The following is a 60,948-nucleotide window of genomic DNA, read 5'->3' as shown; positions in this document are numbered from 1 at the left end:
GATGGGGAGGATGGAGAGGTTGAAGGTGTAGGAGAGATGGGTCACCATCAGATGGGACGTCTGTGAAGGAGAGACCTCATCTGGCCCACAGCTTGGAAAGGAGAGACTGTTGAGTTGATGCAAGCTCAGGTGTTGTCAGGCGGGCGCCATGATAGTAGAGAGGTTAGGATACTGTCAAGGGTGTGTGTGGCCAAAGGAGTGGTTCTGTGAATGTATGGGAGAAAGGGAGACCGACCACCAGGAAGCACTGGTGAGGCAGGACCCGGGAGGATGGGAGGCTGCAGCCCGAATGGTGCCTGAAATAGTTTCAGGGGAAATGCTTGGTTCCCGAATCGGATCGCCGTATTCGCTGGATCCCCTGATCCGCTGGTCTCTAGGTCCCGGATGCTGCAATTCTTACAACAGGACTTGGCACAGGGTAAGCGCAAATGCTGTTAACCACACTAACACATTTTTTTTTTCTTTCTTTTTTTTTTTGAGACAGAGTCTCACTCTGTCGGCCTGGCTGGAGTGCAGTGGCACGATCTCGGCTCACTGCAACCTCCGGCTCCCCGGCTCAAGCAATTCTCCTGCCTCAGCCTCCCGAGTAGCTGGGATTACAGGCATGTGCCACCACGCCCGGCTAATTTTTGTATTTTTAGTTGAGATGGGGTTTCACCATGTTGGCGAGGCTGGTCTTGAACTCCTGACCTCAGGTAATCCGCCAGCCTCGGCCTCCCAAAGTGCTGGGATTACAAGCGTGAGCCACCGTGCCCGGCCAACAGTTTTTAAATCTGTGGAGACTTCATTTCCCTTGATGCCTTGCAGCCGCGCCGACTACAACTCCCATCATGCCTGGCAGCCGCTGGGGCCGCGATTCCGCACGTCCCTTACCCGCTTCACTAGTCCCGGCATTCTTCGCTGTTTTCCTAACTCGCCCGCTTGACTAGCGCCCTGGAACAGCCATTTGGGTCGCGGAGTGCGAGCACGGCCGGCCAATCGCCGAGTCAGAGGGCCAGGAGGGGCGCGGCCATTCGCCGCCCGGCCCCTGCTCCGTGGCTGGTTTTCTCCGCGGGCGCCTCGGGCGGAACCTGGAGATAATGGGCAGCACCTGGGGGAGCCCTGGCTGGGTGCGGCTCGCTCTTTGCCTGACGGGCTTAGTGCTCTCGCTCTACGCGCTGCACGTGAAGGCGGCGCGCGCCCGGGACCGGGATTACCGCGCGCTCTGCGACGTGGGCACCGCCATCAGCTGTTCGCGCGTCTTCTCCTCCAGGTGTGCACGGGAGTGGGAGGCGTGGGGCCTCGGAGCAGGGCGGCCAGGATGCCAGATGATTATTCTGGAGTCTGGGATCGGTGTGCCCGGGGAATGGACACGGGGCTGGACTGCTCGCGGGGTCGTTGCACAGGGGCTGAGCTACCCAGAGATACTGGTGTTCGAAATAAGAGTGCGAGGCAAGGGACCAGACAGTGCTGGGTACTGGGATTATTCCGGGGACTCGCACGTGAATTGGATGCCAAGGAATAACGGTGACCAGGAAAGGCGGGGAGGCAGGATGGCGGTAGAGATTGACGATGGTCTCAAGGACGGCGCGCAGGTGAAGGGGGGTGTTGGCGATGGCTGCGCCCAGGAACAAGGTGGCCCGGTCTGGCTGTGCGTGATGGCCAGGCGTTAGCATAATGACGGAATACAGAGGAGGCGAGTGAGTGGCCAGGGAGCTGGAGATTCTGGGGTCCAGGGCAAAGATAATCTGTCCCCGACTCCCAGTCTCTGATGCAAAACCGAGTGAACCGTTATACCAGCCTTGCCATTTTAAGAATTACTTAAGGGCCGGGCGCGGTGGCCCACTCCTGTAATCCCAGCACTTTGGGAGGCCGAGGCGGATGGATCACTTGAAGTCAGGAGTTGACCAGCCTGGCCAACATGGTGAAAGCCTGTCTCTACCAAAACTAGAAAAATTAATCGGGCGCTATGGCGGGTGCCTTAATCCCAGCTACTCGGGGGGGCTAAGGCAGGAGAATCGCTTGAACCCGGGAGGCGGAGGTGTCAGTGAGCCGAGATCGCGCCACTGTACTCCAGCCTGGGCCAGAGTGAGAATCCGTCTCAAAAAAAAAAAAAAAAAAAAAAAAGAGACTTGCTTAAGGTCTAAGATGAAAAGCAGGGCCTACGGAGTAGCCACGTCCGGGCCTGGTCTGGGGAGAGGGGAGGATGGGGTCAGTGACATGGAATCCTGACGTGGCCAAAGGTGCCCGGTGCCAGGAGGTCATCGACCCTTGGACTAGGATGGGAGGTGGGGGAACAGAGGATAGCCCAGGTGGCTTCTTGGAAATCACCTTTCTCGGGCGGGGTCCAAGGCACTGGGTTGACAGTCCTAACCTGGTTCCACCCCACCCCACCCCACCCCTCTGCCAGGTGGGGCAGGGGTTTCGGGCTGGTGGAGCATGTGCTGGGACAGGACAGCATCCTCAATCAATCCAACAGCATATTCGGTTGCATCTTCTACACACTACAGCTATTGTTAGGTGAGTGGCTCCGCCCCCTCCCTGCCCGCCCCGCCCTGCCCCGCCCCGCCCCTCATCCCCCTTGGTCAGCTCAGCCCCACTCCATGCAATCTTGGTGATCCACACAGCTGACAGCCAGCTAGCTGCTCATCACGGAGCGTCCTGCGGGTGGGGATGTGGGGAGGTAACTAACAGGAATCTTTTAATTGGTTTAAGTACTGTTAGAGGCTGAAGGGCCCTTAAAGACATCCTAGGTCCCCAGGTTTTTTGTTTGTTGTTGTTTTGAGACAGGGTCTGGCTCTGTTGCCCAAAGTGAGGTCTAGGATGCCCTTAGTGTGCACTGGCATGATCTCAGTTCATGGCAACCTCTGCCTCCCTGCCCAAGGGATCCTCCCACCTTAGCCTCCCAAGTAGCTGGAATCACAGGCGTGCACCACTATGCCCAGCTAATTTTTGTTTTTGTTTTTTTTTTGGTAGAGATGGTGTCTCGCCATGTTGCCCAGGCTGGTCTCAAGCAATCTGTCTGCCTCAGCCTCCCAAAGTGCTGGGGGGATTACAGGTGTGAGCTACCATGCCCCACCAACACCCCAGTTTTGTGGAAAAGATGCCGAAATTCCTTTTTAAGGAGAAGCTGAGCATGAGCTATCTTTTGTCTCATTTAGTGCTCAGCAGGAAAATTTGTATCTAGTCCCATAAGAACAGAGAGAGGAACCAAGGGAGTGGGAGACGATGGCGCCCCAGGCCTTGCTGATGCCATATGCCGGAGATGAGACTATCCATTACCACCCTTCCCAGCAGGCTCCCACGCTCCCTTTGAGTCACCCTTCCCAGCTCCAGAGAAGGCATCACTGAGGGAGGCCCAGCACCATGGTCCTGGCTGACACATGGTTCAGACTTGGCCGATTTATTTAAGAAATTTTATTGCTCAGAACTTTCCCTCCCTGGGCAATGGCAAGAGCTTCAGAGACCAGTCCCTTGGAGGGGACCTGTTGAAGCTTTCTTTTTTTTTTTTTAAGAAATAATCTTATTTCTCCGCCCTGGACACTTTTACACTGTTGGTGGGACTGTAAACTAGTTCAACCATTGTGGAAGTCAGTGTGGCGATTCCTCAGGGATCTAGAACTAGAAATACCATTTGACCCAGCCATCCCATTACTGGGTATATACCCAAATGACTATAAATCATGCTGCTATAAAGACACATGCACACGTATGTTTATTGCGGCATTATTCACAATAGCAAAGACTTGGAACCAACCCAAATGTCCAACAATGATAGACTGGATTAAGAAAATGTGGCACATATACACCATGGAATACTATGCAGCCATAAAAAATGATGAGTTCATGTCCTTTGTAGGGATATGGATGAAACTGGAAACCATCATTCTCAGTAAACTATCGCAAGAACAAAAAACCAAACACCACATATTCTCACTCATAGGTGGGAATTGAACAATGAGATCACATGGACACAGGAAGGGGAATATCACACTCTGGGGACTGTGGTGGGGAGGGGGGAGGGGGGAGGGATAGCATTGGGAGATATACCTAATGCTAGATGACGAGTTAGTGGGTGCAGCACACCAGCATGGCACATGTATACATATGTAACTAACCTGCACAATGTGCACATGTACCCTAAAACTTAAAGTATAATAAAATAAAATAAAATAAAATAAAAAAGAAATAATCTTGCTCTGTTGCCCAGGCTGGAGTGCAGTGGCACAATCATAGCTCACTGTAACCTGGCTCAAGCGATCCTCCTGAGTAGCTAGGACTATAGGCACATGTCACTGCACCCAGCTAATTTTTAACTTTTTTTTTTTTTTTTTTTTTGAGACATAGTCTCGCTCTGTCACCAGGCTGGAGTGCAGTGGCACGATCTTGGCTCACTGCAACCTCTGCCTCCCGGGTTCAAGCAATTCTCCTGCCTCAGCCTCCTGAGTAGCTGGGACTACAGGCGCGTGTCACCACGCCCAGCTAATTTTTGTATTTTTAGTAGAGACAGGGTTTCACCATGTTGGCTAGGATGGTCTCAATCTCTTGACCTGGTGATCCATCCGCCTTGGCCTCCCAAAGTGCTAGGATTACAGGCGTGAGTCAACCTCACCGGGCATTTTTTTTTTTTTTTTGAGACGAAGTCTCGCTCTTGCTGCCCAAGCTGGAGTGTGGTGGCATGATCTCGGCTCACTGCAACCTCCACCTCCTAGGTTCAAGCGATTCTCCGCCTTAGCCTCCCCAGCAGCTGGGATTACAGGTGCCCATCAACACGCCCGGCTAATTTTTGTATTTTTATTAGAGATGGGGTTTTGCCATGTTGGCCAGGCTGCTCTCGAACTGCTGACCTCAGGTGATCCACCCCCATTGGCCTCCCAAAATACTGGGATTACAGGCATGAGCCACCGTGCCCAGCTGAATTTCTAAATTTTTGATACAGATCGGGTCTTTCTATGTTGCCCAAGCTGGTCTTGAACTCCTAGCCTAAAGCAGTCTTCCCACCTCGGCCTCCCAGAGTGTTTGGATTACGTGCATAAGCCACCACATCTGCCCTGGAGCCTCTTGTTTTAGAGACCCTTCCCAGCAGCTCCTGGCATCTAGGTAGTGCGGTGACATCATGGAGTGTTCGGGAGGTGGCCAGTGCCTGAAGCCCACACCGGACCCTCTTCTGCCTTGCAGGTTGCCTGCGGACACGCTGGGCCTCTGTCCTGATGCTGCTGAGCTCCCTGGTGTCTCTCGCTGGTTCTGTCTACCTGGCCTGGATCCTGTTCTTCGTGCTCTATGATTTCTGCATTGTTTGCATCACCACCTATGCTATCAACGTGAGCCTGATGTGGCTCAGTTTCCGGAAGGTCCAAGAACCCCAGGGCAAGGCTAAGAGGCACTGAACCCTCAACCCAAGCCAGGCTGACCTTATCTGCTTTGCTTTGGCATGTGAGCCTTGCCTAAGGGGGCATATCTGGGTCCCTAGAAGGCCCTAGATGTGGGGCTTCTAGATTACCCCCTCCTCCTGCCATACCCGCACATGACAATGGACCAAATGTGCCACACGCTCGCTCTTTTTTACACCCAGTGCCTCTGACTCTGTCCCCATGGGCTGGTCTCCAAAGCTCTTTCCATTGCCCAGGGAGGGAAGGTTCTGAGCAATAAAGTTTCTTAGATCAATCAGCCAAGTCTGAACCATGTGTCTGCCATGGACTGTGGTGCTGGGCCTCCCTCGGTGTTGCCTTCTCTGGAGCTGGGAAGGGTGAGTCAGAGGGAGAGTGGAGGGCCTGCTGGGAAGGGTGGTTATGGGTAGTCTCATCTCCAGTGTGTGGAGTCAGCAAGGCCTGGGGCACCATTGGCCCCCACCCCCAGGAAACAGGCTGGCAGCTCGCTCCTGCTGCCCACAGGAGCCAGGCCTCCTCTCCTGGGAAGGCTGAGCACACACCTGGAAGGGCAGGCTGCCCTTCTGGTTCTGTAAATGCTTGCTGGGAAGTTCTTCCTTGAGTTTAACTTTAACCCCTCCAGTTGCCTTATCGACCATTCCAAGCCAGTATTGGTAGCCTTGGAGGGCCAGGGCCAGGTTGTGAAGGTTTTTGTTTTGCCTATTATGCCCTGACCACTTACCTACATGCCAAGCACTGTTTAAGAACTTGTGTTGGCGGGGTGCAGTGGCTCACACCTGTAATCCCTGTACTTTGGGAGGCCAAGGCAGGAGGATCACTTGAGGCCAGGAGTTCCAGACCAGCCTGGGCAAAATAGTGAGACCCCTGTCTCTACAAAAAAAAAAAAAAATTAGCCAGGCATGGTGGTATGTACCTATAGTCCCAACTAATCGGGAAGCTGGCAGGAAGACTGCTTGATCCCAGAAGGTTGAGGCTGCAGTGAGCCATGATCACTGCACTCCAGCCTGAGCAACAGAGCAAGACCGTCTCCAAAAAAAAAAAAAAAAAAAAAAACTTGTGTTAACGTGTTAAACTCGTTTAATCTTTACAGTGATTTATGAGGTGGGTACTATTATTATCCCTATCTTGATGATAGGGACAGAGTGGCTAATTATTATGCCTGAGATCACACAGCTACTGCAGGAGGCTCTCAGGATTTGAATCCACCTGGTCCATCTGGCTCCAGCATCTATATGCTTTTTTTTTGTTGTTGGTTTGTTTTTGAGACGGACTTTCGCTCTTGTTGTCCAGGCTGGAGTGCAATGGCACAATTTCGGCTCACCACAATTCTCCTGCCTCAGCCTCCTGAGTAGCTGGGATTACAGGCATGCGCCACCAGGCCTGGCTAATTTTGTATTTTTAGTAGACAGTGTTTCTCTATGTTGGTCAGGCTGGTCTCGCACTCCCGACCTCAGGTGATCTGCCTGCTTTGGCCTCCCAAAGTGCTGGGATTACAGGCGTGAGCCACCATGCCCGGCCAGCATCTATAATATATGCTAAACCTTACCCACAGCTGCCTCTGTCTTGGGGTCAGGGTTCTTGAATGGTCTGGGCCAGCCTGAGTTAGGAGTGGGAAGAGGAAGAGGAGGCACGTGCCAAAGTGTTCTTCCCGCCTGACCGAGTCCTCTGCGCCTGTGAGGAAGGTGGGCACCACTGTCACCCTGTTTCCCGGGAAGCCAGCAGGCCCAGGGAGATACTGGGATTTGCCAAAGGCTCACAGCGAGCAAGCAGCAATGGGTGCTGGCCCCTCACCACTCAGCCTGGCACACACTGTCTCTGAGCAGACCTGGGAGAAGGCATGTGAAACCCACCTAGCCCTGGATGGAAGAGAAGTGGGGGAGTGGAAATGAAAAGTGGGGACTGGGAGGAGCTGCCCACGTGCCCTCCATGGTTCCAGGATGGCACTTTCATGCTGGGAGTGAGCTTGCCCTGTGCCAGGCTGTCATTGAGGCGTTTTCCATTCAACAACTGTTTCTCAGACAAGGCACAGGCAGGTTAGCTCTCCCAGGCCACTCAAGTAGTAAGGAAACAGATTTAAACCCAGACAGTTTGGCTCCACGGCTAAGGCCCAGAGAGGGGTGGTGACAAGCCTAGGGTCACACAGCCACAGCCCCAGAGCTAGGAACTGCTGGCTAGGGCAAGCAGACAGCTGACTCCTAGCCAACTGGAGGTGGAGCAGAGGTGGAGCCAGGGAGACCCAGGTGGCCTCTCTGAGAGTGGAGCACAGGTGGCAGAGTGGCCCGGGGCAGCATGAAGTGGTGCTGGGGCCCAGTGCTGCTCATCGCGGGTGCCACGGTCCTCATGGAGGGTAAGCCGCCATGTGCTGGGGTATGGGGGTGGCCTGGTGGGGGCTCAGGGGCCATCTCTGCCCCAGCAGTCCCTGCTTCTTGGTGGGGGGACCGCCTGTGGGCGACAGTCCACCAGTGGGGATGTAACTCCATAGGACTCTGTGGGGCGGTATATGTGGCCACCTGTGTCAACATGGATGAGATTTTCTTGGGCCAGCTGCAGTTTGCGTTGGTGGGGCCTGTGGTCTTGTGTGTGTGTGAGGTGCTGCCTGCGTGTGTCCTGTGCCTGCCTCCCCCTCGACTTCCACAATGACGTCAGGCAAACTCTGGGCTCCTCTGGCCTCAGTTTCCCTTTCTTTTCATCCATCCTCTGGGCAGCCTGGCTCAGCTGTCTCATGGGGTGCCTGTGTGCCTGTGAGGGGCGGTGGGCAGGGGCCCTCTCTCTGGCGGGCTCTCAGGCAGTTTCTGGGAAGGTGCGGAAGACTGAGTCTCTAGACCAGGGTGAGGTAAGTCTCCATTTCTTGGGGCCCTCCCCACTTGGAAATGATGCAGGCCTCTAATCCTTCCTGTTAGGCCTCTGCTGCTAAGAGGACAATTAAGCTAATGCTCTCTACACACAGAGGCCGCCTGGCTGACTCAGTGGCGGGGGCAGGAGTTGGGGGTTTTGAAGCCTGGAGGAGGGCTGGCCTACTCCCAAGCTGAACATCAAGCCCCGGAGTGCTGAGCACAGCTGAAGGAGAATTAATTACTGAGTGTGCACACTGAATAGGTTCCAATAAAAGCTGTCTCGGCCTCATATAAATATTGTCATTCTGGGAGGGGCTGGTGAGGTAATCAGAGTCACAGGCAAGGACCCTGGGCCCGCCCCCCAGCCCATCCCCTCTCCTCCCCAAAGCTAGGCAGGCCTGGAGTCCCTGCGTCTCACCTGTGTCTCTCTCTTCCCAGGTCTTCAAGCCGCTCAGCGTGGTAAGGTCTGGGGACACGGGGCCTAGGTCTTACTTGGGTCTGGGTTGGGACTGGGGTGAGGTCAGGACAGGTATCTGCTGTCAGTGTGACCAACTCCTTTCCACAGCCTGTGGACAGCGTGGCCCCGGCCCCCCCAAGCCTCAGGAGGGCAACACAGTCTCTGGCGAGTGGCCCTGGCAGGCCAGTGTGAGGAGGCAAGGAGCCCACATCTGCAGCGGCTCCCTGGTGGCAGACACCTGGGTCCTCACTGCTGCCCACTGCTTTGAAAAGTAAGTCATGGCTGGGGTCAGGCAGGGTCTCCGGCTCTGGGGAGTGGACAATTTGTCTCAAGCCCCACAAGGCTAGTCCCTGCCTCTAGAGTAATAATAAAGAACCATTTACTGAGAATCTGCCATGTCCTGGGTACATACTGTCAAGTTAATTGTAACAACCACCTTTCATGGTAGAAGATTTACAAATCAGAAAACTCAGGTTGCAAGGGAATGACCTCGCTTAAAGTCACAGACTGAGGCCGGGCACAGTAGCTCACGCTTGTAATCCCAGCACTTTGGGAGGCCACGGAGGGAGGATCGCTTGAGCCCAAGAGTTCAAGACTAGCCTGTGCAACATAGCAAGACCATGTCTCTACAAAAACTGTAAAATTAGCCAGGCATGGTGGTGCACGCCTGTAGTCCCAGCTACTCACGAGGCTGAGGTGGGAGGATCGCTTGAGCCTGGGAGGTCAAGGCTTGTAGTGAGTCATGGTCATGCCACTGCACTGCAGCCTGGGCGACAGGACGAGACCCTACCTCAAAAAGAAAAAGCCGTGGAGTGCTCTCTGCTATCTTCCACCTACCTGTGGGGTCTCCCATGGTGTCACTGTCTACCCTTGCACTCAGCAGCCTGGACCTTGTCCTTCCCCTTCCAGGGCAGCAGCAACAGAACTGAACTCCTGGTCAGTGGTCCTGGGTTCTCTGCAGCGTGAGGGACTCAGCCCTGGGGCCGAAGAGGTGGGGGTGGCTGCCCTGCAGTTGCCCAGGGCCTATAACCACTACAGCCAGGGCTCAGACCTGGCCCTGCTGCAGCTCGCCCACCCCACGACCCACACACCCCTCTGCCTGCCCCAGCCTGTCCATCGCTTCCCCTTTGGAGCCTCCTGCTGGGCCACTGGCTGGGATCAGGACACCAGTGATGGTAAGTGCTGGCCCAGACTGAAGCTCGGAGAGGCACTCTGCTTGCCCAGCGTCACAGTCTCAGCTCCCAACTGTCCTGGCTTCCAGTCTCCCTTGCTTCCCAGATCCCAGACTCCAGCCCTAGCCCCGTCTCTTTCACCAGCTCCTGGGACCCTACGCAATCTGCGCCTGCGTCTCATCAGTCGCCCCACATGTAACTGTATCTACAACCAGCTGCACCAGCGACACCTGTCCAACCCGGCCCGGCCTGGGATGCTATGTGGGGGCCCCCAGCCTGGGGTGCAGGGCCCCTGTCAGGTCTGATAGGGAGAAGAGAAGGAGCAGAAGGGGAGGGGCCTAACCCTGGGCTGGGGGTTGGACTCACAGGACTGGGGGAAAGAGCTGCAATCAGAGGGTGTCTGCCATAGCTGGGCTCAGGCATCTGTCCTTGGCTTTGTTGCCTGGCTCCAGGGAGATTCCGGGGGCCCTGTGCTGTGCCTCGAGCCTGACGGACACTGGGTTCAGGCTGGCATCATCAGCTTTGCATCAAGCTGTGCCCAGGAGGACGCTCCTGTGCTGCTGACCAACACAGCTGCTCACAGTTCCTGGCTGCAGGCTCGAGTTCAGGGGGCAGCTTTCCTGGCCCAGAGCCCAGAGACCCCGGAGATGAGTGATGAGGACAGCTGTGTAGGTACGAGTGGGGCATGCTGGGAGTGGGCAGAAGCCACTGTGAAGCAAACCTCAGTTAGGACTAGAGAACTGGCATAGGCATCCACACCGCCGAGCCTAATTAGGGGGCTCTTTCACCCCCTGGGATGGGAACAGCCCTGTTAGGACTGAGAGGCACAGGCACTTTGGAACTCTACAGGTTTGGAGTTTAGGTGAGAAGAGGAATCTCTGAGACCTGACTTGGGTTTCTGGGGAAGTGGCAGGCTTCCAGCAGGGACCCAGCGAGCCTGCACAGGGTAGGGCTCCCAGTCAGAATTCCGGCATTAAGTGACTGGCATGCAAATTGAATGCAAAGTAATTCCTGGGATGGATATTATGTCTTGATGATAAGAGATGCACTAATGAGTCAGGAATACGGGAGGCAGGCCCAGCCTGGAGGGTGCAGACGGGTGGAGCAGGGGAGTGACAAGTAGGGGCATTCCCACGAGGCTGGGACAGGGGTCCCATCAGACCAACAGGGCTAAAAGCTCAGGCCCTGGCTTGCGAATCGCAAGTCTGCCACTTGCCTGTAGTTACAGAGCAAGGAAGTCTCTTAACCTCTCTGGAACTTTGGTTACCTTCAGTAATGAGGGGAACAAAATTCAATTTCAAAAGATACTGTGAGGATTTGATGGGAAGTGGGAAGTGCTTAGCAAGAAGTCAGATGAGGCACTCATCTGTTTCAGCCTGTGGATCCTTGAGGACAGCAGGTCCCCAGGCAGGAGCACCCTCCCCATGGCCCTGGGATGCCAGGCTGATGCACCAGGGACAGCTGGCCTGTGGCGGAGCCCTGGTGTCAGAGGAGGCGGTGCTAACTGCTGCCCACTGCTTCATTGGGTGAGTCTTGGATCCCTCTCTGCTGTGCCCCCTGCGCCTGCCGGCAGCCCTGTCACCTGGTGCCGTCCACACTGCCTCTGCACAGGCGCCAGGCCCCAGAGGAATGGAGCGTAGGGCTGGGGACCAGACCGGAGGAGTGGGGCCTGAAGCAGCTCATCCTGCATGGAGCCTACACCCACCCTGAGGGGGGCTACGACGTGGCCCTCCTGCTGCTGGCCCAGCCTGTGACACTGGGAGCCAGCCTGCGGCCCCTCTGCCTGCCCTATGCTGACCACCACCTGCCTGATGGGGAGCGCGGCTGGGTTCTGGGACGGGCCCGCCCAGGAGCAGGTAGGTGGGCACAGGGCCAGGGCTGCTGTCCATCCAACCTGCAGGCCGCGGCAGCCAGCTTTCCCTTGCTCCACAGGCATCAGCTCCCTCCAGACAGTGCCCGTGACCCTCCTGGGGCCTAGGGCCTGCAGCCGGCTGCATGCAGCTCCTGGGGGTGACGGCAGCCCTATTCTGCCAGGGATGGTGTGTACCAGTGCTGTGGGTGAGCTGCCCAGCTGTGAGGTGAGCCCCAGGCCCCCACACCTTACCTAATAGGCCCCTGGCATCCCCTCACCCAATAGCTCAAGAATGGACCTTCCAGGCTTGGCCTCTGGACCCACCTCCCACCTGAAACTAAGCCTTTTTGCCAATTAGCCCCCAAACAGCCAGAGGTTCCCTAGCCTGCTCTACCGTCCTGCACAGCTGCCTATAAAAAGTCACCCAGTGTCACCTGACCCCTGACAGGGCCTGTCTGGGGCACCACTGGTGCATGAGGTGAGGGGCACATGGTTCCTGGCCGGGCTGCACAGCTTCGGAGATGCTTGCCAAGGCCCCGCCAGGCCGGCGGTCTTCACCGCGCTCCCTGCCTATGAGGACTGGGTCAGCAGTTTGGACTGGCAGGTCTACTTCGCCGAGGAACCAGAGCCCGAGGCTGAGCCTGGAAGCTGCCTGGCCAACATAAGTATGTGGCCCCGGGGCCTCCTGCCAAACCCTGCCTCTCCAGGACCCTTCTCTCTCCAGTGAGAACGTGCCGTTCTAACCCACTCCAGCTGCCTTGGGTAGGGTGGAGCAACAGGCAGACCCATTTGATTCAGATTCTGGTTCTTTGTCATCGTGTGACTTGGAGCAGGCTGCTCAACAGCTTTGAGCCTCAGTATTCTCATCTGTCATGGCGGCCAAGACAGACCCTGTTCCTTCGAGGAATGGGGAGGGAGGGAGGGACCAAAGCCGTGAGGATGAGGACAACTCCACCCTCCTTCCTTCCCCACAGGCCAACCAACCAGCTGCTGACAGGGGACCTGGCCATTCTCAGGACAAGAGAATGCAGGCAGGCAAATGGCATTACTGCCCCTGTCCTCCCCACCCTGTCATGTGTGATTCCAGGCACCAGGGCAGGCCCAGAAGCCCAGCAGCTGTGGGAAGGAACCTGCCTGGGGCCACAGGTGCCCACTCCCCACCCTGCAGGACAGGGGTGTTTGTGGACATTCCCACACCCAACTCTGCTACCAAGCAGGTGTCCCAGCTTTCCTCCTCCTTTACCCTTTCAGATACAATCACGCCAGCCACGTTGTTTTGAAAATTTCTTTTTTTGGGGGGCAGCAGTTTTCCTTTTTTTAAACTTAAATAAATTGTTACAAAATAGACTTTAGAAAATAAGTTACAAATTGTAGCAAAAGGCTCCCTTCCACAGGCAACTTTCCCACCGGTGGGGCTCTGCATCCGCCTCTCCCTGGTGTTCCAATCTGGCTGCTGAGGGTGGCGCTGAGAAGAGCACGGTGATGAGGCTGGGGGAAGGAGGTCCTTCAAGGACAGGGACGCGAGGAACACCCCACCCCCTCCTTGGGAAAGAAGCCAGATCTGGGTCCTCTTCACAAGGGGAGAGGAGAAGATATGGGGATGCCCAAACTACTCCTGAGAAAATGTGGAGATCAAGCCCCTCCCTGCACGCGCTCCCTCCCCCAGATTCTGATCTTTGGAGACTTGAAGTTCAGAGGGAGAAGCTGAGGTCTGCAGGCCACTGGGGTGAAGGATCCAGGAGTGGGGTCGTGGGGGTGGGTGGAGGGGGCAATGGCAAGTCCCCTCTGCCCGTCACTGGTGCCACTGGGGCTCCTGGGGGGAGAGAGAGAGGAGGTCACCAACTGAGGGGCAGACCCCGCACAGCGTGTACCCCCTCCCAGCCCTGCAGGCCATTCCCCCGCCCCTGGCCCCGGAGGCCCAGATGAGAACAGGGATTCTAGGCCTCCTAATTATTTTCCCAGCCCTGGCAAACTGGCTCCTCCCTCATATCCCTTGAGGTCATGAGAAATCTTCTATCCTTAAAGCCATTCCTTCAGCTTTCAGGTGACTCCCACCTGCCCTCTGCTCTGACAAGGCCTGTCAAGGGCCCACCATCTCAGGGCCACCCACCCTCGGTGGCCACTAGATGGAATGGGTCCGCCTCTACTAGAGGAGGTGGAGAGGCCAGCCCAGGTCCTGCTGAGGGAACCGGCCGCCCCACTCCCTGGCAGCTGCGGCTTCCAGCAGTGCTGGGTGGAGGCGATTCCCCACGGAGATGCCCTCTGATCAGGGATGTGACACGGGCTAATGACTGTTGTTGCTGCAGCTGGGCCTGGACTTCAAGGAAACAATTATCTGTGACTCAGTCCTCCAGTTAAAGGTGTGCAGAGGGTGGCAGGGTGCGCAGGTAGAAAGGGTGGTTTGGTTGGATCCTAAAAAGGCCGTTGGCAGCAGAGGGAGAAGGGGCTGAATAAAGGTTAGAGAAGAGATGGGAGCAACACTGACAGGGAAGGACCAGAGGTCTAGTTTCCAAGGAGAGGAGCAGCAGAGACAAGGCGCAGGGAAAGAGGGACAGGGAGTAGGATGCCAACCAGTGAACCAGTTTCCATGGCCAAGTCAGCAGGGAAGCCGTGGAGCCCATGCCCCATCCCTTGTTCCCTGGCACCCGGCCTGCTCCAGGAAAGAATGGAACCTAGACCAAACCAATGGCTTCCTCTTTTTCTCTGGAAGTCATTACTTTACTGGCTGACTCAGGAGGGTTTCCAGACACAGCAGCCAGGGGGTACCCAGTGACCTTCCCCTGAACAGAAAGACCATTCCATTCTGGCTACAGTGTAATGGAGGAGCCCAGGTAGCAGCCTCGGCCTGACCACGCCCCCACGTGCTGCCCAACCCACCCTATTTGTTATACCTGACCTGTGGGTGCTCAGCTCAGCACATCCTCAAACTACTTCTCTCACCCCATAGCCAAGCCCCCGCCCACCTCTTAGAATCCCCGGGGCTCTCTCCTCTCACTCCTTGCTCCCCCACCCACTTTGGGGCTGGACTTCCCCCTCCACTGTGTGCCCACCTCCTCCTGGGACCCTTCATGCCCCCTACCGGAGCCGGCCACCGTCCACTCCTCCTGGTGCTGCTGCTGGTGCTGCACGAAGCTGATTCGGCGGCGGAAGTGGCGGGGACAATGGGGGCAGGTGAAAGGCCCCTCCCGGGGTGCATGGACCCGCCCGTGGCCCTCCAGCCGGGCAGCTGTCCGAAAGGCCTTGCCACAGATGCTGCAGCAGTGGCGCTTGGGGTCCGTGTGGGTCCTGCTGTGGTTCTTAAGAGACAGCAGGTTAGGGAGAAGTTTGGGACAGAGGGAGCACGGGTACAACCCTGTGGTGTGGGCCTTCTGGTGGTTCAGCAGGCTGCCAGCATGGCGGTAGGAGCGCCCGCACTGGGTGCAGCGGAAGGGCCGCTCCTTGTCCTCAGCCGCCATGGACGTCACCGCTTGTCCTCCCCTGGCTCTCTCCACACTCTCTCCTGGGTCTCTGGGGGTTTCTGATGGGGCCTCCCGGGCTTTCCCTTGACCAGGGAGAACCACCTGGTCCTCCCCAGTCCCGGCTTTGGGATCTCTGGCCTCCTCCATCTGGGCTGGCACCTGGCTGTGGCCCCGGGCATGAGCCTGCAGGTGGCTGGCCAGTTCCTGGTGGGACTCAAAGGCTTTGCCACAGTCAGGACAGGCAAAGGTCTGGGCGTCTATGTGGTTGTGGCTGTGGCTCTTTGTGGCCACAGGATTTAAGAACTCCTTGGAGCAGAGCAGGCAATAGTGTCGGTCTGTCTTGTGGGTGTTGTGGTTCAAGAGGCTGCCCGACTGGCAGTAAGTCTTGCCACACTGGCTGCAAGAGGAGGAGTGGCTCCCTGGCTGCAGCTGAGAGCTGTTGTCTCTGTTGTCCCAGCTATCCATGTGACTCAGAGTAGGTCCATTGAGCTGGCAGTCACTAGCGTGGCAAGGACTCCTGTGGACACTGTCCTCTGGCTCCTCTGACCTAGTTAGGAACTGAGGAACCCAGCCTCCACTATGATTCCCCAGTCCCCCACCTACCGGCCACCCACCTGCCTTCCCTGCACCCCAGGACAGTGGCTCTGGGGCTTCTGAGCTTGCTGCCCTGATGGGGCTCTGACTGCGCTCCCCTGGCCTTGGGACTCCATCCTCCAAGTGGGGTACTGGCTCAGCACCACCCAATTGGGTCTCTAGTCCCTGGCTGCCAGCCAGGTTCGCCTCACTGGCCGCTGTGCCATCCAGGCCTCCCTGGCCATTGGCTGGCTCCCTTTCTGTCTCCTCATGCTCCCGCAGGTGCCGCTCCAAAGATCCCCGGCCAGGGAAGCTGCGGCCACAGAGGGCGCAACGCACAGCTGTGCGCCTGGACCGTCCAGCCCGTCGCCGCCGATTCTCTGAGTGCAGCCTCTGGTGGTCCTTCAGGGCCATGCGGTTGGAGTAGGTCTTGGGGCAGGTGGGGCAGCTGTACTGGCCCGTCTCGTGGCTGCGCCGGTGGTTCAGGAGGCTGCCGGCGTGGCGATAGGTCCGCCCGCACTGCCCACAGCGGAAGGGCCTATCTTCCCGAGTCGCCTTTCGGGTGCCCCCACCCCCACGCCGTTCCATGTGGACCCGCTGGTGGCTGGCCAGCTGTTTCCGCAGGCGGAAGGCCTTCCCACACTCGCTGCAGCGGAAACGTCGGGGATCTGCATGGATGCGCCGGTGGTTCTTGAGGGACATGAGGTTTGAGAAGCCCTTGGAGCAAGCCTGACAGCCAAAGTGGCCGGTCTGGTGGCTCTGCCGGTGGTTGATGAGGCTGCCGGCGTGCTTGTAGGATCGGCCACACACCTCGCAGCTGAAGGGCCGCTCAGAGCTGGCTTCAGTCTGGCAGCCCTTCTCGGCCGTCTCCAGCCTGGGCTCTATCTCCTCCCCCTTCACAGCGGTCTCCTCCCACACCTCTTCTTTCACCCTGGCCACTTCCTCCAGGGGCTCCACTTTAAGTTCTTCCTGGAGCTTCTCGACTTCTGCTTGCCCCGGCCCCTCCTCTGCCATGTGCTGGGGCTTGTTGCTGCCTCCTTCTGGGATGGGCCCAACCTGCGGCTCACTGCTACCTGCTGCCTCTGGGATGGGCCCAACCTGGGGCTCAGAGCCTTTGCAGCGAGGGTGGTTCCGCAGATGATTACGGTAGGCAGCCAGGTTGGGGTAGCAGCGGGAGCAGACAGGGCAGAGAAAGTCTCCAGTCTGGTGGATCTTGCGGTGGTTCACCAGGCTGCCCCCATGGCGATAGGTCTTGCCACACTGGTTGCAGCGGAAGGGGCGGGGCTGAGCCTCTAGCAAACTTTCCCCACCCTGGATGCAGAGGCTGTCTCCCAAGGGGGTGCCTGCTCCCTCTTGAGACTTGGCATCTCCACCCTCTCCAGAGACAGAATTCACTATGTCCTCCAAGACACTGTCCACGACCATCTCCATGGCATCACCTGCCACTCCCAAGGGGCTGGGAGCCTTGTCTGCAGTAGTCCCAGAACTCTGACTTTGGTGGTGACGCTCCAGGCTCCCCAGGTCATCGTAGGTCTGACCACAGCAGCCACAGATGTGACCATACCCTGCACTGTCCAGCGCTTCCACCTCCCGCTGCAGCTGATTCAGCAGCTCTGCTTCCGAGAGCTGCAGTGGTGGACTGCGTGCAGGGGCTGCCTCTGCCACTCCTTCCTCTTCCCCCTCCTCCTCTGAGCCCTCAGTCATGCCAGAGGAGCTGTGGGCCTGGCGCCGGTGAAGCCTGTAGCCAGCCCGCCCAGGGAAGATCATGCCGCAGAGGCAGCAGAGGAAAGGCTGTGCTGAGGTCACCTCCCCAGGCCTATGGTTCTGGAAGTGGCTGCGGAGGGCAGGCAGAGAGTCAAACTCCTTCGGGCAGAGGGAGCACTGATAGATGCCTGGTGGGTGGCAGGGCCTGTGGCTCAGCAGGCCAGTGGCATGGGGGAAAGAATGCCCACAGTCAGAGCATGTGTGAGCGGCCCCAGCCTGCCAGCCAGTGACAGCATTGGCAGAGTGGGAAGAGGAGTTGGGTTGGCCAGTGGCTGGCTTCTGGTCTTCATCCACCCCAGTGAGGCTATCGCAGAAGTGAGTGCCACCACCTTCCTCACCTGGGATGTCCAAGTTGTCAAGTAAACTGGCATCCTTCCTTTCCAGTCCTTCCCCAGTGCCTCCACTCTCTTTATCACCCTGGAAATGGGTCTCATCCCTCTCAAGCCCACATTTGTCCCCTTCAGATTCAGCCTGCAAACAGTCCCCATCACTTTCCAGGTTGCCTTCAGCCCCATGAGGACTTTCCCCTGAAGGGTCTTGGGGAGACTCCAGGCCTTCATTGTCTTCTAGCTCCCGGGTCCAGCTCTCCGCTGCCAGGAGTTTGGCTTCTCTCCCACCGCTGGCACCGCCAGCCCGCTTCCGATGCCGCCTGCTCCGCCGCCGACTGTGCCGGCGCAAGTGGTTCTTCATGGCAGCCATGGTGTGGAAGTGCTTGGCACAGGCCCCACAACTGAAGTCTCCTGTCTGGTGGGTCTGCCTGTGGTTGATAAGGCTGCCTGAGTGGCGATAGCTCTTTCCACAGTCTCGGCAGGCAAAGGCCCTAGGAGGTGACATTGTGGTCTCTGTTCTGCTATTTTCCTTTTCCCCTGCCCCATGAGTCAGGCCATGACGTTCAAGGCTCTCAGGGTCTTCAAAGAGCAGCCCACAGATGCTACAGATATGTGCTGCTGTCTTGTCTGCTGCTGGGGTGATGTCCGTGGCCTCTTCTTCATGTTTGCACACATGGTCCTGATCTGTGTGCGGGGCTGCCTCTGCCTCCACTGGGTCAGGCGGGAGTTCTACCTTGAGGTGGCTGGGGGCACCCTCAGCCCCGATGTCTGCACTTCGGCGAGCAGCCTTGCAATGTACCCGCACGTGGTTGCGCAGGGCCATGAGATTGGGGTACTTGCGGGGACAGAGTGAGCACTGGTACTCTCCAGTCCGATGGCTGTGGCGATGGTTCACCAGGCTCCCCCGGTGGCGGTAAGCACGACCACACTCACTGCACTTATAGGGCCGATGGTCCAGGGTGGTGGTGGGGTCCTCTTCCTCTTTGTGGGTGGTCTCAGCCAGCAGCAGGGGAGCTGGTGGGACTGATGGCTGCCCATTTTCCCCAACTCCTTGCCTGGGCCTGTGATGAGCCCGCACATGGTTTTTGAGGGCAGCCGCATTGAACAGCTGCTTAGAACAGAGTGAGCAGGGGTAGACACCTGTCTGGTGGCTCTTTCGATGGTTGATGAGGCTCCCAGCATGGCGGTAAGTACGGCCACAGTCCCCACAGCGGAAAGGCCGGTATTCCTCCAGGCCACTGTCCTCCAGCTCCCCAGAGGTGCTGAGCTCCGCAGAGCCATTCAGCATCTGTGCACTGGGGAGCTGGTCCTGGCTGCTCTCATCTGTGTGCCCATTGGTGGTGGGCATCCCTTTCTCCTCCCAGTGTGGCTCCTGCCTTTCACCCTCATGGGACTGCTGGTGTTCCAGCAGCTCCCGGGGGAGCCGGAAGACACGGGGGCAGTGGGGACAGTGGTAAGGCCGATACTGGGCATGCAGTCGAGAGTGGTTCTTCAGAGCCATGAGGTTAGAGAACTCCTTGAAACAGATGGCACAGGGGTAGATGCCCAGCGTGTGGCTCTGGCGGTGGTTGGTGAGGCTCCCGGCGTGCTTGTAGGTCTTGCCACACTGACTACATTTGTACCGCCGCTCCTCCTCAGCAGGAGGGGACTGGGTGGGCTCCTGGCCCCCTGTGAAGTTCACTACTGATTCAGCCAGATACTGTTCCAAGTTGCTAAGAAGGCTGCTGGCTGGGATGGGGAGAGGAGGGGCTCTGGCAGAGTTAGTGGAGGGTCCCCAGCCGTCTGCACCATCCTCAGGACCTGGGTGGCTTGCCAAGCCTTCTCTTTGTCTGGTGGGCAGATCTTCCCACGTACCCGAAGCTGCCCTGGGGTCAGGTACAGATTCACAGTCAGGTGTCTCTTCTGTATGTTTTGTCTGGTTTTCCCAGCCTTCACTAGAGCCAAGCCTTTGGCCCCAGGAGTCAGTGGACACCGTCTCACCCTGGAGGCGTGGAGTGGCTTCCTTGGGGCGTGGGGGCCTGTGCCTGCGGCGGCCCTCAGGAGCATGTGTCCTCATATGGCTCTTGAGAGCCATGGGATTGGAGAAGTCCTTGCCACAGGTGGTACAGGGGAAAAGGCCAGTCTCGTGGGTCCGACGATGGTTAACCAGGCTCCCGGGGTGACGGTAGCCCCGCCCACACTGCTGACAACGGTAGGGCCGAGGGATGCTGTCAGCCTCCTCACTGTCCTGGTTGGGAGATGGATGGAGCAGTTCTCGGTGCCGAGAGAGCTCTGGGAGGCTGGGAAAGTGGCGCTGACAGTCGGAGCAGCTGAGTGAGGGGGGTGTGTCCTCCATGGGGCAACGTAGCAGAAACCTGGAGGTTCAGAAGGAGCAGACACGTGGCAGCACCTTCCTCTGGTGGAGGGGCCAAGGCCTAGGAAGAGGGGGCAGTGGTCAAAAGGAAGGCCTGAATTAACTTCGCCTCTTGGCTCTACGAGCAACAAGTTCACCTGAGGTCACTGAGAGGTTCCCCAAGCATCCATGCCCAAGGACCTAATTTCTACTAGATCCAATCTGCAGGCACCATCATTTAAGGCTTCCCTGTGCACAAGCTTCCCAAATATAGGAGCTCCCCTAGGCTTAAGTCATCCCTACAGGTATAGCTAAGGAAATTAAAGTTGAGAGAGATGCAACCTACTTCTGATCACAGACCTGTTATGTTCTTCAGCCCAGACTCAAAAGGCATTACTGTCCTTTAAGAACAGTAGGAATCTGCTCCCTACAATCCTGAAACAAAAATTTTCTGTGACATCTTAAAAGGACACCAAAACCTTCTCTAGGCCTTTCAATAAGAGAAGTCCAAATCTTCCTACTTCATCTCTCAGCCAAACAGAGTAGCTGAGAAGCACTGAAAAAGCAGCTGTTTCCTCCAGTTAATAGCTGAGGACCTGAGAGGAGAGGTTAGAGGCCTCCTTCAGGGAAAGGGCTGGCTTGTTCCCCCACCACCCCGAGTCATTTCAGTGTCACAAGGTCTCTTTTCCTTGTGACAAGAGAGTTAAGAGAGTTAAGACTCTCTTAACTGGGCCAGGCGTGGTGGCTCACGCCTGTAATCCCAGCACTTTGGGAGGCCGAGGCTGGTGGATCACCTGAGTTCAGGAGTTCAAGACCAGCCTGGCCAACATGGTGAAACCCTGTCTCTACTAAAAATACAAAAATTAGCCAAGCGTGGTGGTGGGCACCTGTAATTCTAGCTACTCAGGAGGCTGAGGCTGAAGAACTGCTTGAACCTGGGAGGTGGAGGTTGCAGTGAGCTGAGATCCCACCACAGCACTCCAGCCTGGGTGACAGAGCGAGACTCCATCTCAAAAAAACAAAAAACCCCAAAAGACTCTCTTAGCGACTTCTTTTATCTACTTCCCTTGAACTCAAACTATCTTCCATCTTGGGAATAACATCAATACCAGGTTGTAATGTCACTTCATTGCCTACCTTTTCTCTCCCATGCCTCCTGATCTTACCCTCACCAGTCTTTCTCATTTTTTTCTTCTGCCTCCTCTCTTAATACTGATGATGACAGCAACTCATGAAGAGTATTATATTACCATGTGCCAGGCACTGTGCTAACTATATTCATTGTGTTACTCAATCCTCAGAACACACGGCAATGCCTGTTATTCTAGTTCACGTAACAGCAAACCCCCTGACTGAGGCGGTCTTCATCCCAAAGCCCTTGCTCTCTCATGCCTCCTACATCGTCTTGTCCTTCTCCAACTCTGACTCTTCTTCCCATGGGACCCCAGTACAACTGTTTCCGACCGTAAACCCCTTTACTGAACCTGCACCCGGAATTCTCACCTCACAAAGCCCCTTTGATCAAAAGTCCCTTCCCCTAGTCAACCACCAATGAAGTCCTCTGACCTCACTCATCTCGTCTGCCAATTTCCTCTCAGGACGCCTACCTCGCACCGGCGGCCCCCTCTCCTTCCCGCCGCGGGCGCGTCAGTTGGGGACCGCGAACGAGAGCGCGCCTGCGCACTGGGACCCTTACCCTAACTGCAGCCGCGCGCCCCAAGGGGTGGCTGTCGGGGGGCTCTCGCGCTCCCACACACGCACACTCAGCCAGGGTTCCCGGGAGGTGGGAGGGAAGCGAAAGAGGGAAAGGAGAAGGGGGGAAGAGGAAGGAGGTAGAGAAAAGAGGGCGCAGCTGGCATGAGCCAGGAGTCTACCCCCAGCTCTGCGGACACTTCCTATTGTTACTAGGAAACAGGAAGTGTCCTTAGGTGCAAAAGCTTCCCCGCGAAACTTCCGCTTCGGGAGCACTGCCTGTCCCGCCTCCGAGCCGCAGTTTTACGCAGACACACTTCCGGCGCTAGGTTCTAGGTCTGCACGGCTGACTCCGCCCACGTAGGTCACAACGCGGCGTCTTTGCACGCTATGCTAGCCACACTTCCGGCAAGAGCAGCTAGAATCGTTCCGGTGCATATTGAATAGACGCAGAAAGGAAGAAAAAGATTCTACAGCCCTGGCCACAGTACTTTGGTGACACTTTTCGTGGGGCTCTCTGGAGGACTTTTCCCAAGGCAGATGGAGAAAACTTCGTGAAACCCACTCCTTGCTATTAAAGGAAATGTTGTGGAATATAATTGGACTTAGGTTTTGCAGAGCTTGAGCATGGCCTTTTTGTCCTCCCACCTTCTGGTTCTTGAAGACATTGCCGGTGACCTGGCCCCAGACTAACACAAGGCGGGCGTGTACCGTCAGCCTGCCCGGCGTCCCCTTGCCTCAGCACACACACAGACCTCTTGCAAGATGCTTCTCTGCCGCCATAGGCTGGAGGTTCCCCGAGAACTTTCCCTTCCTTCCTAGCTGAGGAAGATCCCTCACTTCCGCTCGCCGCGCCACCGGTCCCACCTCCCCGCCCCCCGCTGGGTCCTAGCGCCGGCCCCTGTTTGGCAGGGTCCGGGCTCCGTCGGTGCGAGGAGCCGACGCCGACGCCACGGAGTCAGCACAAGTCTCATCAGGTAGGAAACGCCCGCGGGAAGCCGCGAGGGCCCCGGGCAGCTCCCACGCGGCCACGATCCGAGCTGGCCTCAGTTTCTCTGCGGGCGCCGAGGGCGGGCCGGGTTGGCCCAGCGCGAGCAGCGCGGGCGGGGCGGGCTGTGAGCGGCCCCGGGCGCATTGCGGGCCCAGCAGGTCCTAGAACCCGCCGGCTGTCTCCGCGGTTCTGGGCTGCGGACACCCAGGCTCGGCCCGCGCGGCTGCTGTCCCGGCGCGGTGTGGTCCCGGGGGTCCTAGAGCCCGCCATGTTGCGGGTTTTTGTCCCGGCCGCGCGGCCCGCGCGGCAAGATCCCAGGCGCCGGCGGGCCCCTCCCCTGCTGAGGCCCGGCCACCACTCCCGCGGTCCTAGAGAACGCCATCTTGCAAGCCTTTGTCCCTCATTCGGCCTTCCGTCCATTCATTTGTTCATCTCCTCATCCTTCGTTCAGTCCTCCTTGCCACGTCCTCCGAGGCCACGTTTTCTGAGGCTCATAACCGGGGTCCTGCCCTCCAGGGGCTGCCTGGCTGGCGGGGGCGCCGCGTACAGACGGTTGCGAGGAGCGAGGAGCTCCGGGTTTCTGCAACTCTCGGCTCCTCGGCGCGCTTCGTAGGCCCCACCGCCCTTCAAACTCCCACAAACTTAAGGGACCCCATTTTACTGATGAGGAAACTGAGGTCCAGAGCGGCGTGGGGCCCTTACCTCTCTACTGCCATTAAGTATTCCTGAGGGCACTAGGGAAGGGGGTTCTTGAAGGATGTAAAGGGGCTTTCCCGTTGGAGAAGGCAGGCAAGGGCTCCCGAGCCCAGGAAACTGCATCTAGAGGTGGAGGATTGAGAATTGTGGCTGGAGGTTCGGTCGCTGCCGGGAGGAGGACTCTGTCGCTGGAGCTGAGGCTGGAAAAGTAGGTTGGGATCAGGTTGTGAACTGGCCCGGTAGGAGGCCTAGGATATGATTAGCGCTCACTTCTGCAGGGTTCATCCGCTCACTACGTCACTCCTGGCCGTGAGGCCTGTGTGGTGACTGCTTGTTTAGAGATGGGAAGATTGAGGTGCCTCCTTTTTCTCCTCATCCCTGCCCCAGGGTCCTAGCCTAGGATTTTTGGAAATTGAATCTTTGCTTGCCTAGTGAGACAGCAGAACTTCATCCCCTTCCTAAGCCAGTAGTGAGGCAAAGCAAGGCTTCATCGCCACGACAGGGAGCCCACTGTGGGATATTGGGGCAATAGTTGGGCCTTGTGGACTTGGAAAGGTGGAGGAATTTAGTTAATAAGCAGTTATTGGTGGACATTCTCACAAACTCCTACTGTGGAGGAGGCAGAGGCTACAGACCTGGGTTCAAATTTCATCTGAGGTTGGTTCTTTCCATTTGTTTTGGGTCACCACACAGGGTTCTGGGTGTAGAGGAGGCAGATGATCGGTTTCCTAGCCCTTTGCCAGCCTGGACTCTGGTGCTGGTGATGAAGAATTAACAGCCAAACCATAAGATGTGTAATGCTAGCAAAGCAATAGTCAGGGCTCAGAGAGCAGGTGTTTGGGATTTGAACACTGGCTGGGACCGTGACTAGTAAGCTTGTTTCTTTGTGGTGTCATTTCTCATAAGAACGCTAATCCTACTGGACCAGGGCCATACCCTTATGACGTCATTCAGCCTTAATTACTTCCATAAAGGCCTTGTCTCCAAATACAGTCACAATGAGAGTTAGAATTTCAATATATGAATGGACAGGGAACACAAACATTCACTCATAATGAACTGCTAGGCAGCTGTGCAGTTGGCTTGAGTAGTTGAGTATTATGCACAAAATGCTTAGAATGATACCTTGCCCATGGTAAGCTTGCAAGGAGTATTGTCCAGATGACACCATAAAGGAAATTAGAGAGGAGGGGGGCTGGTCTTTGTGGCTCATGCCTGTAATCACAGCACTTTAGGAAGCCCAAGTGGAGGAGCATCTGAAGCCAGGAGTTCTTGAGACCACTGTCGGCAGCGTAGTGAGACCTCCATCTCTATATACAAAGAATTTTTAATAAATTAGCGAGGTGTGGTGGTGGGTGCCTATAGTCCTAGCTATTCAGGAGGATTGCTTGAGTGCAGGAGTTTGAGGCTGAAGTGAGCTATGATTGAGCCACTGCACTCCAGGGTGACAGAGTGAGACCCAATCTCTAAATAAAAATAAAGGCCAGGCACGGTGGCTCACGCCTGTAATCCCAGCACTTTGGGAGGCTGAGGCGGGCGGATCACTTGAGGTCAGGAGTTCGAGACCAGCGTGGCCAACGTGGTGAAACCCTGTCTCTACTAAAAATACAAAAGTTTGCCAGGTGTGATGGCTTTCGCCTGTAGTCCCAGCTACTCGGGAGGCTGAGGCTGGAGAGTCACTTGAACCCGGGAGGTGGAGGCTGCAGTGAGCTGAGATGCAGCCACTGCACTCCAGCCTGGGCAACAAAGACTTTCTCTCAAAGAAAATAAATAAGTAAAAATGAAATAAATAGGCCGGGCATGGTGGCTCAAGCCTGTAATCCCAGCACTTTAGGAGGCCAAGGTGGGTGGATCACCTGAGGTCAGGAGTTCCAGACCAGCCTAGCCAACATGGCCATCTCTACTAAAAATACAAAAAATTAGCTGGCCGTGGTGGCAGGCACCTGTAATCCCAAATACTTGGGAGGCTGAGGCAGAAGAATTGCTTGAACCCGGGAGGCAGAGGTTGCAGTGAACCGACATCATACCATTGCACTCCAGCCTGGGCAACAGAGGGAGACTCTGTCTCAAATAATAATAACAATAAATAATAAAATAAATAAAAATAAGCCAGGCACGGTGGCTCATGCCTGTAATCCCAGCACTCTGGGAAGCCGAGGCGGTGGATCATCTGAGGTCAGGAGTTCGAGACCAGCCTGGCCAACATGGTGAAACTCCATCTCTACTAAAAATACAAAAAATTAGCCAGGCGTGGTGGTGGATGCCTGTAATTCCAGCTACTCGGGAGGCTGAGGCAGGAAAATCTCGTGAACCGGGGAGGCGGAGGTTGCAGTGAGCAGAGATGGTGCCATTGCACTCCAGCCTTGGCAACAAGAGTGAAACTCTGTCTCAAAAATAAATATATAAATAAAAATAAAAACAATTTTTAAAAAGTAAAGAGGGCTGGGCGCGGTGGCTCATGCCTGTAATCCAAGCACTTTGGGAGGCCAAGGTGGGTGGATCACTTGAGGTCAGGAGTTCAAGACCAGCCTGGCCAACATGGTGAAATCCTCTCTCTACTAAAAATACAAAAATGAGCCAGATGTAGTGGCGGGCACCTATAATTCCAGCTACTCAGGAAGCTGAGGCAGGTGAATCGCTTGAACCTGGGAGGCGGAGGTTGCAGTGAGCAGATATTGTGCCATTGCACTCCAGCCTGGGGGACAGAGTAAGACTCCATCTCAAAAAAAGGGCCGGGCGCGGTGGCTCACACCTGTAATCCCAGCACTCTGGGAGGCTGAGGTGGGCAGATCACGAGGTCAATAGATCGAGACCATCCTGGCCAACATGGTGAAACCCCATCTCTACTAAAAATACAAAAATTAGCCGGGATTGGGCCGGGTGCAGTGGCTCACGCCTGTAATCCCAGCACTCTGGGAGGCCGAGGCAGGTGGATCACGAGGTCAGGAGATTGAGACCATCCTGGCTAACACAGTGAGACCCTGTCTCTACTAAAAATACAAAAAATTAGCCGGGCGTGGTGGCGGGCACCTGTAGTCCCAGCTACTTGGGAGGCTAAGGCAGGAGAATGGCATGAACCCGGGAGGCGGAGCTTGCAGTGAGCCAAGATTGTGCCACTGCACTCCAGCCTGGGTGACGGAGTGAGACTCCGTCTCAAAAAAAAAAAAAAAAAAAATAGCCGGGCGTGGTGGCGGGCACCTGTAGTCCCAGCTACTTAGGAGGCTGAGGCAGGAGAACTGCTTGATAGATAATCATGAGATTCCGTCAAAAAATAATAATAATAATAAAGAGTAGAGAATGATTATCAGGGGTAAAGATAGCATTGAGAAAGGTAGTCATTCAGTGCTCCTTGGTTGGTTAAAAAAGGAAAAAATTTGGAATATTAAAAGGGGGGAAGAAAAGGAAAGGTGGTCAAGAAAGCTCTTTTTGAGGAGGTGACTGGGAGCTGAGATCCAAATAACACCAAAAAAGACAGCTACACAAAGATCCTGGGAGAAGAGTGGCTCAGACAGAGGGAACTGCTAGTGCCACTGCCCTGAGGTGGGAAGGAATTTAGCTCTTTGAGGAGAAGAAAGGAGGCCTCTGTGGGTAGAGCCCAGTGGGCCAGGGAGAGGAGTGGGAGGTGAGGTAGGCAGGAGTGTGTGTGTGTGTGTGTGTGTGTGTGTGTGTGTGTATTTTTAGTAGAGATGGGGTTTCACCATGTTGGCCAGGCTGGTCTCAAACTCCTGGCCTCAAGTGATCTGCCCAGGTAGGCAGGATTTAGATGGTTTGGGGCTATGCTGGCCATGGAAAAGATATTGGTCTTTTTCCTGGGAGCAGTGGGAAGTCTCATGATTCAACCTGGGGGAGAGAATGGAGACTTGGGTTCGAGTCTGGCTCCTTGACCAGCTGTGTGTCCTTGTGTACAGTTTTTCCTTTGTGGGGACCTTAATCTCAATATCTGAAAAAGAGGTGTAGTGAACACTTAAAATGCTCCTCTCCTGAGAGCTCGTGGAGACCTAAGGATGTGTGTTTGGTTCTTAAGTATTGGTTGGGCAGGCACGGTGGCTCACGCCTGTAATCCCAGCACTTTGGGAGGCTGCAGTGGGAGGATCACTTGAGCCCAGGAGTTCTAGACCAGCCCAGGCAACATAGCAAGACTTCATCTCTACTAAAAATAAAATAAAAATTAGCCAGGCATGGTGGTGCATGCCTGTAGTCCCAGCTACTTGGGAGGCTGAAGTGGGAGGATTGCTTGAGTCTGGGAAGTCAAGGCTGCAGTAAGCCATGACTGCACCACTGCACTCCAGCCTGAGTGACAGAGTGAGATCTTGTTTCAAAACCAAACAAACAAAAGTATTGGCTGGAATGATCCAGAGTGTATTTAAAATACAGATTCCTGAGGCCTACCTCAAGCTCTTTAATAAAAAAAAAAAAAAAAAAAGTCTGGGCGTGGTGGCTCTCGCCTGTAATCCCAGCACTTTGGGAGGCCGAGGCGGGTGGATCACGAGGTCAGGAGATTGAGACCATCCTGGCTAACACAGTGAAACCCCGTCTCTACTAAAAATACAAAAAATTAGCCAGGTGTGGTGGCAGGTGCCTGTAGTCCCAGCTACTCAGGAGGCGGAGGTTGCAGTGAGCCAAGATCGCGCCACTGCACTCCAGCCTGGGCAACAGAGTAAGACTCCATCTCAAAAATTATATATATATATATATATATATATATTTTTTTTTTTTTTTTTTTTTTTTTTTTAATGGTGGGATGTTAGACAGAGACCTAGCCTACCTGGCCTCTTTGTGTAGCTGGGCGCATGCTGAGACCAACCTGGCACTCCCCTACCTTTTCCCCTGGGAAGTGCCATGGGAGGAGGGATTTCCCCTCCAGCTACCTGGTGTCTAACTCACAGACAGGAAGGCTGAGACCCAGAGCTGGCAAGAGGCAGTAGAAGGGCCAGAGCTCAGAACCACTGGGCCAAGCCCTCTGAGAGGGAAGCAGAGACATAAAGGGTGCCAGCCAGGGTCTCAGGGCAGTTCTGCAAGGATGAGAGAAGACACAGGTATGACCTGAGCTCAGGGTTCTGGTCACTGTGGGGCTGGCGGAGGCAGCAGACAAGCGTAAGAGGCCCCAGACCACTGAGCAAGACCCCAGCAACTTAAGGCAAATTAAACACCTGGACTGAAGTCCCAGCTGCTTAGGTTACCCATTGTGGGACCATGGGCAAGTCACTTAACTCTTGGAACCTCGATTTATTCCTCTGTAAAGTAGGGACAAGAATCCCTATCTCAGGAAGCTATAAGACATTAAATTAAATAAACTAGCACACCCAGCAATGTGTCTGGCTCTGAGAAGACGCTTTGATAATTGAGGACAGTAATTATTTTTGACTCATTCATTCCTCACCCAACTCTGTCAGGTAAGTACTATCATTATCTCCATTTTTCAGATTAGAAAACTGAGGTTCTAAGACATGCAGTACATTACACACGGTCACATCAGCTGGGAAGTGATGGAAGCAAAATCTGAAGCCAGACAGTTTGGCTTCAGGGACTGGGCACTTAACAAAATACTGAACCATTTCTCTGGACCTTGGTTCCCTTATCTGTGAAAATGGAATAATAGAACTTTCCTCATGGGGTTGCCATGAAGGGTAACTGAGCTAATACACATAAGGAGTTTAGGATACTGCCTGGTATTTGGTGAGTGCTCAGTAAATGTGAGCTATATTTTTTATCATTTATTTATTTATTTTTGAGATGGGGTCTCACTCTGTTGCCAGGCTGGAGTGCAGTGGCACCATCTTGGCTTACTGCAACCTCAGTCTCCTTAGGCTCAAGCATTTCTCCTACCTCAGCCTTCTTGAGTAGCTGGGAGTACAGGCATGCACCACCATGCCTGGCTAATTTTTGTATTTTTTGTAGAAATGGGATTTTGCTATATCGCCCAGGCTGGTCTTGAACTCCTGGGCTCAAGGGATCCACCCGCCTTGTCTTGAACTCCTGGGCTCAAGCGATCCACCCGCCTTGGTCTCCCAAAGTGCTAGTGTGAGCCACTGAACCTGGCCCAAGCTATCATTTTTATTAAGGAGAAACATTATCAGGCAGACTCTCCAGAAACCGTCTGGAAGAGGTAGTGAGTACCTCATCCAGAAATAGGGAGGGATCCCTTGGAAACTGTAGGAAGAATTCAAGTCATCAGAAAGGTTAGAATTCAGTCCCTTTAACTTATCTTCAAGCCCCAGGATTGATTATTGATTGATTTATTGATTGATTGATTGAGACAGTGTCTTGCCCTGTCTCCCAGGCTGGAGTGCAGTGGTACAGCCTTGAACTCCTGGGCTCAAGCAGTCCTCCCACCCCAGCCTTTCAAGTAGGCAGTACTACAGGCACATGCCACCACATCTGCTAATTTTTATTTTTAGTAGAGATGGGGTCTCGCCAGGTTGCCCAGGCTGGAGCGCAGTGGTACGATCATAGTTCCCTGCAGCCTCGAACCCCTGGGTTCACGGGATCCTCCCGCCTCAGCCTCCCACGTAGCTGGGACTTCAGGCGCATGCCACCACACCTGGCTAAGCCCTAGGATTTAGTGGGAAAAGTGAAATAACCAAGTGAGAATAGAATGGAGTTTTGTGGGATTGGGGCCAAACCCAAAGGGGAGATGCTTGAGGATCCTCCTGGTGGAAGTGGGGCTCCAGTGAAGGACTTGTCAGATTTGGAACAAGCAGGAAGGACCTGGGGATTTGCATGGTGTGGTGGAAGCCATGGAAAGTTCTTGAGCAGGGAACAGGAAACATCATTCATTACTTTTGGGAGAAGACCGGCTGCATGGGGTTGGGGAGGGAGGGCAGCGTGCAGGCCTGAGGCCGGGATTTCAGGCAGAAGGGTGCTGACTCTAAGGATGTGGCCCTTGCCACGCGTCAGGGGCTCCTGTGTCCTCCCTGGGTCAACCAGGTAAGCTGCTTCTCCCGCCCTTTCCTGGCATAAGGGGCCCTGAGTCTCTGTATTTCCCCTAGCACCCTCGTGGCTCAGCTCAGTTTCCTCCTCCTGAACCCCAGTGTCATAACTTAGAAGCCACCAACCCCTAACGTGTCCAGATGAGGAAATAGTCTTTTTTTTTTTTTTTTGAGATGGAGTCTCGCTCTGTCGCCCAGGCTGGAGTGCGGTGGCACGATCTTGGCTCACTGCAAGCTCCGCCTCCCAGGTTCACACCATTCTCCTGCCTCAGCCTCCCGAGTAGCTGGGACTACAGGCGCCCGCCACCACGCCCGGCTAATTTTTTTGTATTTTCAGTAGAGACGGGGTTTCACTGTGTTAGCCAGGATGGTCTCGGTCTCCTGACCTCGTGATCCGCCCCCCTCGGCCTCCCAAAGTGCTGGGATTACAGGCGTGAGCCACCGCACCCAGCCGGGCGGAAATAGTCTTATAAACAACACTCATTTCACTGAGGTCTCATAGTAATCCACAGGGCTGCAAGTAGAACGTAGGCCCCCTAGCCTCTGGGCACACCTGGCTCCCTGCAGCCCCCACTCCTCAGACCCCTTCCCCCAGCAGCAGCTGCTGAGCACTCCTTAAGTGGATCTGCCATAATCCTCTTCCCTTCATCCCCCAGGGAGGATGAGCTGGTGTTAAGACTAATACAGCCATTAATCCTGTTTCCTCCCAACCATGATCCCCAGGAGCAGCTGGGTGGAGGGCGTCTGGGTTCTGGACCAGGAAGTAGGGATCTCAGCTAGAGCTGGTATCCCAGGAGGCCATGTTAGATCAGATACATCAGTTATGACTCAGAAAGAGGCTTCCAGCTGCTAGCAATGGCTCAGGCTGCCTTGAGTGATTCTCCATTACCAGAGTTGTGGGAACAGGCCAACAAGATTCCAGAGCAGAGAGCGGACAGATTCCAGTCTGGGGCGGAGGCCCGTACAGCTGTGCAAGGCCAGAATTCTGTGTGAACAGTTGTTGTCTCTGAGGACTAACCATCCAGAGGAGGAAAGAAAACACAAATGCTGGGGACCTGTCACTTCCAGACAGTGCCAGCTACCAGATTTAGCCCATTGGCTCAGCCCTTTTCTGGTCCCAGGTCTGTCTTTTCTGGGCGCTTGGAGACCTTCAGGCCAGGCCCACGTCTGGGTACACTCTTTATCCTGCCATAGTTCTTGGACACTGAGCTGAAGAAGGAAGATGGTGAGACAGATGGAACCTGGGCCTCTGGGAATGCCACAGTGTTTGGAAAAGCCCGTTGGGGGCGGGGGGGGACGTGTAGGTGAATCTTTTGTGACCCTCAGCCTCCTTTCTTAGTGGCTCTGCAGACACTTGGTCCAACTCCTTTCTTCAATGAGCAGATCAGGGAGGAAACGAACGCAGGGTGTCAGAGCCAGGAATGCTGGGCAGGAAGGATGTGTGGGTTCCGAGGTGAGAAATGCAGGTGAGATAGGGTTCTCTCTGAGGCTTTCAGGAGTGGCGAAGGTATGTGGCTTTGGTCTAACTTTGCTTCTCTTGCAGAGAAACCCCGTTCACCAAGGCCATGGAAGTGGAGGCTGCAGAGGCCCGGTCCCCAGCCCCCGGCTACAAGCGCTCGGGCCGCCGCTACAAGTGCCTGTCCTGTACCAAGACATTTCCAAACGCGCCCAGGGCAGCGCGCCACGCTGCCACACATGGGCCGGCAGACTGCTCTGAAGAGGTGGCCGAGGTGAAGCCAAAGCCAGAGACAGAAGCTAAGGCAGAGGAAGCCAGTGGGGAGAAGGTGTCAGGCTCCGCGGCCAAGCCTAGGCCCTATGCGTGTCCGCTATGCCCCAAGGCCTACAAGACGGCACCCGAGCTGCGCAGCCACGGGCGCAGCCACACAGGGGAGAAGCCCTTTCCGTGCCCCGAGTGCGGCCGCCGCTTCATGCAGCCCGTGTGCCTGCGCGTGCACCTGGCCTCGCACGCTGGCGAACTGCCCTTCCGCTGTGCGCACTGCCCCAAGGCCTATGGCGCGCTCTCCAAGCTCAAGATCCACCAGCGTGGCCACACAGGCGAGCGGCCTTACGCCTGCGCCGACTGCGGCAAGAGCTTTGCTGACCCTTCAGTGTTCCGCAAGCACCGGCGTACTCACGCTGGCCTGCGGCCCTACAGCTGTGAGCGTTGCGGCAAAGCCTATGCGGAGCTAAAGGACCTCCGCAACCATGAGCGGTGAGGGTGCCTTCCGGGGCAGGGCGCCTTCCGGGGCAGGGCGACAGCGTTGCTGCAGCCAATGGGGCCTGGGGTTGAGTCTCAGGGTAAAGTGAGCCAATGGGAAGGTGGGCATGGCAGATCCAAGGGGAGGGGCCAGGCATGTGGGAGAAATTGGTGCCCCTGATTGGGCAGAGGTGGCAACCACCTTGAGGTTGATCCCTGAGAATGGGATTGGGTCAGATTGGCCTCCGTTGTAGGCCAGCTGGAAAGGGGGCGGGGTTTGGAGTTGGGCAGTTCTGAGGGTCTTTTGTGGAGACCAGGAGGTGTGAGTGGGGCCTGGTTTGTCTAGGTCATTTTTTTTTTCTTTTTCTCAGCCTCTACATTAATGACATGTTTCTATGCTGGGCACAATAGCTCACGCCTATAATTCCAGCACTTTGGGAGGCTGAGGCAGGAGGATTGCTTGAGCCCAAGAGTTCAAGACCAGCCTGGGCAACACAGCAAGCCTCGTCTCTATAAAAATAAAAAAATTACCCGAGCGTGGGGATGTACACTTCTAGTCCCGGGTACTTGGGAGGATAAGGTGTGAGGATGGCCTGAGCCTGGGAGGTCGAGGCTGCAGTGAGCCATGATCAGGCCACTGCATTCCAGCCTGGGGAACAGGAAAAAAAAGGCGGAGGACACGTATCTTGGTTTTCTGTTTTGTTTTGTTTTTGTTTGTTTGTTTGTTTTTTGAGATGGAGTTTTGATCTTGTTGCCCAGGCTAGAGTGCAATGGCGCGATCTCGGCTCACCGCAACCTTCGCCTCCCGGGTTCAAGCGATTCTCCTGCCTCAGCCTTCCGAGTAGCTGGGATTACAGGCATGCGCCACCATGCCCGGCTAATTTTGTATTTTTAGTAGAGACGGGGTTTCTCCGTTTTGGTCACACTGGTTTTGAACTCCTGACCTCAGGTGATCCGCCCGCCTCGGCCTCCCAAAGTGCTGGGATTACAGGCGTGAGCCACCGCGCCTGGCCATGTCTTGGTCTTTTTTTTTTTTTTTTTTTTTTTTTCTTGAGACGGAGTCTCACTCTGCCGCCCAGGCTGGAGTGCAGTGGCAAGATCTCGGCTCACTGCAAGCTCCGCCTCCCGGGTTCACGCCATTCTCCTGCCTCAGCCTCCCGAGTAGCTGGGACTACAGGCACCCACCACCACGCCTGGCTAATTTTTTATAGTTTTAGTAAAGACGGGGTTTCACCGTGTTAGCCGGGATGGTCTCGATCTCCTGACCTCGGCCTCCCAAAGTGCTGGAATTACAGGCGTGAGCCACCGCGCCCGGCCCATATCTTGGTCTTTAATGTGCAGAGACAGGTCTTTGGAATAGAGACACCCAGCCAGCCTGAAGGCTTCTTCCTCTGGGGTGCAGCCATGTGGCTCTTAGGGGATTAAGCCTAGGCCCCCACGAACGTTTGGGGAGCCCCTAAAGTACAGCCCAGACAGGCAGTGGGGTCACGTTATGGGTCTGTCGCCTTCATGCCAAGTCCTCCACACCCCCGCAGGTCCCACACCGGCGAGCGCCCCTTCCTCTGCTCCGAGTGCGGGAAGAGCTTCTCCCGCTCATCCTCGCTCACGTGCCACCAGCGCATCCACGCGGCACAGAAGCCCTACCGCTGCCCGGCCTGCGGCAAGGGCTTCACGCAGCTCAGTTCCTACCAGAGCCACGAGCGCACGCACTCGGGGGAGAAGCCCTTCCTGTGCCCGCGCTGCGGCCGCATGTTCTCCGACCCCTCGAGCTTCCGTCGCCACCAGCGCGCGCATGAAGGGGTGAAGCCATACCACTGCGAGAAGTGCGGCAAGGACTTCCGGCAGCCGGCGGACCTGGCCATGCACCGGCGTGTGCACACGGGCGACCGGCCGTTCAAGTGCCTGCAATGTGACAAGACGTTCGTGGCGTCCTGGGACCTCAAGCGGCACGCGCTGGTGCACTCTGGCCAGCGGCCCTTCCGCTGTGAGGAGTGCGGGCGAGCCTTCGCCGAGCGTGCCAGCCTCACGAAGCATAGCCGGGTGCACTCGGGGGAGCGCCCCTTCCACTGTAACGCATGTGGGAAATCCTTTGTGGTGTCGTCGAGCCTGAGGAAGCACGAGCGGACCCATCGAAGCAGTGAGGCCGCGGGGGTGCCCCCTGCACAGGAGCTGGTGGTGGGGTTGGCGCTGCCTGTGGGCGTGGCAGGTGAGAGTTCAGCCGCCCCGGCAGCAGGGGCGGGGCTGGGGGACCCTCCAGCAGGGCTGCTAGGGCTGCCCCCGGAGTCAGGTGGTGTGATGGCCACACAGTGGCAGGTGGTGGGCATGACGGTGGAGCATGTGGAATGCCAAGATGCTGGTGTCCGGGAGGCTCCTGGTCCCTTGGAGGGGGCAGGCGAGGCGGGGGGTGAGGAGGCTGACGAGAAGCCCCCCCAGTTTGTGTGCCGAGAGTGCAAGGAGACCTTCTCCACAATGACGCTGCTGCGTCGGCACGAGCGCTCACACCCGGAGCTCCGGCCCTTCCCCTGCACCCAGTGCGGCAAGAGCTTCTCTGACCGGGCTGGGCTGCGCAAACACAGCCGCACTCACAGCTCAGTGCGCCCCTACAACTGCCCCCATTGTCCCAAGGCCTTCTTGAGTGCCAGCGACTTGCGCAAGCATGAACGCACCCACCCTGTGCCCATGGGGACCCCCACACCCCTGGAGCCCCTGGTGGCTTTGCTAGGAATGCCTGAAGAGGGGCCGGCCTGAAGCCCATGACCCCCCAGCACCACACTCCGGGAGCCCAGCCCCCATCGGGGGCTTCCTGTACCTCCTTTTGCCTGGCTCTGCTCTTTAGACTCCAGATCCCTACCCCTCAGCAACTAGCTCACCTGTCGCCCAGCTAAGAGAGCTGGGACAGTGGAGGCTGGCGGAAGCTGAGACGTGACTGTCTAGGAGTAACACTCATTAAAGCTTTCATTTTGGCACCAGGTCATCTTCTGTGTTCTGGTTGGGAGTGAATGGGTGGGAGTTTGGGCATCAGGTAAGGTTCAGTGGAGACCCCTGGATCCACAGATTTGAAACTAGAAGGGTCTTTGGATGCAGTTTCCCAAAGTATGTTTCAGGATGTCTAGTGACAAAAGGTTTCATGGGCAGGTAAGAAAGGAAATTCCCTGTGCCCTTCTTGGGATTCTTGGTGATCAAAACTTGGTGATCAAAAGTGGGCTGGGGTGGCCCTGGAGGAGCAGTCCCTCTGGCAGCTGAAGCTGGCATCTCCAGGCCCACTGACCCCTTGTTGTGAGGGCCTGGGACTTAGGAATCTGCCCACAAAAGGGGTATTGTTCATTAAAATCTACCCATTTCTTCATAGAATATACGTCTTCAATTGCCTGGTGGTGATGGCTCACACCTGTAATCCCAGCACTTTGGGAGGCTGAGGCAGGCAGATCACCTGAGGTCAACAGTTCTGAGACCAGCCTAGTCAACATGGTGAAACCCTGTCTCTATTAAAATTACAAAAATTAGCCAGATGTGGTGGTGCATGCCATAGTCCCAGCTACTCGGGAGGCTGAGGCAGGAGAATCACTTGAACCCGGGAGGTGGAGGTTGCGGTGAGCCAAGATCCCGCCACTGCACTCCAGCCTGGGCTACAGAGCAAAACTCTGCCTCAAAAAAAAAAAAAAAAAAAATTATCACAAGCATTGATAAGTCCAGCAGTGAACACATCTGTTTAGCTTTGTTTAGCCCATACTTATTTGATTATGGAAACCTTTTACTGAGTAGTTCTACTTTTATCCTTTCATAGATAATAAACTGCGGATAAAAATTAGTTATCTTTCCTGTATACTAAAGTAACAAATTATACTTGGTGGAAAAAGGATTCCCAATTCACAACAAAATCCATGGACCATGAAGGAATAAACCTCACAAGAAATGTGCAAAACCTGTATGAAAAGAAATGATAGCTCCAACCTGAAGGATATGAAATAAGACCTAAGTAAATGGAGACATATACCATATACCTGAATGGAAAGACAGATTATTAAAAGATGTCCACCAGGCCCGGTGGCTTACAGCTTTAATTCCAGCATTTTGGGAGGCTGAGGTGGGAGGATCAACTGACGTCAGGAGTTCGAGACCAGCCTGGCCAACATGGTGAAGCCCTATCTCTACTGAAAAATACAAAAATTAGTCGGTTATAGTGGTGGTCGCCTCTAATCTCAGCTACTCGGGAGACTGAGGCGGGAGAATCGGCTTGAACCCGGGAGGCGGAGGTTGCAGTGAGCCGAGATTGTGCCACTGCACTCCAGCCTGGGCAACAGAGTGAGACTCCACCTCAAAAAATAAATAAATAAATAAATAATATCGAATGGGCTGGGTACAGTGGCTCATGCCTGTAATCCCAGCATTTTGGGAGGCCGAGGCAGGCAGATCACCTCAGGTCAGGAGTTCAAGACCAGCCTGGCCAACCATAGCCAACATGGTGAAACCCCATCTCTACTAAAAATACAAAAATTAGCCAGGCATGGTGGCGGGTGCCTGTAATCCCAGCTACTTGGGAGGCTGAGGGACAAGAATCCCTTGAACCTGGAAGGTGGAGGTTGCAGTGAGCCGAGATGGCACCCACTGCACCCTAGTCTGGGCGACAGACCAAGACTCCAATTTAAAAAAAAAGTCGATTCTCCCTAGTTTAGTCCTTAAATTCATTGCCATCCTAAAGGATTATTTATTTATTTATTTAGAGATAGAGTGTTGCTCTATCACCCAGGCTGGAATGAAGTGGTGCAATCTCAGCTCACTGCAACCTCTGCCTCCCGGGTTCAAGCTATTTATTTTTGAGACTGAGTTTTGCTCTTGTTTCCCAGGCTAGAGTGCAATGGCACAATCTCAGCTCACTGCAACCTCCACCTCCCAAGTTCAAGCAATTCTCTTGCGTCAGCCTCCTGAGTAGCTGGGAGGGACTACAAGTGCCTGTCACCACGCCCAGCTAATTTCTTGTATTATTTTTTCTTTTTCTTTTTTATTTTTTAGATGGAGTTTCACTCTTGTTGCCCAGACTGGAGTACAATGCCACGATCTCAGCTCACTGCAACCTCTGCCTCCTGGGTTCAAGCGATTCTCCTGCCTCAGCCTCCCGAGTAGCTGGAACTACAGGTGCATGACACTATGCCCGGCTAAGTTTTGTATTTTTAGTAGAGACGTGGTTTCACCATGTTGGCCAGGCTTGTCTCGAACTCCTGACCTCAGGTGATCCACCCGCCTTGGCCTCCGAAAGTGCTGGGATTACAGGCGTGACCCACCACGCCCAGCCAGGATTTTTAAACATAACGTGAAAATTCAAACTTCAGATACAACACAATATAATTCAAAGTTCACATATAATACAATATCATTTATTTTTTCTTTTGGGATAAGGTCTCATTCTGTCACTCAGGCTAGAGTGTGGTGGTGTGATCATGGCTCACTGCAGCCCCGACTTCCCAGGCTCTACAAGCAATCCTCCTCCCTCAGCCTTGAGAGTAGCTGGGACTACAGGCACACACCAGCACAGGTGGCAAATTTTTCTATTTTTGTGCAGAAACAGGGTTTCACCATGTTGCCCAGAATGGTCTCAAACTCCTAAGCTCAATCAATCCTCCTGCTTTGGCTTCCCAAAGTGCTGGGATTACAGGCATGGGCCACCGAGTTGGGCCAATATGGTTTTTTAAAACAGGCCGGGCACGATAGCTCACGCCTGTAATCCCAGCACTTTGGGAGGCCGAGGTGGGTGGATCATCTGAGGTCAGGAGTTTCAGAACAGCCTGGTCAACATGGCGAAACCCTGTCCCTACTGAAAAAAAAAAATAACAAAAATTAGCCAGGCATGGTGGCACGTACCTGTAGTCCCAGCTACTCGGGAGGCTGAGGCGGGAGAATCGCTTGAACCCGGGAGGCAGAGGTTGCAGTGAGCTGAGATCGCACCACTACACTCCAGCCAGGGTGACAGAGCGAGACAACATCTCAAAAAAAGAAAACAAAAACAAAAACCAGATAATGTGTTCGACATTCTTCATGTTTTATTTATTTTGAGACAGGGTCTCGCTCCATTGCCTGGGCTGGAGTACAGTGGCATGATCACAGCTCACTGCAGCCTTGAACTCCTGGGCTCGAGTGATCCTCCCTCCTCAGCCTCCTGAGGAGCTGGCCTACTGGTGCACCCAGCTAATTTTTTTAACTTTTTGTAGAGGCAGGGAGTTGCTACATTGCTACGCTGGTCTTCAGCTCCTGGGCTCAAGTGATCCTCCCACCTCAGTCTCCCAAAGTGCTGGGATTACAGGCATGAGCCACTGAACCCAGCCTGTTTGACATAATAGATAATCAAACACCAGGCTGGGTGCAGTGGCTCATGCCTGTAATCCCAGCACTTTGGGAGGCTGAGGCGGGCAGATCATGAGGTCAGGAGATCGAGACCATCCTGGCTAACATGGTGAAACCCCGTCTCTACTAAAAATACAAAAAATTAGCCGGGCGTGGTGGTGGGTGCCTGTAGTCCCAGCTACTTGGGAGGCTGAGGCAGGAGAATGGCATGAACCCAGGAGGCAGAGCTTGCAGTGAGCTAAGATTGCACCACTGCACTCCAGCCTGGGTGACAGAGCGAGACTCTATCTCAAAAAAAAAAAAAAAAAAAGATAATCAAACACCAAAGTACTAGGGGAAAAAACACATTGTTTGAGCCCAGGAGCCGGAGGTTGCAGTGAGCCGAGATTGTGCCACTGCACTCCAGCCTGGGTGACAGAGCGAGACTCCGTCTAAAAAAAAAAATTAGCCTGGCATGGCAGCACACACTTGAGAGGCTGAGGCAGGAGAATTGGTTGAACCAGGGAGGCGGAGGTTGCAGTGCGCCGAGATCGTGAAACTGCACTCCAGCCTGGGTGACAGAGAGGGAGACTCTGTCTAAAAAAAAAAAAAAAGATTATAGTTACCTTTACCTTTAACTGCTCTATGGATCACAACCTGGACATTACACAACATTAAGTGTTCCCTTTGAGATATTCCTTCAGACTCTGGGAGGCCAAAGCAGGTGGATCACTTGAGGTCAGAAGTTCAAGACAGCCTGACCAACATGGTGAAACCCCGTCTCTACTAAAAAAATACAAAATTAGCCGGGCGTGGTGGCGCATGCCTGTAATCCCAGTTACTTGGGAGGCTGAGGCAGGAGAATCATTCAAATCCAGGAGGTGGATGTTGCAGTGAGCCAAGATTGCACCATTGCACTCCAGCCTGATCAACATGGTGAAACCCCGTCTCCACTGAAAATACAAAAATTAAGGCCGGGCACTGTGGCTCACTCCTGTGATCCCAGCACTTTGGGAGGCCGAGGGTGGGGCGGGGGCCGATCACGAAGTCAAGAGATCGAGACCACCCTGGCCAACATGGTGAAACCCTGTCTCTACTAAAAATACAAAAATTAGCTGGGTGTGGTGGCACGCACCTGTAGTCCCAGCTACTTGGGAGGCTGAGGCAGGAGAATTGCTTGAACCTGGGAGGTGGAGGTTGCAGTGAGCCAAGATCACGCCACTGCACCTCTAGCCTGCGACCCCCTGCACCTCTAGCCTGGCGACAGAGAGAGACTCCATCTCAAAAAAAAAAAAAAAAAAGAAGAAGAAGAAAAGAAAAGAGATTCCTTCAGGTCCTTATGGAACTACTGACTCAGCTGACCTGAAGGACCCCACAAGGAGCTAATTCCCCCAAAAACGCAGCTTCTACATCCTTCCCCCAATCAATCAATGACCCAGTTGCCCAAAACCTTACCCTCCACAATCCCCTACCCTCCACAGTCCCCTTAGAAACCCTCTCCCAGAATTGCTCGGGGAGATAGATTTGAGGGCCTCTTCCCATCTCTGCACTAGGTGCCCTGCACCAGTAACTCTCTCTGCTGCATCCCTATTGTCTTGGTGTAATGGAGCTGTAGCTGCACAGCAGGCAAAGGAACCTGCAGGTCCCCTAACAATGAAAGGTAAAAAGGAGTCACCAATCCAAAGCAACTGCAAATCCAGCTGGGAAATTCCTTTAGGCTTCCAGGCCTGGAAATGGTTTTCTATGGCTCTTTTCTGCCCTCTTGGCTCTCAGCTCTGCCCTCTGTGTCAGCCATCTTTTCTTTTTTTTTTTTTTTTTTTTTGAGATGGAGTCTTGCTCTGTCGTCCAGGCTGGAGTGCAGTGGCGTGATCTCAGCTCACTGCAAGCTCTGCCTCCCGGGTTCACGCCATTCTCCTGCCTCAGCCTCCTTAGTAGCTGGGACTGCAGGCGCCCGCCACCACACCCGGCTAATTTTTTCTATTTTTTAGTAGAGACGGGGTTTCACCGTGTTAGCCAGGATGGTCTTGATCTCCTGACCTCGTGATCTGCCACATCAGCCTCCCATGTGTCAGTCATCTTTTCTAAGAAGCCATTCCTAACCATCCAACAGAAAAGCTGTCTCCAACCCCCTATCACTTTTTGTCACATCACACTGTTTAATTTCTTTTCTTTTCTTTTTTTTTTTTGAGACAGAGTCTTGCTCTGTTGCCCAGGCTGGAGTGCAGTGGTGTGATCTCGGCTCACTGCAAGCTCCGCCTCCCAGGTTCATGCCATTCTCCTGCCTCAGCCTCCCAAGTAGCTGGGACTACAGGCACCCGCCACCACGCCCAGCTAATTTTTTGTATTTTTAGTAGAGACAGGGTTTCACCATGTTAGCCAGGATGGTCTTGATCTCCTGACCTGGTGATCCACCCGCCTCAGCCTCCCAAAGTGCTGGGATTACAGGCGTGAGCCACCAGGCCCAGCCCTTTTTTTTTTTTTTTTTTTTTTTTTTTTTTTGAGACGGAGTTTTGCTCTTGTTGCCTAGGCTGGAGTGCAGTGGCACAATCTCGGCTCATGGCAACCTCCACCCCTGGGTCCAAGCGATTCTCCAGCCAATTTCTTTCTTTCTTTTTTTAGATGGATTCCCACTCTGTCGTCAGGTTGGAGTGCAGTGGCGTGATCTCGGCTCACTGCAACCTCCACCTCCCGGGTTCAAGGCATTCTCCTGCCTCAGCCTCCCGAGTAGCTGGGACTACAGGCACGTGCCACCACACCCAGCTAATTTTCGTATTTTTAGTAGAGACAGGGTTTCACCATGTTGGCCAGGCTGGTCTCGATTTCTTGACCTCGTGATCTGCCCTCCTTAGCCTCCCAAAGTGCTGGGATTACAGGCATGAGCCACTGCACTTGGCCTAATTGCTTTTTTTTTAAGACAGGGTCTCACTCTGTCTCCCAGCCTGTAGTGCAGTGGCATGATCTCGGCTCACTGCAACCTCCACCTCCCCACTCAAGCAATTCTTATTCTTGTGCCTCAGCCTCCCGAGTAGCCGGGACTGCAGGCATGCACCACCACACCTGGATAATTTTTTTGTATTTTTAGTAGAGACAGGGTTTTACCATGTTGGCCAGGCTGGTCTCAAACTCCTGACCTCAAATGATCCACCCGCCTCAGCCTCCCAAAGTGTTGTGATTACAGGTGTGAGCAACTGTGCCTGGCCTTAATTTTTTCGATAATACACGTTATAGCTTAGAATAGCTTAGCTCTTGGCCGGGCATGGTGGCTCACGCCTGTAATCCCAGCACTTTGGGAGGGCGAGGCGGGTGGATCATGAGGTCAGGAGATCGAGACCATCCTGGCTAACACGGTGAAACCCCGTCTCTACTAAAAATACAAAAAATTAGCTGGGTGTGGTGGCGGGCGCCTGTAGTCCCAGCTACTCAGGAGGCTGAGGCAGGAGAATGGCGTGAACCCAGGAGGTGGGGCTTGCAGTGAACCGAGATTGCGCCACTGCACTCCAGCCTGGGCGACAGAGGGAGACTCCGTCTCAAAAAAAAAAAAAAAAAAAAGAATAGCTTAGCTATTTACTTGTCCTCTTCACTAGAATATAAACTCCATGAAAGCAGAGGCCTTGTCTGTATTTTCACCTCTATTTCTCTAGCACCTAACACAATGCCTGGCACACAGGTCTTGCTCAATACATATTTTATGAATAAATGAGTGAAGGAGTTAAGTGTGGAATGGCATGGTACAGTAGGCTGAATAGAGACCCCCCCTAAATATGTCTACGTCCTATTCCTGGAATCTGTGAATGTCACGTTATATGGTGAAAGGGATTTTGAAAATGTGAAGGATCCTGAGATGGAGAGATTATTCAGGATTATCCAAGAGGGCGATATGTAATCATGAACATCCTCCTAAGAGGCACACAGGAGGAATAAGTCTCAGAGGAGAGAGTGGAGTGATGATGAAGGCAGAGATGGATTCATGTGCTTTCCAATGGAGGATGGACCCACCAGCCAAGGAATACAGGTAGCCTTTCTAAACTGAAAGAGGGTGGGGTGCAATGGCTCACACCTGTAATCCCAGACTTTTGGGAGGCTGAGGCAGGAGGATCTCCTGAATCCAGGACTTTGAGACCAGTCTGGGCAATGGAGTGAGACCTCATCTCTACAAAAAATAAACAAAATTAGCAGGGCGTGGTGGCGTGAGCCTGTGGTCCCAGCTACTGAGAAGGCTAACACAGGAGGATCGCCTGAGCCTGGGAGATGGAGGCTGCAGTGAGCTATGATTGCACCACTGCACCCCAGCCTGGGTAACAGAGCGAGACCCTGTCTCAAAAAAAAAAAAAAAAGAGCTGAAGAAGGCAAGGAAACATTGTCCACCAGAGCCACCAACAAAAACCAGCCCTGCTGACACCAGACATTGGCTCAATGAAACTGATTTTGAACTTCTGACTTCCCGAACTGTAAGAAAGTAAATGTGTGTGGTTTTAAACCACTGAGTGTATGATAATTGGTTAAATCAGTAACAGAAAATTGATACCGTTTGAGGCCAAGGCAGTGGCTTACGCCTATAATCCCAGCACTTTTGGAGGCTGAGGTGGGTGGATCACCTGAGGCCAGGAGTTCAAGACCAGCCTGGCCAACATGGGGAAATCCTGTCTCTACTAAAAATACAAAAATTAGCTGGGCATGGTGGAGCACGCCTGTAATCCTAGCTACTCAGGAGGCTGAGGCAGGAGAATTGCTTGAACCTGGGAGGCAGAGGTTGCAGTGAGCCGAGATGGCAACACTGCACTCCAGCCTAGGGGATAGAGGGAGACTGTCGAAAGAAAGGAACAAAGGAAGGAAGGAATGAAGGAAGAAAGGAAGGAAGGAATGAAGGAAGGAGGGAGGGAGGGAGGGAGGGAGGAAGGAAGAAAGGAAAAATTGATACAGTTGGGATGGGTTAACATTCAATGTGTGTGGTGGCAACAGCTTATGGTCCCCCAGTATCCATTCTACCCTTCTCCCAGAGTAACTGAACTTTTATCTGGGCAAAAAGCTGCTCAGGGTAGAGATTCTATTTCTCAGCAACACTTTCATCGGGATGTAGCCATATGACTACATCCTGGCTACGGGGATTAGAGCAAAAATGATCTGTACTTCTGAATCATGCTCTTTAGGGCAAAGGGCAAACCATCACCCCTCAGAAGGGCCAGACTGTGGTGGTGAATCATATTGGATCATGTGGGTGAGGGCAACGCCCTAGGGACGGAACAGCAACAAGATAAAAAAGACCTGGAGGGGCAGAGTGGCTCATGCCTGTCATCCCAGAGCTTTGGGAGGGTGAAGCAGGAGGATCACTTGAGGCCAGGAGTTTGAGACCAGCCTGGGCAACATAGTAACACCCCACCTCTACAAAAAAGAAAAATAAAAATTAGCCAGGTGTGGTGGCATGTGCTTGTAGTCCCTGCTACTTTGCTGGGGCTAAGGCAAGAGAATCGCTGGAGCCCAGGATTTTGAGGTTACAGTGAATTATGATTGCACCACTGCACTCCAGCCTGAATGGCGCAGAAAATTGTCTCTACTAATGGTAGTAATGAATCAATGAATGAATGAATGATACAAAGAATCTGGCTCCTAATGATTTCATGGAAAGATCCATCATACTAACTTGGACTTTTATAGAAGAGAGAAATAAACTTCTATCTTATTTAAGCCACAGTTAATTTGGGTCTCTATTATATGCAGCAATACACATACACAAACTAATTCAGAATTTTCACTTACTAACCATTATGATTCTTTTTTGTTTTGTTTTGTTTTTGAGACGGAGTTTTACTCTTGTCGCCCAGGCTGGAGTGCAGTGACACAATCTCGGTTCACTGCAACCTCTGCCTCCAGGGTTCAAACAATTCTTCTGCCTCAGCCTCCCAAGTAGCTGGGATTTCAGGCATCCACCACCACGCCTGGCAAATTTTTTTTTTTTTTTTTTTTTAGTAGATATGGGTTTCACCATGTTGATTAGGTTGGTCTTGAACTAACCTCAGGTGATCCGCCCCCTCGGCTTCCCAAACTGCTGGGATTACAGGTGTAAGGCACCATGCCTGGCCAAACATTATGTTCTTTTCTCTTTTTTTTTTTTTTCAGAGTCTCACTCTGTAGCCCAGGTTAGAGTGCAGTGGCATGATCTGGGCTCACTGCAACCTCCGCCTCCCAGGTTCAAGCAATTCTCCTGCCTCAGCCTCCCGAGTAGGTGGGACTACAGGTGTGCACCATGAGGTGTAGCTAATTTTTGTATTTTTAGTAGAGATGGGGTTTCATGGTGTTGACCAGGCTGGTCTCTCAAGTGATCCACCTGCCTCAGCCACCCAAAGTGTTGGGATTACAGGTGTGAACCACCATGCCCAGCCTTTTTATTTCTTTTTTCCCCCCTGTTTAAAAATAGAGCTAGGATTTTGCCATGTTTCCTAGACTGGTCTCAAACTCCTGGGCTCAAGCAATCCACCCGCCTCTGCCTCCCAAAGTGCTGGGATTACAGGCGTGAGCCACCGTGCCCGGCCTGGACAGCTTCTTTTTAATGCATCTCAGGATGCATGTGAGATTGATATTTACTAGGCACCATGTTGATACTACAAGGTCTGGGCCCCACCAGATGTTTTTACAATTCCTGTGAGCAGCTGCTACTAGTTGCCAAATGCCAGCAAGAATCAAGAAGACTCGGCTTGGCTGGGCACGGTGGTTCATGCCTGTAATCCCAGCACTTTAGAAGGCCAAAGCTGGCAGATGGCCTGAGGTCAGGAGTTCCAGACCTACTCAGGAGACTGAAGCACAATATTTGCTTAAATCCAGAAGGCAGAGGTTGCATTGATCCGAGATCGCACCACTGCACTCCAGCCTGGTGACAGAGCAAGACTCCATCTCAAAAAAAAAAAAAAGAAAGAAAGAAAAAAAGAAATAGGCTCACTGGTTAGGACCTGAGGGTGAACAGCTCTGAAGAGGAGCAAAGGCGGAGACTTCCTAACATCAGCATAGCTCATTATGGTGTGTCAGTTGTCATGGTGATGGGAAAGGATACCTGAGCAGGGTATCCCACAGGGAGGCTGCATCTATCAGCTGGGATCCAGTTACGCTGCAGTAATAGCAGCCCCCAAATCTTAGGGGCTCACAACACCATGTTGATTTCTCACTCATATCCATGTCCTGCATGGGACCGCTCTGTTCTATGCTATCTTCATTCCAGAGCCCTGTCTGAAGGAAAAGCCTCAAGCTGGAACTTTCCGTCTCCAGACACCGAAGAGAGGAAAGGTGGCAGACCCCATGACGGCTTTTAAAGCTTCCTCGTGGAAGTGGCACATGTCATTTCCACTCAAAGTCCATGGTCTAAAGCAAGCCACATAGCCATACCTGATGTCAGTGAACTGGGGACAAAAAACCATTCTATATAGCAGGTCCCCAAAGAGAGGGCCAGTGAATACATGTGATTTTTTTTGTTGGTTGGTTTTTTAGAGTCAGTGTTTTGTTGTGTTGCCCAGGCTGGAGTGCATAGGTGCATGGTGCAATCATAACTCACTGCAGCCTCTACCTCCTGAGCTTAAGTGATCCTCCCACCTCAGCCTCCTAAGTAGCTAGGACTACAGGCAAGCATCACCACGCCCAGCTAATTTTTTTTTTATTGTTTTATTTTTTGTAGAGATAGGGTCTCACTATGTTGCCCATGCTGGTCTCAAACTCCTGGCCTCAAGTGATCCTCCTGCTTCACCCTCCCAAAGCACTGGGATTATAGGCGTGAGCCACCACACACATCCCAGTGAATGTTTTTGAACAATTATAAAATCTTCCCCCGTCTGCCCTCTTCCTTACAAATATTGCCTTTGCATTTTCTTCCATATGCAAAATAAATGCATCCCCTTCCCAAGGGAGACCACCTAAGTGACCCATCTGACATGGAATCAGCCTCAAGCCCAGGATCTCTAATAGTCTCTTCTATATCAGGTCCAGATGTGGCTTCTCTTGATTCAGAGACCTATGAGCTACAAAATAAGAGAGAGACAGAGACAAGTTACCTGTGCCCCATTTCTACACACACACACACACACACACACACACACGCACACATCCAACATATAAAGCAGAACAAGGACAGGAGAACAGCAGAGCACACTCCCGTTCAGAAGGAAGGACAGGGCCTGGTGCGGTGGCTCATGCCTGTAATCCCAGCACTTTGGGAGGCCGAGGCCGGTGGATCACCTGAGGTCAGGAGTTTGAGACCACCCTGGCCAACACGGTGAAAACCTGTCTCTACTAAAAATACAAAAATTAGCCAGGTGCGGTGGCTCACGTCTGTAATTCCAGCACTTTGGGAGGCCGAGGGGGGCAGATCACAAGGTCAGGAGTTCAAGACCAGCCAGGCCAACATAGTGAAACCCGGTCTCTACTAAAAATACAAAAAGTTAGCCGGGCGTGGTGGCGGGCCCCTGTAGTCCCAGCTACTCAGGAGGCTGAGACAGGAGAATCGCTTGAACCCAGGAGGCAGAGGTTGCAGTGAGCCGAGATCGTGCCATTCCACTCCAGCCTGGGCGACAGTGCAAGACTCCGTCTCAAAAACAAAAACAAAAAACCCCAACACCAAAAATTAGCCAGGCGTGGTGGCATGCACCTGTAGTCCCAGCTACTCGGGAGGCTGAGGCAAGAGAATCGCTTGAACCCAGGAGGCAGAGGTTGCAGTGAACCGAGATAGTGCCATTGCACTACAACGTGGGTGACAAAAGTGAAACTCTGTCTCAAAAAAAAAAAAAAAAAAAGGAAGGAAGGATGGAAGACACACAGCAGGCTCTGGGCCCCAGTAAGTCTAAAGTGCTGCTGGGCAGATGTTGAGAAGAACCCCCACTTTTCCCTGGGAGTGGGAAGAGTTCCCTAGTTCATTCTTCACCATGTTCTTGGCTCTGCCCTTAGAGTAAACCACCCTTTTCCACTTATTCTCCTTGGCCACAATTGAGAGGACATTGGTGGTTATGTCTTTCTGAAGTAGAGTAGCTTTCTCAGTCTCCTTCACGCCCATAGAAATTTGGAGACCCATGGCCAGGTGCGGTGGCTCACGCCTGTAACCCCAACACTTTGGGAGGCCGAGGCGGGCAGATCACGAGGTCAGGAGATCGAGACCATCCTGGCGAACGCAGTGAAACCCTGTCTCTACTAAAAATACAAAAAAAAATTAGCCGGGCATGGTGGCGGGCGCCTGTAGTTCCCAGCTACTCGGGAGGCTGAGGCAGGAGAACGGCGTGAACCTGGGAGGCAGAGCTTGCAGTGAGCCGAGATCACACCACTGCACTCCAGCCTGGGTGACAGAACGAGACTCTGTCTCTAAAAAAAAAAAAGAAAGAAATTTGGAGACCCAGGCCGGGCATGGTGGTTCACATCTGCAATCACAGCATTTTGAGAGGCTGAGGCAGGAGGATCACTTGAGGCAAGGATTGCTTGAGGCCAGCCTGGGCAACATACAGAGACCCCCATCTCTACTAAAAACAAAACAAAACAAAACAAAAAAAACCCGAAATACAAAAATTAGGCTGGGCATGGTGGCTCACACCTGTAATCCCATCACTTTGGGAAGCCAACGAGGGAGAACTCCTTAAGACCAGAAGTTCAAGACCAGCTTGGGCAACAGGCTGAAATCCTGTCCAGAAAAAAATAGAAAAATTAGCCAGGTGTGGTGGCGCATGCCTGTAGTCCCAGCTACTCAGAAGGCTGAGGTGGGGGGATCACTGGAGCCCTAGAGGTAGAGGCTGCAGTGAGGCTTGATTGTGCCACTGCACTCCAGCTGGAGTGACAGAGCAAGACTTCATCTCAAAACGAAACAAAGCAAAACAAAACAAAAAATAGGCTGGGCATGGTGGTACACCGCACGCCTATAATGCCAGCACTTTGGGAGGCCAAGACAGGTGAATCGCTTGAGTTCAGGAGTTCGAGACCAGCCTGGGCAATATAGCAAGACCCTGTCTCTACCAAAAAAATACAAAAATTAGCCGGGCATGGTAGCGCACATCTGTAGTCCCAGCTACTTGGGAGGCTGAGGTAAGGGGATCACTCAAGCCCAGGAAGCGGAGGTTGCAGTGAGCCAAGATCGTGCCACTGCACTTCAGCCTGGGTGGCAGAGTGAGATTTTGTTTCAAAAAAATCTGAAAAACAAAAATTAGCCTGCTGGGGTGGCATGGGCCTGTAGTCCCAGCTACTTGGGAGGCTGAGGCAGGAGGATCGTGTGAGCCCAGAAGTTCGAGGTTATAGAGAGCTGTGGTTGCATCACTGCACTCCAGGCTGGGTGACAGAGTGAGACCCGGTCTCCGAAATAAAAAAAAAGAAAGAAACTTGGGGACCTAAAAATCATACTAAGTATTGAACACTCATGGTCAAGATTTAACCTGGTGGCTTTTTGTCAGGGTGAGGGGGTGTTAGGCAGGGGAAGCAGGGCAATTCCCTCCAAAACCGAACTTACGTATTTTACTCCATTCAGATCCATGGGTCAACAGCATACCCATAATTCTTTTCAGACATAACCATGGCGTTAGACTTAACTGTAGTTGAGCCTACTGACTCCCTCAGGTAAGCTACATTTTTTTTTTTTGAGATGGAGTTTCACTCTTGTTGCCCAGGCTGGAGTGCCATGGGTGATCTCGGCTCACTGCAACCTCCGCCTCCCAGGTTCAAGCAATTCTCCTGCCTCAGCCTCCCAAGTAGTTGGGATTACAGGCATGCACCACCATGCCCGGCTAATATTGTATTTTTAGTAGAGACGGGGTTTCTCCATGTTGGTTAGGCTAGTCTCAAACTCCTGACCTCAGGTGATCCGCCCACCTCAGCCTCCCAAAGTGCTGGAATTACAGGCGTGAGCCACCACACCCAGCCAAGGTGAGTTACACTCTGAACCTCTTTCCTCTGAATCATCTTGACTAGCTGAGAGGATTTATTGGGAACCACTTTGATCAGTTTGGAGACTTTTACAAAGGGCATAATAGCCACATACTTGATATGGCCCTTGCCACAAAGATGACTTTTAATCAAAACTTGTAGCTCAGCCGGTCGCAGTGGCTCACACCTGTAATCCCAGCACTTTGGGAGGCCGAGGTGGGAGGATCATTTGAGGTCAGAAGTTCAAGACCAGCTTGGCCAACATGGTGAAACCTGTCTCTACTGAAAATACAAAAATTAGCTGAGCGTGGTGGTGCATGCCTGTAATCCCAGCTACTTGGGAGGCTGAGTCAGGAGAAAGGCTTGAACCCAGAAGGTGGCCTTGGAAACAAGAGCAAGACTGTCTCAAAAACAAAAACAAAAACCTTGTGGCTCAAGGACTTTCTCAGTTGTATCTTTTACTGAAAATGTGGATCACTTGCTTCAAATTTCTATATTCTCTTCCATTTCTGCTTAAAAACTGACCATTTAATTTCTGAGTCATCTCTTTCTTCTAGTAACTCCTCAAATGCATGCAATAGCAGTGACAGCATGCTACCAATACTCCCTTTCCCCAGTTCTTTACCTAAAGCCTAAAGCTCATTTGGTCATAAGCTTACAGTTTAACCAAATGCTTCACCATTGCATAACACATGTCACCATCTTTCCAACTTCCAATGACAGTTCCCTTACCAGCCACTGTCCAGCTCAACGTCAATGTCATATAGTTTACATAGTTTAGGCTTTTTTTTTTTTTTTTTTTGAGATAGTCTTGCTCTGTCGCCCAGGCTGGAGTGCAGTGGCTTGATCTTGGCTCCCTGCCACCTCCACATCCGAGGTTCAAGCAATTCTCCAGCCTCAGCCTCCTGAGTAGCTGGGATTACAGGTGCCCACCACCATGCCTGGCTAATTTTTGTATTTTTAGTGGAGACAGGGTTTCACCATGTTTGCCAGGCTAGTATGAAACTCCTGACCTCAGCACCCACCTCAGCCTCCCAAAGTGCTGGGATTACAGGCATGAGCCACCATGCCTGGCTGGGGATTTTTTTTTTTTTTTTGGACCCAGGCTGGAGTGCAGTGGTGCAATCTTGGCTCACTGCAACCTCTGCTTCCTGGGCTCAAGTGATCCTCCCATCTCAGCCTCCCAAGTAGCTGGGACTACAGGCACATGCCACCACACCTGGCTAATTTTTAATAATATTTTTATTTTTATTTTTTAATTTTTTGAGATGGAGTCTCACTCCATCGCCCAGGCTGGAGTGCAGTGGCGCAATCTTGACTCACTGCAACCTCTGCCTCCTGGGTCCAAGCGATTCTCCTGCCTCAGCCTCTAGCTGGGATTACAGGCACCTACCACCATGCCTGGCTAATTTTTTTTGTATTTTTAGTAGAGACAGGGTTTTGTCATGTTGGCCAGGCTGGTTTCAAACTCCTAACCTTAGGTGACCCACTTACCTTGGCCTCCCAAAATGCTGGGATTACAGGTGTGAGCCACCGTGCCCGGCCGAGGCTTAATTTTTATTGTTGCAGCACACCACTTCTGGGTATTAATTCTGTAACAGTTTGTTTAAACATTTGGATGTGCTAACAAACAACCTCCATATATCAATGGCTCACAGCAAGAGAGATTTATTTCTTAAATTCTGCATCATTTTATAGGTAGGCTGTAGCCCAGCTTCATGTCATTGTCATTCTGGGTTGCAGGCTGAAAGAGAAGTCTAGATCTGGAAACTGCCAGGTTTATGAGCCTGAGCAGAGGGAGAAGAGACTGGAAGCTGCTAGAGTACTCAATGGTGCTCTAAAGCTTCTATGCGGAAGTGATACTTTACCTTTTTTTTTTTTTTGAGACGGAGTTTCACTTTTTGTCCAGGCTGGAGTGCAATGGCATGATCTGGGCTCATTGCAACCTCCTCCTTCCTGGGTTCAAGTGATTCTCCTGCCTCAGCCTTCCTAGCAGCTGGGATTACAGGCCCGTGCCACCATGCCTGGCTAATTTTGTACTTTTAGTAGAGACAGGGTTTCACCACGTTGGCCAGACTGGTCTCGAACTCTTGACCTCAACTGATCCACCCGCCTCATCCTCCCAAAGTGCTGGGATTACAGGTGTGAGCCATTGCGCCCGGCCGATATTTTGCCTTCCTACCCATATTCCACTGGCCAAAGCAAGTCCTATAGCCAAACCTATTGTAAGCAGGGAATGAGCATATAATGCTCCTATAGGGAGGGGCCCAGCAGGGAAGGTAAGCAAATATCTGGAACAGAGATGTCAATCACTGCCCTAGTCCACTCCTCTTCCAGCACATACACACGCTCTGCTGCAGCATTTTGTACCATGTCACTTCCTGCATCCATCTTAGCCAAGGGTAAAGTCTTGACTCAAGGGCAAAGTCTTTTTCTTTTCTTTTTTTTTTTTTTTTGAGACAGGTTATTATTCTGTTGTCCAGGCTGGAGTGCAGTGGTGCAATGTTGGCTCACTGTGGTCTCAACCCCAGGCCCAAGCAATCCTCCCACCTCAGCCTCCCAAGTAGCTGGGACCACAGGCACGCACCACTGACATGCACCTGGTTATTTTTTTTTTTTTTTTTTTTTTTGAGACGGAGTTTTGCTCTTGTTGCCCAGGTTGGAGTGCAATGGGACAATCTCGGCTCACTGCAACCTCCACCTCCCGGGTTCAAGTGATTCTCCTGCCTCAGCCTCCCAAGTAGGATTACAGGCCTGCACCACCATATCCAGCTAACTTTTTGTATTTAGTAGAGACGGGGTTTCACCATGTTGGTCAGGCTGGTCTCGAACGCCTGACATCAGGTGATCCACCTGCCAGGGCCTCCCAAAGTGCTGGGATTACAGGCATGAGCCACAGTGCCCAACCTAATTTTAATTTTTGTAGAGATAGGGTCTTGTTATATTTCCCTGGCTGGTCTTGAACTCCTGGGCTCAAGCAATACTCCTGCTTTGGCCTCCCAAAGTGCTGGGATTACAAATGTGAACAACAGTGCAAAGTCTTGAGTTAAAGGGCAGACAATTCCTAGGCAAGTAAATGTAATCTGATCTGGAGAGCAGACCAGACTGATTCCTTTTCTTGGGAACTTGAACCACAATAGATTGAATAAGTGAGCTGCAGCTGACAGGTTGTGATACAAGATGGACTTGGAAATGTCACATCTAACCAAGACCCTGTTGCCTAAAAGTTGGGCTGACAGCAGCAAAGCTAGGATTTCAATGCAAATCCTGCCCTTAGCCCCTCACTCAGGGCAGTTTCCCAAAGGGAAGAGATGTACACAGGGGAGCCCATGGAATCTCCAGTGCACGCATCCATCTGTTCGCTTGCCTACCAGATCTGCTCCAAACTCACCTGCTCAAAGACCTTCTATGGGTCCTGACAGCCCACAGGAAAAGTTCAAAGGATTGAGCCTGGCATCCGAGGCCACTTGGCCATCAGGCCACCTGGCCATCAGGCCACCTTTTCCAGGAGGTTCTGGATGGCTTTCTGGGTGAAACAGGGGAGCTGCTTTTCAGGGGCGGCGCTGTCCAGCATGGCTAAGAAGAGGCACACACTGCACGTGGCCCCCCGCTGCACATGGCCCCCCGCTGCAGGTGGACACCCGCTGCATAGACAGTGGATGCCGAGAGACTCTATCAGATCCCAGTAAGCACCACAGATCTTGCAATTTTACTCTGAAGGCAGAGAGGCGAGAGAGTGGATGAAGGCAGCCAACGGGACAGGACTTTGCTGGAGATGCAAGCAGAGAATCAGGGAAGTCCAGAGGCCCCAGGTCCAAATCAGCTTTGTACTGGGGCAGCATCTGCCCGGCCCGCAGCTCCCATCGGGTGGACACACCTAGATCGCATCTGCACACTCCAGAGAAGGTGGAGCTCTTTCCTGTAAAGCCCACGACACACTGGATCTGCCGGGCCCTCCTCAGCCACACAGCCTTCCAGTGTCTTTAGGGGGTTCGATCCAGCCCCTTGCGGTATACAATCCAACCACTTCGGGGTGTGTCTGCGCCTCGCCCTAAGGCCCCACCCACACCCGCTTCCTAGACCTAAGCGCCATTTGATGGTGGGGCGGGGATCACTCTTCCAGGACCCTCCAGACTAATGTCCATGCTCTTCAGAGACAACACTTAAGTCCCGCTGGCCAATCGTAACCAAACCACGGCCTTGGCCACGCCCCATGCACAGCTCGCCCAGTTGCGGGCGATCTCGGACGGTAAGACCTGCACTCCAGGGCCACCGGGAGGCGCTGCGGGGCCACCGGGAGGCGCAGTCGGGGGTCGGCGAGGCCTGGCCCTCGGGCCCAATTCCGCCCTCCTGCCCTTCCCCTAGCCCAGTCCAGAGCCCGTTCCAATGTGCATCAGCGAAGCCACATCCAGCGCTTACGGGACGCGGTCTCCCACACATGGCAACGCGGGACTGAGCCCGCCAGACTGGGCAGCTGGGAGCGGCGGCAGCAACAGCAGGGGCCTGTAAGATTGAAAGTGGGATGGACTGGGCGGCTGCGACGCAGTCCCCAGACCTTGGAGGTCAGAGCTAGGCGCCGCCCTACTGCAAGTAGGCAGGTGCCAGGAGCAGGCTTACCCTTTAAAACTAGGTGTCGGGGGCCGGGCGCGGTGGCTCATGCCTGTAATCCCAGCACTTTGGGAAGCTGAGGCGGGCGGATCACGAGGTCAGGAGATCGAGACCATCCTGGCTAACACGATGAAACCCCGTCTCTACTAAAAATACAAAAAATTAGCCGGGCATGGTGGCGGGCGCCTGTAGTCCCAGCTACTCAGGAGCCTGAGGCAGGAGAATGGCGTGAACCCGGGAGGCGGAGCTTGCAGTGAGCCGAGATTGCGCCACTGCACCCCAGGCTGGGCGACAGAGCGAGACTCCGTCTCAAAACAAACAAACAAACAAACAAACAAAAACTCTAGGTGTCGGGGAACAGGAGCCACGTCCACTCCAGAAATTAGGCATCAGGACTAGGAGCCCTTAGAAATTTAGTCAGGGCTGGCCAGGCGCGGTGGCTCACGCCTGTAATCCCAACACTTTGGGAGGCCGAGGCGGGCAGATCACGATGTCAGTAGATCGAGACCATCCTAACACGGTGAAACCCCATCTCTACTAAAAATACAAAAAATTAGCCGGGTGTGGTGGTGGGTGCCTGCAGTCCCAGCTACTCGGGAGGCTGAGGCAGGAGAATGGTGTGAACCTGGGAGGCGGAGCTTGCAGCGAGCTGAGATAGTGCCACTGCACTCCAGCCTGGGCAAAAGAACAAGACTCTGTCTCAAAAAAAAAAAAAGAAAAAAACAAATTTAGTCAGGGCTTGGATCTCAGGTACCTTATGGAAGAAATCAGAGGTCAGGCTTTTCTGCTGCCACCACCTGCTTCAGCCAGGTAACCCTCAGCAACCAGGTGCACTGATCCAGGATCACTGGCTCTCTATGCTGCTGCTGCTGCTGCTGCTACTGATGATGATTGCTATTATTTTTGAGACAGGGTCTCGCTCTGTCACCCAGGATGGAGTGCAGTGGGATGACCATGGCTCACTGCAGCCTTAACCTCCTGGGCTCAAGCGATCCTCCCACCTCAGCCTCTGGAGTAGCTGGGACAACAGACACTTGCCATCACGCCTGGCTAATTTTTAAAATTATTATCCTCTAAAGAGAAGAGGTTGCCCCATCCTGCCTAGGCTGGTCTCAAGCTCCTGGGCTCAAGAGATCCTCCTGCCTGGGCCTCCCAAAGTGCTGGGATTACTGGTGCGAGCCACCACACCCTGCCTAAACTCTTATGTAAAAGATGATGCTTTTGTTGGTCACAGGGCCCGGCCTCCTGTGCTTTCTGACTGGCAACCTCTTCCCCAGCTTCTCGCCATAACTGGCTTCTCCCCACTTAACATCCCACTCCAGTGTCATCCCTGCTGAAACCAGACCATCCCTATCCACTGCATCCAAAGTGACAGCCTCAATTAGGCATTTTTTCATGGTGCCTCTTCCTCTGGGCCACAAGAAGGCCCACTGATGCCACCCAAACCCCCATCTCACCTGCGTCCCAGCCTGGCCTGGTCAGCCTCATCATTTCCAAGACAGATACTCACAGTGGTCCTTTCCCGGGGACAGTACTGAGCCAGGAGCTAGATGCCGGTGTTATCCCTCCCTGCCCACCCATTCCTATGGGGGTGCAGAAAGGCAGAACCAGCCTGCTGTGGGCATAGCACCCATGGCAGTTTGACCTGAGCAGTCAGGGCCGGCCCTGGGGACGTCCAGGAGGTAAGGAGGTTGGATGCCCGGAAGCCTTGGGCCAGCCCTTCCAGGAACACACGTGCACAGGGCTTTCTATGCTCTTTTTTTGTTTTTTAATTTTTTACAAAACCGTGTGTCCCGGCCAATCAGGACAGTGCAGGCCTCCCCCAGGCATTGAGGCCTGAAGGAGGCGGCCACCATGAATTAGCAGCTGCCAACCCCAGAAGAACTGTCTGCCCTTCTGCATAGGGGCCAGTGTGAGGAAGGGGTCCGACTGGAGGCTCTGCCCTGCCCCCCAGGCTGCTGGGAGAGAAGGCCAGGCCCTGGGTCCCTGGTGCTCCTAGTGCCTGTAAGGAAAGGAGGGAGAACAGGGTCTGAGGGAGGAGGGATGGCTGGGGCCAGGGCTGGGGCAGGCCAGGGGGCAGCCCACAACATCTCACCAACAATGTGCGACATTATCCAACCACTGTGACGCCAATGATGACTGCTAGGAGGACGACGGTGATGGACACACAGATGGCAATCAAGACTTTCTTCTGTGGGAGAGGAGGGGGTCAGGGAAGTCACACAGGGTGCCTGGGGCAGTGGCCGGGCCTGGGAGGCTCACCTTCCTCGCCTTCTTCTGGTTCTCCAGGGCCGTCTTGACGTGCTCCTGCCCACGTTCCACGTAGTCCGCTGAGCTCAGGATGTTCTTCTCAATCCGATTGATCATCTCCCCCTGCTCAGAGGATGGGGTGGTTCAGGGAGGTAAGGATGCCTTTGCCCACCCCACCCCAGATGACTGAAGAACATTCCTGGCAGGAAAAAAAAATTGCACTAACAAAGACAAGGGCAAGACTCGATCTGACAAAAGTTCAGACTCCTTGGGGATGGCTTCCAGGCCCCTTCTATCATGTAGTCCCTTGTCCCCTGCTCACTTATCCCATACAACCTCTATCTGCAGTGGTAGCTTGGAGCTAAGGGCCTCAAATGGCTCATACCTTTCACAGATGGTGAACTGTGCCTTCACAAATCTGTCTGAATTTACCCATTCTTCCAGGCCTATCTACAGCTGCTGCAAAGCCCTCCCTATCCCTGCCTCCTCCTGGCACCACCAGCCTCAGGTCTCAGTACTCCTACTGAATGAGATCTCTTTCCTGTAAGTCTCAGCTGCAAAAGGGCATTGGCTGTAGCATGACTGAGGCCAGCTCCTCCAGGACAGGGCTGGAAGCTCAACTCAACTCACACAACCAGGGCCAGGGGAACGCCGCCCCCACCCCAGCCTTGTACAGATGTTAGGAGGCAGCCCCTCTAGAGCAACTCTGACTGGACCTCTGAGAGGTATAAGGGTGGATGCTGTTAGTGGAGGGGGAGTGAGGGCTGGGGCCAGACCTGGGCAGGCTCAAGTTTTGGAGAGGGGGCAGGGTGCTATGCAGAAGGGAGTGGGCATCTGCGTAGCAGCAGAGGCAGGTGCCATTCTCGGGGTACAGCTAAGGATAGGAATAAGCACCAATCTGGGGGCATGGCCAAACCTGGAAGACACAAAAGCCTCAGGGAGAGAATCTAAGGGTGGCGGGAGGCTGGCAGTTTGGACTGAACCTGGTCTCACGTCTGGGGCTGCGTGGGGCACCCACCTGCATCTCCACTTCGGTAGCCAGAAAAGTGAATATGTCGTGCAGCTCACGAATACTGCGTTCAAGCTGCTGGATCTCACTGTGCCGGGCCGAGATCTCATTTAAGGCCTGTCGAGTCACCTGCGTGTCCTTCAGGATCTGGGGGGTGGACAGGAGTGGGGCAACTGTTCACAGGGAGACCGACAGCAGGTCAGAAACTCCTGTTGAGCTTCTGGAGAGCCCTCAGCCTGGAATCTGATGGGTGACTCCAGGCAGGCTAATTAATTCCCTTAGAGGCCTCAGGGTGCCCTTAATCAGAAAGGGCCACAGCAAGCGGGGTGCAGTGGCTTGCACCTATAGTCCCAGCTACTCGGGAGGCTGAGGCAGGAGGATCACCTGAGCCCAGGAGGTCGAGAAAGGGACAGGACTCAGAGGGGATGGGAGGCACAGCAGAGAGGGGCTGGCTGTGGCCACTCACATTGGACACAAACACCTCGCTTTGCCCACTGTCCAGCATCTGCTCCAACTCCTCATCAGACACCATCCCAGCATTGGCTGTGAAGGAAAAGGCCAGGCTCAGGGTTGGGTTGGGATTACCTGCCCCTGCGGGCCAGGCTGGGCATGCACAACTCACTGATCTTCAGCTGCCTCCGGATCCGCTCCACGTTCTTCTCCCGGTATTCGGACTGCATTGAATTGCACTTGTTGATGAGCTCCACGAATTGCTGGGACAGGACCCCATGCTAAAGATGAAGAATATAGGCTGAGTGCCCCTGGGAGGATTCCTGCCCGGTCGGTGCCTCGGCAACCCCATAGTACAGTGAGCAAATAGCATGAGCTCTTATGCGGGATCTGCCACCTTAACCACCTTGTGATGACCTTGACAGGCTCCCCCATTTCTCTTAGACTAAAAGCCAAAGCCCTTATCAGGCCTATGTGGTCCTCCATGATCTTTTTTATTTATTTATTTATTTATTATTTGTTTTTTGAGACAGAGTTTCACTCTTGTTGCCCAGGCTGGAGTGCAGTGGCACAATCTCGGCTCACTGCAACCTTGGCCTCCCGGGTTCAAGCAATTCTCTTGCCTCAGCCTCCCGAGTAGCTGGGACTACAGGCACGCGCCACCACGCACGGCTAATTTTTGTATTTTTAGTAGAGATGGGGTTTCACCATGTTGGCCAGGATGGTCTTGATCTCTTGACCTTGTGATCCACCTGCCTCGGCCTCCATTACAGGCGTGAGCCACTGCACCTGGCCTATTTTTATTTTTAATAGAGACAGGGTTGGCCGGGCACAGTGGCTCATGCCTGTGATCCCAGCACTTTGGGAGGCTGAGGCAGGTGGATCACCTGAGGTCAGGAGTTCGAGACCAGCCTGGCCAACGTGGTGAAACCCCATCTCTACTAAAAGTACAGAAATTAGCTTGGTGCAGTGGTGGGCACCTGTAGTCCCAGCTACTTGGGAGGCTGAAGCAAGAGAATGGCTTGAACCCAGGAGGCAGAGGTTGCAGTGAGCAGAGATGGCACCACTGCACTCCAGCCTGGGCAACAGAGTGAGACCCTGTCTCAAAGAAAAAAAAAAAAAAAGAGAGAGAGAGAGGGGGTCTCACTATATTGCCCAGGCTGGTCTCAAACTCCTGGGCTCAACCAATCCTCCCACCTCAGCCTCCAAAGTGCTGGGATTACAGGCGTGAGCCACGGTGCCTGGCTAGCCCTCTATGATCTCTCCTTCTCCCATGACCTCTCTGATCTTACTTCCTCTTACTGTTCCCTTCCTCCACCCATCCACACTGGTCTACTTACCCCTCCCTAGACAAAGCACACTCTCAGCTTAAGCCTTTGCATTCACTTTTCCTTCTACCTAGAATGCTCATTCCCAGCAAACACCTTTACGTCTCTTGTTCAGATGTTACCTTCTGAACGAAGCTTCCTCCACCTGCTTTCAACTGCAACTCTACCTCCTCCAGCATGCTTAGTCCCTCTTCCCCTGCTCTTTTTTCCTTAATGCTTATTATGTTCTAAATAATTCACTTATTTATTATGGTGATTGTCTACACCAGAAGGGAAGTTCCATGAGGACAGGGATCACTGGTTCACTGCTGTATCCTAAACAGTTCCAAAAAGGTCTGGCACACAGTAGGCACCCAATATGTAACTGCTGAATGCTTGCTGAATGCCAACCTCGCTGCCTACACCACAGCTCCTACGCCTAGAGATGAACATGCTGCCTGGGCGAAACAGGTGCAACAGGCCCACATGGACCCTCGACCACTCATGCCAATCACCACCACGGGCTTCCCCAGAAACACTGGCTCTGGGGCATCTGCTCTGCCTTGCCCCTTCTTCTGAGGCCTTAAATATGCTCATTCCTTGGAGTTCCTTTTCCAGAGATACATCTGCTTTCCTGGTTCCAGCTGCACCCTTCCAAGATGCCCAAGCTGCTCCATCTTCAATCTGGGGTCCCTGCTGAGCCCTGGGCCCAACTACTCCAACCCTGACCTCCTGGTATCCTCCTCACTGGGGACCCAGAGAGGGCCAGTCAGATCACTGCAAATCTCCTTACTAAGATATCACCCCAGGGGCCGGGCGCGGTGGCTCATGCCTATAATCATAGCACTTTGGGAGGCCAAAGCAGGTGGATCAGTTGAGGTCAGGAGTTCGAGACCAGCCTGGCCAACAAGGTGAAACCTCATTTCTACCAAAAATATAAAAAATTAGCCAGGTGTGGTGGTGCACACCTGTAATCCCAGCTACTCGTGAGGCTGAGGCAGGAGAATCGCTTGAAGGAGGTGGAGGTTGCAGTGAGCCAAGATTGTGCCACTGTACTCCAGCCTGAGGGACAGAGTGAGACTCCATCTCAAAAAAATAATAATAATTAAAAAAATAAGATATCACACCAGGGGAGTTCCTCTTCCTGACTTCTTGAATTCCACCTGTGGGACTAAGGATGTCCCTGTCACATAGATAGGAAACCTGCCAGTCATTTATGACTTCTCACTCTCCTTCCCTGGGCAGCGCCATTAGCCACCAGGTCCCACGTGAGTAATGTCTTTATCCCCTATTGAACCCTAACTCCTCATCTTGACTCCCAGAAAACATGTGTCCCAGCTGGGCATGGTGGCTCACGCCTGTAATTCCAGCACTTTGGGAGGCCGAGGCAGGAGGGTCACCTGAGGTCAGGAGTTCGAAACCAGCCTGGCCAACATGGTGAAGCCCAGTCTCTACTAAAAATACAAAAATTAGCTGGGCATGGTGGTGTCCGCCTGTA

General features: G+C 53.7%; 6 protein-coding genes across 26 annotated transcripts in view; 4 read left to right on the top strand and 2 right to left on the bottom strand.

Annotated features, from left to right (window-relative positions):
• The first annotated feature begins 424 nt into the window (after positions 1–424).
• On the top strand, positions 425–5,646 carry VKORC1 (vitamin K epoxide reductase complex subunit 1). Of its 3 annotated transcripts, XM_034940021.3 has the most exons (4): positions 931–1,252; positions 2,390–2,499; positions 2,956–3,039; positions 5,158–5,646. In XM_034940021.3, exons 1-4 carry the CDS (start codon positions 1,080–1,082, stop codon positions 5,364–5,366), a joined length of 576 nt encoding a protein of 191 aa, XP_034795912.1. In that variant the 5' UTR covers positions 931–1,079; the 3' UTR covers positions 5,367–5,646. The 3 variants fall into 3 exon arrangements, with proteins under 3 accessions (XP_003807542.1, XP_008957878.1, XP_034795912.1); XM_003807494.7 differs by lacking the exon at positions 2,956–3,039 and having other exon boundaries at positions 425–1,252; XM_008959630.6 differs by lacking the exons at positions 2,390–2,499; positions 2,956–3,039 and having other exon boundaries at positions 828–1,252.
• LOC129394128 (zinc finger protein ENSP00000375192) lies at positions 429–925 on the top strand. The gene is given in 2 exon segments (XM_055099346.2): positions 429–461; positions 464–925. Coding segments are annotated over 2 exon segments (495 nt in total).
• Positions 5,592–13,028, top strand: PRSS53 (serine protease 53). Of its 4 annotated transcripts, XM_003807492.7 has the most exons (11): positions 6,586–7,713; positions 8,639–8,659; positions 8,766–8,928; positions 9,567–9,832; positions 9,974–10,128; positions 10,282–10,501; positions 11,205–11,355; positions 11,441–11,685; positions 11,762–11,907; positions 12,130–12,346; positions 12,656–12,817. In XM_003807492.7, the coding sequence occupies exons 1-11, from the start codon at positions 7,656–7,658 to the stop codon at positions 12,673–12,675; spliced, it is 1,662 nt and encodes a 553-aa protein (XP_003807540.1). In that variant the 5' UTR covers positions 6,586–7,655; the 3' UTR covers positions 12,676–12,817. The 4 variants fall into 4 exon arrangements, with proteins under 4 accessions (XP_063453639.1, XP_063453638.1, XP_008957881.1 ...); XM_063597569.1 differs by lacking the exon at positions 6,586–7,713 and adding an exon at positions 5,592–5,725 and having other exon boundaries at positions 8,639–8,928; positions 12,130–13,028; XM_063597568.1 differs by lacking the exons at positions 6,586–7,713; positions 12,130–12,346 and adding an exon at positions 5,592–5,725 and having other exon boundaries at positions 8,639–8,928; positions 9,567–10,128; positions 12,656–13,028.
• Positions 12,965–22,262, bottom strand: ZNF646 (zinc finger protein 646). Of its 6 annotated transcripts, none has more exons than XM_008959639.6 (3): positions 21,704–22,262; positions 14,732–20,219; positions 12,965–13,494 (listed from the first exon to the last, which is right to left on the bottom strand). In XM_008959639.6, exons 2-3 carry the CDS (start codon positions 20,138–20,140, stop codon positions 13,474–13,476), a joined length of 5,430 nt encoding a protein of 1,809 aa, XP_008957887.1. In that variant the 5' UTR covers positions 20,141–20,219; positions 21,704–22,262; the 3' UTR covers positions 12,965–13,473. The 6 variants fall into 6 exon arrangements, with proteins under 6 accessions (XP_008957887.1, XP_008957884.1, XP_054955316.1 ...); XM_008959636.6 differs by having other exon boundaries at positions 14,761–20,219; XM_055099341.2 differs by having other exon boundaries at positions 21,745–22,262.
• A 412-nt stretch (positions 22,263–22,674) lies between these two features.
• Positions 22,675–35,608, top strand: ZNF668 (zinc finger protein 668). Of its 5 annotated transcripts, none has more exons than XM_055099345.3 (4): positions 23,213–23,724; positions 31,785–31,911; positions 31,989–32,657; positions 34,178–35,608. In XM_055099345.3, coding segments are annotated over exons 1-4 (2,010 nt in total). In that variant the 5' UTR covers positions 23,213–23,723; the 3' UTR covers positions 35,391–35,608. The 5 variants fall into 5 exon arrangements, with proteins under 5 accessions (XP_003807526.1, XP_054955320.1, XP_003807528.1 ...); XM_063597566.1 differs by lacking the exon at positions 23,213–23,724 and adding an exon at positions 29,933–31,670; XM_003807478.5 differs by lacking the exons at positions 23,213–23,724; positions 31,785–31,911 and adding an exon at positions 22,675–22,806.
• Positions 35,609–46,461: 10,853 nt separating this feature from the next.
• The window catches only part of STX4 (syntaxin 4), an 18,513-nt gene continuing 4,026 nt past the window's right edge, over positions 46,462–60,948 (bottom strand). For 4 of the 7 annotated variants that reach the window (XM_034940033.4, XM_034940037.4, XM_034940032.4 and 1 more), the window contains exons 6-10: positions 58,316–58,424; positions 58,160–58,236; positions 57,703–57,840; positions 56,697–56,807; positions 56,180–56,436 (exon numbers count right to left, since the gene is read on the bottom strand). In XM_034940033.4, coding sequence (XP_034795924.1) covers positions 56,236–56,436; positions 56,697–56,807; positions 57,703–57,840; positions 58,160–58,236; positions 58,316–58,424 — 636 coding nt within the window. In that variant the 3' untranslated portion in view covers positions 56,180–56,235. Of the gene's footprint in view, positions 46,955–56,179; positions 56,437–56,529; positions 56,626–56,696; positions 56,808–57,702; positions 57,841–58,159; positions 58,237–58,315; positions 58,425–60,948 lie in introns of those variants that run through there. The other 3 variants (XM_034940035.3, XM_003807483.6, XM_034940036.3) reach the window with 2 other exon arrangements.

This window comes from Pan paniscus, chromosome 18 (genome assembly GCF_029289425.2).
Source record: "Pan paniscus chromosome 18, NHGRI_mPanPan1-v2.0_pri, whole genome shotgun sequence".
Taxonomy (NCBI): Eukaryota; Metazoa; Chordata; class Mammalia; order Primates; family Hominidae; genus Pan; species Pan paniscus.
This window is presented reverse-complemented; position numbering and strand designations above follow the sequence as displayed.

What these genes read in the sequence shown, in the direction of transcription:
- VKORC1 (XM_034940021.3), top strand. Translation starts at nt 1,080, where the DNA reads ATGGGCAGCACCTGGGGGAGCCCTGGCTGGGTGCGGCTCGCTCTTTGC. An exon ending in CACACTACAGCTATTGTTAG is followed by an intron (nt 2,500 to 2,955) that starts GTGAGTGGCTCC and finishes TTTTTTTGGTAG; the next exon opens with AGATGGTGTCTCGCCATGTT. An exon ending in GTGCTGGGGGGATTACAGGT is followed by an intron (nt 3,040 to 5,157) that starts GTGAGCTACCAT and finishes TCTGCCTTGCAG; the next exon opens with GTTGCCTGCGGACACGCTGG.
- PRSS53 (XM_063597568.1), top strand. Translation starts at nt 5,672, where the DNA reads ATGGACTGTGGTGCTGGGCCTCCCTCGGTGTTGCCTTCTCTGGAGCTG. An exon ending in GGGTGCAGGGCCCCTGTCAG is followed by an intron (nt 10,129 to 10,281) that starts GTCTGATAGGGA and finishes GCCTGGCTCCAG; the next exon opens with GGAGATTCCGGGGGCCCTGT. An exon ending in GCTGCCCACTGCTTCATTGG is followed by an intron (nt 11,356 to 11,440) that starts GTGAGTCTTGGA and finishes GCCTCTGCACAG; the next exon opens with GCGCCAGGCCCCAGAGGAAT.
- ZNF646 (XM_008959636.6), bottom strand. Translation starts at nt 20,140, where the DNA reads ATGGAGGACACACCCCCCTCACTCAGCTGCTCCGACTGTCAGCGCCAC. An exon ending in GTGGACGGTGGCCGGCTCCG is followed by an intron (nt 13,495 to 14,760) that starts GTAGGGGGCATG and finishes CTCTCCCCCCAG; the next exon opens with GAGCCCCAGTGGCACCAGTG.
- ZNF668 (XM_034940018.4), top strand. Translation starts at nt 30,112, where the DNA reads ATGGAGTTTTGTGGGATTGGGGCCAAACCCAAAGGGGAGATGCTTGAG. An exon ending in GTCCTCCCTGGGTCAACCAG is followed by an intron (nt 30,444 to 31,988) that starts GTAAGCTGCTTC and finishes CTTCTCTTGCAG; the next exon opens with AGAAACCCCGTTCACCAAGG. An exon ending in GACCTCCGCAACCATGAGCG is followed by an intron (nt 32,658 to 34,177) that starts GTGAGGGTGCCT and finishes ACACCCCCGCAG; the next exon opens with GTCCCACACCGGCGAGCGCC.